The 72,089-nt window shown below is 42.5% G+C and overlaps 2 protein-coding genes across 2 annotated transcripts; both read left to right on the plus strand.

Annotated features, from left to right (window-relative positions):
• Positions 1-879: 879 nt before the first annotated feature.
• gal3st2 (galactose-3-O-sulfotransferase 2) lies at positions 880-22,623 on the plus strand (the record flags this gene model as incomplete). The annotated part of the gene is made up of 4 exons (XM_083694699.1): positions 880-923; positions 18,682-18,792; positions 18,971-19,832; positions 21,769-22,623. The coding sequence occupies 4 exons, from the start codon at positions 880-882 to the stop codon at positions 22,621-22,623; spliced, it is 1,872 nt and encodes a 623-aa protein (XP_083550825.1).
• Positions 22,624-22,768: 145 nt separating this feature from the next.
• LOC310822361 (uncharacterized protein) lies at positions 22,769-35,667 on the plus strand (the record flags this gene model as incomplete). The annotated part of the gene is made up of 7 exons (XM_083694700.1): positions 22,769-22,834; positions 26,263-26,334; positions 27,953-28,044; positions 28,251-28,413; positions 28,452-28,535; positions 31,940-32,074; positions 35,566-35,667. The coding sequence occupies 7 exons, from the start codon at positions 22,769-22,771 to the stop codon at positions 35,665-35,667; spliced, it is 714 nt and encodes a 237-aa protein (XP_083550826.1).
• Between the last annotated feature and the right edge of the window lie 36,422 nt (positions 35,668-72,089).

Below are 72,089 nucleotides of genomic sequence, written 5' to 3' on the forward strand. Positions count from 1 at the left end.
CGGGTGAAAAGAGCGACATCAGAGCAGGCTGGCTCCCACTTGGCCGTAGCCCACAACAGAGCTGGCCCGTCAACAGGGTGATGATGTACATCCCTCTGGAGCGCTCTGTGGGAAAGGATGAGGGCTACAGACTGAACACCAGGGAACATTGGGTGAGGAACTCTCTGCAGCCCTCCGGACGTCCGCCGTAGCGCTCAGGTGGTGGTAGGCGCGGCTCCCGTACTGTGGTCTGGGGAGCTGGAGCAAGTGGTGTTGGTGCTGGTACAGCGGCAGCGTCCCAAGCATCCAACATGGAGCGAACCATGATGGTCAAGTGTTGGAGGCTCTCGGCCACCTGCTGCATTCCCTGCTCGTGTTGGGTCAGTACTTTGCGCACTATGAATAGCGTAAGAATGCTTTCTTTAATAAGAATAATCAGGGCACGATACACAAACAAATACTGGGGGAAAAAGGTAAAAATAAAAGTGGAGAAAACCAAGCTCTGATAACAAAGGTACTCACTTAACAAGTGGAATAACGTAGAACTTAGAAATAGTAATCACGGACTCGGGCAACGGGGTAAACAACTGTATATACAAAACCGACTGGTAGACAGGATATTCACGAACAGACAGGGAGAATCTCTGACAAAGACATAGGGAACACACAGGCTATATAAAACAAACACAAGACAGACTACACAGGTGATATGAATTCTGGTAGATTGGGAGAGCACTGGCCCCGGAACGCCAGAGGCGGGCACCAGAGTCACCAGACAGCAACCTCAGGCGTGACACCTCTTCCTGTGGAGGGACGAGGATATTGTTGAGTGCGTCAAGGAAGGTTAGCAGACGGGCAGTGTTGTAGGGACCAAGTTGGGCAGGGACAGGGAGATCGACGATGACACGGTTGCCAATGATGTTCCTCCCCGCCGCCTGGTCCTGGTCAGGTTGAACCCTGCCTCATCAATGAATATGTATTCATGTGGAGCAGCACTGGCATCAAGTTCAAGCACTCTCTGAAAAAGAGAAAATGACCATATCAGACAATAGACCTACATACAGGAACACTGAAGTGCAGTTATAGGCTTACAGGACCAGCTATAAGCCTACATACAGGACCAGCTATAGGCATACATACAGGAACACTGAGGTGCATAGTGACATGTCTATACAGAGTACTGAAAGGATGTGGTCAGTTACAGTAACCTGCTGTACTCCCTTGCACATATTGGTAATGTAGCTCCTTCACTGTGTCAGCGTTAAGCTCAAACGGTACGTGATATAACTGTTTCATTCGAAGCTGGTGTTTCTTCAGGACACAATCTATTGTGGACAGGCTGACCTGGTTAATGTTTGGGAAGAGGACATTGTCTTGTATGACGCTGTCTTTAATTTTCCTCAGTTTAATGGCATTATTAGCTAATACCATGTTGATGATGGTGGCCTCTTGCTTATCTGTAAATTTCCGGCCTCTGCCACCTCTTGCTGGTCGTCTTTCTATTCTGTGAAGTATGTACACAGTATAGGCCACACATATTTAATAAATGTAAGACAAAACATTACACTATACATTTCACTAAGTATTGTAGATATCCATAGAAACCATCAAGTTATATTACTGTAATTACTGTAGAGAGTATAGAAGACTACTGAAGTGGTTACTTACCTATTCTATTATCTCTAAATGCCTGGATAACTGAGGCTACCGTTGTTACGAATGTTTTGGTTGTGTTTCTGTCTGTTGTGTTTCTGTCCCTCTACCTATCTCCATCCTCCTCAGGCATTCTGGCAATCAGTTTGGTTCAGCTGCATCTCATTCCTCCTCACCTCCATAGCCAATCAGAGGATGGCCCAGACGTATTTAAACCCTGCACTTCCTCCACTTTCTGTCTGTCTGTTCAGAGATTGTGTGTGTGTGTGTGTGTGTGTGTGTGTGTGTGTGTGTGTGTGTGTGTGTGTGTGTGTGTGTGTGTGTAAATTCATTTGACCAGGTCAGAAGTGAGTGAGACCAGTTAGTAATTAGGGTGTGGCATTTTGAAGGCCAGTGTTTTCAAGGTGAACAAAGTGTGCTAAATGATGCGATTTGTGCTTAGACTTTTACAAAAATGTGGTTTAGAATTTCTATTTGAGTGAAAACAATGGAATAGTGCATTGTTGAGTTTAGCAGTCTGGAGTCTTGTTGTTGATACATGAGCTTCAAGTTTTCAGAATTGTGTGCATAGTTCCATTTTTTGTGTGTATACAATGGAGAAAAACTGTAAGCTCATTTTGAAATTCACATTGACTGTTTGAAATTCAGTTCTTTCACATATGAGTATGAACATTTTGGATCTGTGTGCTGTGGGTGTGCATTTGTGTGTGTACAGTATTTGACTGTGAGTTATATCATGCATGCGTGAGAAATTGTGTTCATCAGAGTGTGTGTGTATGTGTAGAGCACTCTGTGTATGTGTACAGTATAGTTATACATAGTCCCCCAATTTCAGGGCACCAAAAGTAATGGGACAGATTAATGTAATGTCCAAATTAGGCACTCATGTTTAGTATTTGGTCAACAATCCTTTGCACGCAATAACTGCCTGAAGTCTGCAACCCATTGACCCCATCAGATGCTGAGTATCTTCTCTGCTCATGCTCTGCCAGGCCTGTACTGCAGCTATCTTCAGTTGTTGTTTGTTTTGAGGTCTTTTTGCCTAAAAGCTTATCATCAGTAAATTAAATGCATATTCAATTGAATTTAAGAAGATTGTCTTCGTCAGTCAATACCTTTGCACCAATGACCTAATGATATGCCATCCAATTAATTTGGAGGCATTTGTTTGTACTCGAGCAGACAGGATTTTTCTGTAATATATAATAATAATATATGCCATTTAGCTGACGCTTTTATCCAAAGCAACTTACATTTCAGTGAGTTCATACATTTCAGTATATATGGTCCCAGCAGGAATCAAACCAACAACCTAAGCGTTGTTAGCACCATGCTCAACTGAGCCACAGAGGACTATGTTGAGCCATAGAGGACACTTCAGAATACATTCTGCTGCTGCAGTCAATGGTAATATCATCAATTAAGACAAGTTAGTCAGATCTTGTGTCAGCTATACATACCCAAACCATAGCACCCTCTCCACCATCTTTCACAGATTAGGTGGTATGCTGTCAATCTATGCTGTCTATCTGTCCACAAGACCGTTTTCCAGACCTCTGCAGGCTTTTTAGGTACTTTTTAGCAAACTGTAAGATGACCTTAAGTTATTGCTGCACAATCATCCTCTGCCCTACCTGTAACCTATCTGCCTGAACTGATCAATCTTGCTGGCAAAACGTAATTAAACATTGCTTATTTAGCGATAGTGTGGATGTAGGTTTGGTGTTTTTATAATTTGCACCCAACTAGTGCAAAGTGCTACATTTAGTCTATGAGGGCTATGACTGGCGCAGGAAAGTTTGCATGAGCTGCTCCTTGACACAAACATTTTTACACTATTCTCTGAGCCACCTTGCAATGTTTTAATATTCTCAGAATGATGAAACAATTAGAGAAAATCTGACTACCCGAAATACATTAGACAAGGTGACATGTAGCCTAAATGGGCTTGAGTTTATTACATGAAATTGCGGGTGAACGCTGTAATAGCCCAGCTATTCCCTCCTAACAACCTCTTCACTCCCACTATCCCCCTATACAAGTTTCTCTCCTGTTAATAAAAAAAAATTCCTTCTTTTAGCATTGTGACTGCCTATGGCCCCTGGTCTGAGCATTGATTACTTTATCTTATGATGACTGATGGATAGATGATTCACTTACTTAAACAAATGTATTTGTTGTAAGTCGCTTTGGATAAAGGTGTCTGCTAAAAGCCATAAACGTAAATGTAAATGTAATATGCCCAAGCTCAGCTCAGCCTAGCTCTCATTTTTGTGAGAGCTATGTGCTGGATCCGGCTGGTTCCAGCCCAATTTAACCCCTGGCTATACATGCCCAAACCAAACACCCCCTGCACCATGTTTCACAGATGAGGTGGTATGCTGTAAATCCATTTGCAATTAATCTGGTACATGATAATATTCATCTTATCTGTCCACAAGAACTTTTTCCAGACCCCTGCATGCTTTTTAGGTACTTTTTTGCTAACTGTAACCTGATCATCCTTTTTGAGAATAACTAGTGGTTTGCACCTGTGGTGGATGTCTAGGATTTACCACTCTGTACTTCAGCTCTTCGGAGGTAAGAATCAAGAAATAAGTCCTGAGTAGCTGCAATATCTGAGTCCGGTATTTATTGCTTGCAAACAAGAGACAGGAGCCTAACAGCAGCCCAGAGTAAATCCGGGGGTCTTTTTAGCGCAAGTCTGAAGAGGCAATTCTCAAGGTTGTCTTTATACAGATGAAACATAATGGTAGGCGCCACAACGTCTATCAGCTGATGGGTCTGTGCTTACGCAGGGAGGAGGCGAGAGAGCGAGAACAATGGGGAGACTTTCTCATTGATCAATCGGCATTCAACATTTCACACCTATCGGCAAGATACGTCTGTCCCCCCATTACTGCTCTCCCTCACCACTCCCTCCGAAACCACTGCTGTTCATATGGTAAATTATACAGTGCTTCTCAGAACAATGGCTATAGAACTTTAGAGGTGTAGCAAGAGAAAATGTAATCACAGTATTTACACAAGTTGTATCAGTCATATGAAAGTGTATAACCTGAAAACAGTTCTATCAATGTATTTTCCATAACACACCTTGCAGTGAAGCCTCTGTAGTTCAGCTGGTGATGTATTCTGCAGATGGTGGTCTCCTGGAGAATGTTCCTGATCTGTGTGACAGTTGTTTTGGGGGTTTTCTTAATTATGGTGAGCGTTCTTCGGTCATCCACTGTCAAAGTCTTCCTTGGCCTACCAGCACGTTTCGATTTCAATGCTATTTTTCTTTTAAATGATGTTCTGATTTTTCATCTTCCAATCACAAAGCGAGTGATGACAAAAACCTGTTTTGGCTTTGTCATTATGGGGTATTGTGTGTAGATTGATGAGGGAAAAAATTCATTGAATCCATTTTAGAAAAAGGCTGTAACAAAACAAAATGTGGAAAAAGTGAAGGGGTCTAAATAATTTCCGAATGCACTGTATCTGATGTAATATGGCTGAGGGCAGTCAGAACAGATTTACCACATCCACATAGGCTATTGGTTGATAATACATTAGCCTCTCGATACATAAATTCAAGCATATCTAATCAATGGCACATGATGCTAAGTTTATGGGGTGGATCTGTGGGGATACAGTCTCCATACATTCACAACAATGTTAACCAAAGCTCCGCTACTATAGTTGAGATATATCAAACCACTTGTCCAGCTAGCATGTTTCTTTCCATGTGATGTCGGTAGATACAGCTAGTTACAATTACTGAGAAACTTACCTCATGTTTATTGAAAACCCTTATACTGTTAGCTGGTTTAGGCCGCTAGTTACTGTGGTTGACCAGGTTTATAAATTCACATTTTGATGATAACAATCTATTCTGTAATGCATAGTCAAAGCTAAGTACATGCCATCTAAGCGACAGAACAAGGTCTCTGAGTGCAAAGATATGCAGTGCACCCACATGGGTACTATACACCGAGGTGTTTTTTGAGTGTGTGGGAATAAGAGGGAGCGAAATATAGCTTTTAAGAGGGAGAGTGGGAGAAAGTGAGGTGGATAGAGAGTGAGAAAAGTGGTTGTACAGGAGAGGGGGGGCAATGGATAGAGGAGTGTGGGAAAGAGGGAGAGAGAGCAGGAGAGTGTTGAGAACGTTGTACAACAACAATGGGTAGATAGCAGAGAAGTGTAAGGGAGAGGGAGAAAGAGAGGAACAGATTCCTGCTAGATTTGTAATCCACTGCTCGTCCTCTCATAAGTCAGGCTTTATCATAACAGCAGGAAGTGGAGGAAAAATAGTCAGAAAGTGTCAGAGGGTCAACATCAACAAGAAGAATAGATGTACACAAACCCTGACATTTTCAAATATGTGTCACTGCGACAATAAAAATAGCAGAGGGAGTTAGAAAGCTGAGAGGCACAGTAGGGGACACTAAATTGTTACTGGCCCAGATAGGGTAGAATATGAGCCGGTGTGTGTCACAGAAGCTTTGCAGAGTGAGGTCATATTTCAGGGGCACTTCAAATGGCAAGCACTTCAAGTTCATAAAAATTTAATTGTTTTCACTGGAAAAAACGAGGGGTGAAATCACTGAAGAGCAGAAGGAACATGAGGTCATCTCATTTCATATTTTCCTCTCCAAACTAATCCTAAAAGTCCTTAAAAAGGATCTGAAATGGCAATTATATCACATAATGGCTTAAAGATTGAGTTTCATAATCTGTTTTATCATTTGGAATTAGTGTTGTCACAATACCAAAATTTGGACTTCGATACTGATACCAGCTTAAGTATCACGATTTAGATTCTTAAATGATACCATGGCAACCAAAAAAACATCAGGCAAAGTAAAATAATATCCCATTAAATAACAGAACATGGAAATTCTTATTTTCATATCCTTAGCTATCAGACCTATTCGCTGACCTGTCATGATTTGAACTCCTTGAAAAGGTCTGGATGCCTTCTATTGGAAAGATGCTTGGCTAAATGTGACATGTTCCCTCCCTTTGACTGCATGGCCTTGTAACAAAATAGGCTTTGTGATTTCGATTGGCTCACCGTCATCATTGGCTCTATAAGCAAAGATTTCACTTCTGGCATCCTTTTTATCAACAAGCTGGGGAAGGTCATCGACACTTGCGGCTTCCATCCTTCTCTTTCCTCCTTGTGAGATTGTTTAGCATTGTCTTTCCCAGTCACACATACCCACTATGCATGCAGAGCGCATGCCCCCCGGGCTCCTTGAGCATATAGATAAATTACACTTAAAAGATAATATTCTGCACAGCTCAGTAAATACTGCGTCAGGCAGTTATGGTGAAATAAAAAAAACGGTTCTAAATTGTTTTAGTAAAACCGTTTAAACCGTTTTCACAGCAGGGTATGATACTTTTGTAGAACCGGTACATTGTGCAACACTATCTGGAATGTTCATAATCTTGTGCTTGGGAATATGGATGCTTGGACTTTTAGCAAGGACTTTTTATAACATATTCTACCTTTAAGAAATACTGTGAGATTTTACGGCAACATCTTTCAAAATCTCTTTGACCTCACTTTCAATAATGTATGTGGAAGAGGCAGAAATGGACCTTTAACCTTGTTTTTTTTTATTATTGGTGAGCGGTGTTGAGGAAAAAAATCTAGATGATGAAGTATTTATGACATAATGGAGGTCTTTCTCTGGGCTTTGTTCTCTGCTGCCGTATTATACGTAGTATTTCTATCCTGTTGAAGTTAAGGCACTGCAGGCCTTTTTCCTTTCCAATGGATTGCTACCATAAATACCACAGTGCCCCCCCCCCCCCAGCCCCTCTGCCCACACTCTCTAACAGACACACACACACACACACACACACACACACACACACACACACACACACACACACACACACACACACACACACACACACACACTGAAACTCACTCAAGCGTATATGCACACACAATTAAGTGTGTGGGGTGGACACCCAAGGGAGTATCCAACATTTTTTACCTTTGGTTTTGTCTAAATCTAGACCCAAACTGAAATGAACCTGAAATTCGTCTTCCTACCCACAAATATGTTCTCTGTAGAGGTAAGTCCAAGTCCAAAGACCCTACAGCATAATGCCTTTATGTCTTAACTACGCCCACTAACCCATGAATAAAGATAATAATCACTTTTTTTTGCAGTGATGATTCATATCACTTTGCACAAGTGTACAGTATGAACAGTGGTGGGCTGTGCTTCTCCATGTGTCCAAAGCTTTTGTCCACTGTCCTTTAGTTGATTGTCCTTGTGGCATTAGGAATTACACATGAATTTGAGTTAGATAGGCCTATGGTCAAATGTTAAAAGAAAATGTGTCCAGTGAAATTGTCACACTGAAAACACTGAATGAGGAACCCAGCCAACAATGATCAATCAGTCCGATTTCAATTGAGCTACTGTATTTCAATCAGAGCAGGGTATGGGAAACATTTACATGATTATTGGGTGGGTATGGTGTGCAGGGAAGGCTTCAAATCGACATCATAACCCTATGACTGCTGTTTTATGGTCTCTAAAACTACAAAGCATAGCTTCCAGCCCCTTCTTCCAGCCCCTTCTCCAGACAATTTACACATCTCTATCATCACCCCCCCTTACAGCTGACCCCAGATCAGATGCTCTACCAGAAGCCAAGGTCAAAGGTCATGCTCGCCTGGGGATGGTGGGGGGGAGATAACCCTTGTTAAGACATGTTGAGCTATACAAGCCACAACCGAGGCAGATAAATTGTCAGCTGTCTCAGTTTGTTGTCAAAAGCAATCCTAGCTGAGACAAAGCCACCATATTTCTTCCGATACATAGACAATAGACCAGAGGTTGAATAGGAGGAACACAGGAGCTATTGACTATTAAGCCTGTCCTCTTACCATCGCACATTGTCCTTGGCATAATTGCTACCATTTGAGTATAGCGTGTGTGTACTGCACTATTCTTGTCATCACTGAAAATGGCTCGGCTCCTTTGCTTGCCAGTGAACTCTGTTTGAGAAAAAAAATATTATTTTGCGTGTTCTGTCTCTGTGGCACAGTGAGGACAGGAGCACTTAATGAATATGTATTCCTTAGAGTGCAGGAATCAAATTAGAGCAGCCTCTCTTCTGACAGAGAGAATCTGACCTTTTCAGTGATGACTAGCCCAGACTGACTCTGCAATGGAGAGAGTGGAGAACAACTCTCCCACTGCCCCTCCTTACATATCCCTTGGGATGTGTGTGTACGTGTACGTGTACGTGTACGTGTGTGTGTGTGTGTGTGTGTTTGTGTGTGTGCGAGAGAGAGAGAGAGAGAGAGAGAGAGAGAGAGAGAGAGAGAGAGAGAGAGAGAGAGAGAGGCACACATACACACGCACACACACACACACACACACACACACACACACACACACACACACACACACACACACACACACACACACACCTAGCCAACAACGAGACAGACAGGCATTGTTCAGGCTCAAACACAGTGTGTGTGGATCTTGGAGGTTAGAGTTTAAATGGTTGGAGACAGCATATATGTCCAGCCGAGGACACAGTAAAGATAGATGTATTGCCACTGCTCCTCAACGTTAAGTGATTGATAGGTCTGGGCACTCCTGCAGCCCATTCTCCTGTGAGATGCTTGGATGGTGCTGAGACTGCACTTGAGTGACAGGCTATGGACTAGCCAAGGACTCTGAGTGACAGGTCCAGAGATGCTGACACTTTGTTATTCCTACTCAGGAGCCACAGGGTCTTGAAGTGCATGTTTTGTAAATATTGGGTCAAGTGCAGCTCCCATGGTTGAACATCGTGCTGTCTAAAATGAGAGAGACAGTATCGGTTGAACATGTTTATAAATAAGTAGAGTGTTGGTATAGAAAAGGGAATGTGGGTATGAACAGTCAGTGTATACAGTACAGAGAGAGAGAGAGAGAGAGAGAGAGAGAGAGTGATGGGAAAAGGGAGTTATGGAAGGAAAACCTAGTATGTGGTTGTGATATGCCAAAGGCAGAGGACAAGTAGGTAAGTATGTGTTTGTTTGAACCAACACACTAATACCCTGTGTTCTCCCGTTACAATCCTGCTGCGTCTACCACACACACACACACACACACACACACACACACACACACACACACACACACACACACACACACACGCAGGTGTACAATGCCACCGTCTCCTGTGGTAGAGGGGGAGGGGGGTCAGGGCACACAATGCCACTTTCTCCCCTGTCTGGGTGCCTGGTGCAGTCTCATTTTACCTCTCTGTTTAGGAGACAAAGAAGGCCTTTATGGGACAAAAAAGCCCCAAACACCCCACAGCCCCCATGTCTTATCCCTCTCTTGAAGTAGCACAAGAGAAGCACAGACACAGGATTATATGGGATTAGTACCAACAAACGTCTCTTTGCAAAAAAACGACCTATTCTGTTCTAAGAGAGGGACTTTCAATGCCCATGTGCCTCAAATACCATGTTAGCATTGATGCTGAGCTGTTAGAGGAATTGTGTTGTAGAAGGAAAGGAGCAGCTCTATAGCTTTGTGTGAATGCTGTACAATAAGCCATATCTTTCAGTTTCAGTAACTATATGTGAACTATAAGCACGATGACTGCCATTTCCTCCGCTAAAATGCATATGGATTACCTATACAGTGCTACACTTCTATCCTTTCACTTTCCTCTCTAGTCAATGTCATACTAAAAGGTCAATGGATGTGTGTAACAACACATTACACTGAAGTGAGAGATGACCTTCAGGGTTCTATGTGCTTGAACTGCTCAATACTTGAATGGTGACTAGACCTGTCACTGTTGCTTAATTCACACATTTTTACCTTTTACTTTTTTTCTTACTACCTGTGAAAGTTGCTATTTTTGTAATGCCCCTGCAGGGGTGCATGGCTTTATGAAATGGTTAATGTGCAGTTATAAGCCCCTTTCACATTGGGTGACTCTCATCTGGAAAATATATCAAGGATGTTGCAGTATAACTTTAAATATAAATAGATATCAAGACAGTAGGCCTTCCATTTTATAGACACATTAAAGTGTTATTAGGCTATTATAATAACCACCATCACCTCAAATATGTGATATGCCCCTGAAATATGTAGGGTCTCAGGCAACTCAAAGTGGTATAACCTGACAGAAGGATGTTGCATACATTGTGTGGCTACTGAAGTACTTTGGCTGCTCAAAAAGGTGGCGTACAAAACAGCAAGGCTAAATCATTTATCCGTGTACAGTATCCTACATGTGCTTGGCCAGAGCTTTTGTTCTCGATGTCATCCGTAACCCCCTCCCTCTGCCTTTCTATTTCTCGCCCTCGCTACCACCTCTCTATGGTTAGTGTCTGCGCGTTGAGCCAATGAGCCGGTAGCAGGAGGAGTTCCGAACGGGGGAACCCTACGCTGAGAGGGGATTACAGAGTCTGAGGTACGGGGAGTATAATAGGAGAGTGACTCGGTCGGAGTTTCATACGGGACCGGGATTTCTGGGGACCCCCTTCCCACCACAGACACACGAGATGCCACCCTCGCCGAGGAAATCGATGAAGGAGCGAGCGCTATTCTCCTTGACCTCCTCTCTGCCGTGCGCCTCGTAAGTAAATTAGGCTAATAGACATCGGTTGTTTTGTGTTGAGTTGCACTCCTTATTGACAGTTCATACAAATTGGAAAGCAGTTGGTGATGCTGTAGCCACAATGGATGCTGTTCCTAATAAGCGATAATGATAGGCTACATTCCGTTAGTCATATGCGCGGCATTGCGCGCTTAACCAAATCTAACAGTGAAGTGTCATATGACATGCTGTTTGTTTAGTTTGGAAACGGAGCTACTTGCTAGAGATGCACATACTTTGGGAATTATACGAGGCAGTTGCAAATTCTTTCCCTGGATGAACTAGTCTTATTGCTCCCTTTCACGCCGTGTATGAACTGGATCATCTATGGAGAGAAAGCATGGCATCAATACTCATCGGCAGGTAAGCAAGCAAAGATCATCTTAGTTTAGTATAGGAGGATGTTTATTGTCACTGTAATGGAACGAAATTAAGATAACCACACCAACTGTACGTAGCTACTGTACGTTTATGGTTTTGAAAACTGTCAATTGACGTGTTATTGAATTAATAATGACACTGAGAAAAATCTATAACCATGTGGTTTAAAAACAACAACATTTGAGGTACATAGGCCTATAGGCAGTAGCCCAAAGAGACCTCAATGTAGTGCACAATCCGAACCACTCTCAACTTCTATGTACAGTAGGCTAGTAATATACATGGCAGGCTAGAAGTAAAATATACAGTTGAAAAAATGTGTGAGGTGGGTGAATAATCATTAGCATATGATATGATAGACATTTTAAAACCCTATATTTAAAAAACCCTGAAACACAGTTTATGTGTGTGTGTGTGTGTGTGTGTGTGTGTGTGTGTGTGTATGTGTGTGAGTGTGTATATATATATATATATATACTCACTGGCCATTTTATTAGGTACACCTTGCTAGTACTGGGTTGGACCCCCTTTTGCCTTCAGAACTGCCTTAATTCTTTGTGGCATAGATTCGACACGGTGCTGGAAACATTCCTCCGAGATTTTGGTCCATATTGACATGACATTATCACACAGTTGCTGCAGATGTGTCGGCTGCACATCCATGATGCAAATTTCCCGTTCCACCACATCCCAAAGGTTCTCTATTGGATTGAGATCTAGTGACTGTGGAGGCCATTGGAGTACAGTGAACTCATTGTCATGTTCAAGAAACCAGTTTGAGATGATTTGAGCTTTGTGACATGGCCCTTTATCCTGCTGGAAGTAGCCATCAGAAGATGGGTACACTGTGGTCATAAAGGGATGGACATGGTCAGCAACAATACTCAGGTAGGCTGTGGCGTTTAAACAATGCTCAATTGGTACTAAGGGGCCCAAAGTGTGCCAAGAAAATATCCCCCAAACCATTACACCACCACCACCAGCCTGAACCGTTGATACAAGGCAGGATGGATCCATGCTTTCATGTTGTTTATGCTAAATTCTGACCCTACCATCTGAATGTCGCAGCAGAAATTGAGACTCATCAGACCAAGCAACGTTTTTCCAATCTTCTATTGTCCAATTTTGGTGAGCCTGTGCGAATTGTAGCCTCAGTTTCCTGTTCTTAGCTGACAGGAGTGGCACCCGGTATGGTCTTCTGCTGCTGTAGCCCATCTGCTTCAAGGTTCGACATGTTGTGCGTTCAGAGATGGTCTTCTGCATACCTTGGTTGTAACGAGTGGTTATTTGAGTTACTGTTGCCTTTCTATCATCTCGAACCAGTCTGGCCATTCTCCTCTGACCTCTGGCATCAACAAGGCATTTTCGCCCAGAGAACTGCCGCTCACTGGATATTTTCTCTTTTTCGGACCATTCTCTGTAAACCCTAGAGATGGTTGTGCATGAAAATCCCAGTAGATCAGCAGTTTCTGAAATACTCAAACCAGCCCGTCTGGCACCAACAACCATGCCACGTTCAAGGTCACTTAAATCACCTTTCTTCCCCATTCTGATGCTCGGTTTGAACTTCAGCAGGTCGTCTTGACCATGTCTACATGCCTAAATGCATTGAGTTGCTGCCATGTGATTGGCTGATTAGATATTTGCATTAACGAGCAGTTGAACAGGTGTACCTAATAAAGTGGCCGGTGAGTGTATATATACATATATATATATATATATATATATATATATATATATATATATATATATATATATATATATATATATATGCCATTTAGCTGACGCTTTTATCCAAAGCGACTTACATTACAGTGCGTGCATACATTTTTTCAGTATATATGGTCCCAGTGGGAAGTATGTATCTGGAACAGTCATCTCCACGCTGCCTTACAGTAACACTCCAAATCATAATCCTGGCTGACCTTACTGTCCACAAGGACACAGATTCAACCACCGCTTATGGTGTCATTTCCCATGTATGCCTATTGTTACCAATAAAGGAGTAGGCACTTATTGTAATCTAATACAGATACAGTACTATACTACTTAGCAAAGACTTACAGTAGACCTCTTTCTGCAAGGCTGTGCCACTCAGATATGATATCAACATCCACAGAGAGATTAGATGAAGCCTACCTGACTGGATAAGCTAAGGAAAAGCTACTGTAGGAAAGAGAGACCTGGAGAATAGACTGTGATCCCTCAATGACTGAGTCTTGGCTGAGGACCTCTCCCCCCTCCAGACTGAGAAAGGCCAACAGTTCAATCCAGGTTTAAAGGAGAGAGGGGATGTGGGTACAGAGTGGAGAGAGAGAGAGAGGGCAAGTTTGAACACTTAATGACGCGAGAATGTTTTGTGGCATGTGCACACACATTTGTGCATGTATGTGTACACACATTTGTGCATGTATGTGCTTGCATGTAAGTGTGCTCCAGCCTCCATATGTGTGTGTGTGTGTGTGTGTGTGTGTGTGTGTGTGTGTGTGTGTGTGTGTGTGTGTGTGTGTGTGTGTGTGTGTGTGTGTGTGTGTGGCTGGCAGGGGTGGAGCACAGGCCATGCTCCAGATGTCTTTATACTGTAGCCTGAGGAAACCTGAGGCGTTTTGTTAAAAATGCTCTTTATTCATTCCTCATGTCTGTGAGCTTGTGTTTATCTTATGCCTCTTTCTGTGCTGCTCAGTTAACCAGAATAGCAGTATAAGTATTGCTACAGTATTCATATGACAATGAGTGTTGTCATTACGTGTGTGTGTGTGTGTGTGTGTGTGTGTGTACAATATGTATGTGCTTGTGTTAGGGTTAGGGTTAGGGTTATGTGCGTGGTATAGGAATTGTAATAGGAATGGTCGTATTGTCTACTCTGACCTTTGTAGTAACATTGTTTAGTCTGCTGGTCTGTGTTGATTCTAATCTATAGGCCTAACTGTGGACTGAAGTAGTGTTTTGTGATTGACGTTTGATTATGTCTGTTGTTGTATTGGACTTTTATGGTTTAAAGTGTTTTTTGGTGGTCTTGTGTGTTCTGAACACATGGTTGAAGAGGACGATCTCTCTTGTCCTCCATGTGGAAGGGATTTCAGTGGTGCCACGGTATTCCAATCACACTCAAACTAACCCTGCCTATTTCCATTCTGACTTGGTGTAGCTTTTGTGGAGGACAGTTTTTGGAAAGCGTGTGGTTTTTATTCTCTCCAGTGGGGCTAGATGGAACCATAAAGCATGACAATACAAGTCCACTCTGAGTCTATAGATAAGTACATGTATACGTTTGTAAGTTGGCTGTGGATGTTCCTTTCGAGGTACAGTGCTAGACTATGGAGATAGATTACTGCAACTCACAAATGGGGCGGCAGGTGGCCTAGAGCAGTGTTTTTCAACCTTTTTTGAGCCACGGCACATTTTTTACATTGAAAGAATCTTGCGGTACACCATCAACCAAAAATGTTACAAAATGACACTCTGTAGCCTGATACAATAATATCCGTTGACTCATCAAGTTGCAACGCAAATTTCCTACTGATGCGTATCTTTCCCAAAACATGACTTTCGATGTCTGTAGACATGTCATCAATACGCCTGGCAATTGTGTTATCTGAGAGCGGGACTTTAGCTGTGTCTTTAACCGCGTCAGGGCCGAGCATCTCGTTGACAATGGCTTTGCAGGCAGGTAGTATTAACGTCTCTGCCACAGAGTGGGACTTTTTTGATTTAACTACGAGTTCAGCAACTAGGTAACTAGCTTTGAGGGCTTTCTCATTTACCTTTGTGGTTTTTCCTCATAAAAGTTGCCTGTTTCTCTGTGTTTTCACGCAGGCGAACAAAATAGTCCATCGGTTTGTTTTGAAGCGACGGGTGTTTCGTTTGGAGATGGCGTTTAAGCTTGTTTGGCACCATGGCGCTGTTGGACAGCTTCTCGCCACACACCAAGCATAATGGAGTCGGTGTCGTCTCATCCCCGGTGAAAGTAAATCCGAACGAAAGATAGCTTTCGCTGTATTGCCTCGAGCTCACCGTCTTTGCTTTCTTTTTACCACCACTCATACTAGGGCCTGGTACTTCACCTGGGTCAGAATCTTGTCCAGGGCCCAGTTCGGAGTTTGCATTTTTCCTTTTTAAAAACTTCTCCATCACTGTCACCACGACCTGTCGCATGCCTCACTAATTCTCTTGTCTCTAAGAAGGAACGAGGCAATTAGCTACCTGCTGCCACCCGGACGAATATTACATTACTCTGCCAGTCACTATATTACAGCACAGACACTCAACAATGGGATATTATTTGCAGATAATAATTAATAAATGTTAATAAAAAAAAAAAAAGTGAAATTGGATAATTTCTCACGGCACACCCAACGATCTCTCACGGCACACTAGTGTGCCGCGGCACAGCGGTTGGGAAACGCTGGCCTAGAGGTTTGGGAGGTTGCTGGTTCAATCCCCACCCTAGGAGGGAGCCAGATGTGAGCTGGTAACTGGAAGGTTACTGGTGTCATATCTAAGGCTCCTACCACTGCCGTTGTGCCTTTGAGCAAGGCACTTAACCCCTAACTGCTCCAGTGGTGCTGAATATGGCTGCCCTGTGCCCAGAGCCCAGAGCTCTGTTCTCCCTTGGGGGTGTGGTGTGTGCAGTGTGTGTTGTCTCGGGAGGGGTGTGCACGTGTCAAATTCCTACAGTTGATGAGAATTGATTGCATGGCCAAATAAAGAGTATTCTTCTTCTTCTAAATGTGTACCATGATCCGTAAACAAAAGCCACAAGGCACAAATATAATTTACTATCCACAAACAAACACCTCTTGATTTGTATTTGTAAAAAAATATTGCAATACATGTAAATATGTAAAAAGATTTGTGAGAAAATGTTTCACATTTGCAAACAAACATCACAATGTGTGTGTGAATAAAAAAAGTGTGTGCAGAGTGAGTATGTGTTTGGGTGAGTGGAGTCGGGTGTTATGTAGTGTGTGTGTGTGTGTGTGTGTGTGTGTGTGTGTGTGTGTGTGTGTGTGTGTGTGCATGCGTATGTGTGCGTCTGCATGTGTGTGTGTGTGTGTGTGTGTGTGTGTGTGTGTGTGTGCGTGTGTCTGTCTGTATCCAAACCTAACCCACAGCTAGTGAGTGCTTCCAGGACTCTGTGGCATTGCCTTGACTCCACACACATACCTTCCCCAGCTTTTTTCAGAGAAGGGCCTATATTAGTCCAAGAGCCAGTCAACATAGGGTCTGTGTCACTATGCGTTTAACCTAATGAAAGAGGGAAAAGAGAGAGAGAAAAAGAGAAAGGGAGAGGGAGGTAACCCAAAGCCAACAGAGAGAGTGTGGTAGTCATTAAGAAATGTAGTATGGAGAGTGTCTTGTAAAATGGAAAATTCATTACAACCAAACCTGATATCTAATTTCACCTGAAGGCAGCAGGAGGCAAAGGAATTTGTTTGGGGTACAAGGTTACTGGAATGTATTCTTTGACTTTCAGCATTACTCCCTCATCCCATACTCTGTAATTACCATGACTTTGGACAGGCCCCTCTTGCACAAACTCTCTGAGAGAGAATCCCTACGACTATGGCTATTCGATTGAATAGACCCCATTAAATCTGGACAGGTGAGACCAAAAATAGGGAACTATGATAGATGAGAGCTGCAGTTCAGCCATATTTATTTCACCTATGCAGTATGTAGATCAGGAAGGAATAAAAAATAACAGGGCTTGTCTGGACCTCTCTCTCTCTCTCTCTCTCTCTCTCTCTCTCTCTCTCTCTATCTATCTATCTATCTATCTATCTCTAAATCTCTAAATCTCTCTCAATCTCTTTCTCTCTCTACTACTCTAGATATACACATCAAATACTACCAAGTCCTTCATAGTGTTTCAATACATTATTTATAGATTGTAAAATATGTATGTCAGCACATTTTGTGCATTTGTGTCTGTGTGTTAATTCATGCATAAGTATAAGAGCAGCAAAAGCCAGGCCATGTTATTACAGAGACTCTGGAATGACAGGGACAGAGTTCCGGAGGAGCAACCCACAAACAAGTTGAAACAGAGCTTCCCCAGGACAGGGCAATGGTACAATGTTAGGTGCACATAGCAGTACACTGCAACTAGCAGTTAATTTTCTGGCCCCTCCCCATTTAGAATGTACCCATTAGCTGCTTTCAGTGTGCAACTGGAGGATCATGGGTAAATTGTTGTGTTTTTTTGTCATGGTGGTGGCATACCTGTTTGAGTCATCTCTGAGATGTCTGGCACTGTATGAGTCATGCTCCATACCCCAGGTGGTGGGATTGGGGTTTACACTGATAAATAGCTTACATACACACACACACACACACACACACACACACACACACACACACACACACACACACACACACACACACACACACACACACACACACACATACATACATAGTGTGGGAGAGGTCATGGGTGTATTGAGGATACTTGTTCTTCTTCCAATTTAGTCAATGCCAGTTCAATGAGCAGAATCAAATAAGGAAACTACTTGCTCTAATTAAACCAGGAAGCTCACAAACAGATGGGAAAGGTCAAAAACATCACTGCAACGCTGCAGGTATTCCAAGAGGCTTAGTGTATTTTACAAAGCTCACACACACATGCATACATACACCCCCACTCCCACACACACACACACACACACACACACACACACACACACACACACACACACACACGCACAGATGAACACAGATGAACACAAGAAAATATAGCCTAGAGAGCTGTTAGTGTATTGTACATCTTAAATCTAAATGACTAAATTTAGATGTGGTTTTATGACTATGTTGACATGTAATGGCTTTAATCATGCCAGTGTTTAATTAAATCAGTAAAGATACTGTAAATTATCGAAATTCCAACTTATATTGTATCTGTACGTCTCTGGTTCTGACGTCCTCCAGTGTTTTAGTTAATCAGCATAGAATCAGTTTAGAATCGTTTGGCTCTGTCATATTTCTGATGCAGACTAAAACACTAAAAGACTGTGTCTTGTCTGCCCCCTGCAGGTACCTGAAGGGAGTACTGTGTAGTCATCTGCGCTCCCTATGGATGGTGCTCATGATGCTCACTGTCCTCTGTGTGGTCATTCAGATCCTGGGACTCGTCTGGCAGTCTAGGTATGTGTCAACTTCCATAGTCATCAACTCATATCTGTGAATATTACCTGGAGTTTTTTTACAGTGAAATAAATGGTAATCCGTGTTATACAGATTAATCTTTTATGCTTAATTTCTATGCTGTGGTTTGGTATATTGTTCTATACTGAGTGTATTATATCAATCTATTTGGTTTCAGAAATGATAAGATTCTGAGTGAGAATGTGAGGTTCACCATTGAGTTCCAGAGAACGCTCCCGTCGGGGCAGAGAGATTGGGAACATCTTCGCTCGCAGCCTGCCACAGTCGTAGAGGAAGTGAGGTCACTGAAGGAGGAGGAAGCTCCAAGACAATGGAGTAAAGGGATCCAGAAAACATCTGAACTTAAACATAATAGAGATGATTACCCTGGGGCAGAGAGCATAGTCCAGGAACATGAGAGATATTCAAATCCCTCAAACCCAGCCCTGGCTAGGCGTCTCGATAACACACTCAATAGGGTCATAGATTCCAATAAAGTGGGAGGTAAAGTTTCAGCAGGAAAAGCAGCCTTGTCCAAAGACACAGTGGATCCAGACAAACTGGGAATTTCTGAGCCTGGGGTCCTCCAGCCACCGGGCCAGATCCATAAAGTTCCAACCCAAGTGCATAAACCCCCACAGCTCCCCTCAGGAGGATGGAGTCCTGACTCAGCTAATGGGCTGAAAAGCATAAACATCCCCGCCTCCCCCAGCTCTACTCTGCCCGACCTCCAGGTTGTCCATAACAACAGTGACAATTCTTTTGCAGGTTTGAGCATGGTCAAAGCGATGTTGGCAACCTGTCAGCCGAAGAATCACATTGTTTTCCTCAAGACACACAAAACGGCCAGCAGCACCATTCTCAATATCCTTTATCGCTATGGCGACAGCCGGAACCTGACTTTTGCCCTCCCTCTGAACAAGCACAGCCAACTGTTCTACCCCTTTTACTTTGCCTCACATTTTGTGGAGGGTATCAGGAGCAGGAGTGTAAAGGAGTTCCACATCATGTGTAACCATATGAGGTTTAGACTACCAGAGGTGAGCTATATCACAAGTAACCGTGAGGTTTTGACTATCACAGGCTATTCACAGTTTATTTCTGTATTTCTGTATTTCTTCTTCTAATATGGTAATGAAGGGGAGTCAGTATGCGTGACACATTATCTAGGCAGAAGAATCAAACTAGCAGAAGGTGAATGATGGATGGAACTTTATTTTTCCCAGGGGGAACTTCTTGTGTGGAGTGGTAGGCAAGTACACAATTCCACACCACCTGTTGGCATTACAGTGCCAAGAAAACAATAAGAAAACAATAATAAACAAACAAATACAACAAGACAGTAGACTACCATTGGCTATGATTGGGTGTTCAGGAGTTATGGGAGCTAGGTCTTTTTGATCATAACCTTCTAGAGAAAAGGTCCACATCAGAGTTGCTCCGCGAGGCAGCGGACCGTCTGGACCAGTCTATGGTCTGGACACACTTGAAGCAACAATCATCTCATTATATGAGGCCAAAACAGAATCATCCCATTTCAACGTGAACAGTACTTGCCTCCTAAACTACTAGGTGCAGTACTGTAGGTTCAAATCAACCATGATTGAGGATTCTAACTGCATTAATTTGTCACACGTATGGTTGATTTGATGCTACTGCTATTAGTCTACTCTTCACGTTACAACGGGGTAATTTGTTGATTGATTTGGCCTGAAATTAGAAGATGATTGTTGCTGTATCGGATGCCTTCAGAGTGAACAGAACAAGGCAAATGTAACTGAGCACTACACTGTGACATTGATCAGTCAATGGTGTGTTAGATACCACCAACTGACATTTGATTGACACCTCATTATCATATTGGAAGAAATACATAAATTAATGAATACATAGATTAAATGAATAAAAAAATGTGAATGAATAAAAAAATAAATTAAGACATAATAAATATTTACAGATTAGTAGACAAAAATGAATAGATTAATAAAATGCTTTTATTTATGTATTTCATGACACATTTTCATATTCTTTCACCCTTTTATTTTTTCATGTATTATCCCCCATGATTAAATCGGAGAGGGGACTATGTATGTCACACACTTTATGTCCATTCATATGTCACACGCTTCATCTCTGAAACCACTGGGACAATGTTGCCGAAACTTGGGTGAATTGATGCGTCTTGCCTACAGATGCGGCATTTACAAAATTACACAGATTGGCCCAATTCTGACGAAAATTGGAAAAATGATGCGTCTTGCCATAGAGATCCGTTGTTAGGAGTTTCGACTTGACACCAATTCATTGTGCAGCTAAAGTGGTAGGTTGCTATCATTAAAAACGTCATAATAGGGTGTAAAGAGGAGAATACAAACCTTTAAAAACTGAACTTTCGGCCAGTTGACTGTTTTTAAATAATAGTGTCAAATCTTTGAAAATTAATCAAATAAGCACCACAAGCTCCGGTAACTTTTCAACCTACCTCAAATCCGTGGACTGCTTTCAAATAAACGTAAAGCTGTAAGATGCAAGATTGATAATGATTCAAATAAGCACTACACATTTTGGTAACTTTTCAGTCATACGTTTGAATAATTGTCACCCTAATTCACACAAGGAGGGGCGCTACATCATTCGTGGGGGACAACATGTTTACTGGACACTTGTTTATTTATATATTTATGTGTACAACTATTTGTTTATTAATTTATGTGTCAATATGGCAGGTTTGGTCCTCCATTCTGTGGTAGCCTACATTAGTAATTGCATTAACCGTTTCTTATTCCACTTGTGTCATAACACAAACTGCTCAATTCTATATCTACCATGCAATTTTCCACTTACTATGTAACAATATACAATGTACTAGAGTCATACTAGTGCTACTACACAAATACTGGATAGTCATTTTGGAGAACTATCAAAGGCACTTCATATAGTCATGATTGTTGTTTCCTGTTTCCCTGTGTCCGTAAGGTGAGGAAGGTGATGCCAGAGGACACGTTTTACTTCTCCATCCTGCGTAACCCTGTGGCTATGATGGAATCCAGCTTTATTTACTACAAGAGTATCCCAGCATTCCACAAGGCCCGGAGCCTTGACGACTTCCTGGACAATGGTTTGCGTGGCTACAACACATCTCTGACCAACAACCACTATGCCCGCAACATCCTGTCTTTTGACTTTGGCTTCGACAATAACGTAGCGGTGGATGCTCCAGAGCTGGAGACACGGGTTGCAGCTGCCATCACTGCCATCGAAGGCAATTTCCACCTCATCCTCATCTCTGAGTACTTTGACGAGTCCATGATCCTGCTCAAGCGTGCCCTGTGCTGGTCCCTTGATGATGTGGTCTCCTTCAAGCTCAACAGCCGGAGTGAGCGGACACGTCACACGCTCTCACCGCACACAGCCGACAAGATCCGCTCCTGGAATGCCTTGGACTGGAGGCTTTACCTGCACTTTAATGCCACCTTCTGGCGGAGAGTGGACACTACAGTGGGACGTGAGGAGATGAGGCGGGCGGTTGCACGTCTGCAAGAGCGCAGGGCCCAGTTGGCTAAAACCTGTCTAAAAGATGGTGGGGCTGTGGACCCATCCCAGGTGAAGGATGCTGGGCTGAAGCCTTTCCAGTATGGGGCAGCCATTATCCAAGGTTATAACCTCAACCCAGGGTTGGACGGGCCCTCCAAAACACGTTGCCAGAACCTGATTACCCCAGAGCTGCAGTACACGGATGCTCTTTATGCCAAGCAGTTCCCAGAGCTGGTAGCTAGACAGAGACAGGCCGCCAAGATGGCTACCAAGATGGCCGCCTCACGGGGTGCTTAGTGGTGTAGCATACTAATGCACATACCACATAACTGCAAGGTTCCTGGTTCGATTCCGATCCTCGACATATCTTGCATGTCATCCCTCCCCTCTCACCCATCCTTCCTGTCAATCTCTACTGTCTCTCTATCCCAATAAAGCAGAAATGCCTGAAAAAACAACCGCCTCGCAGCGCCAGCCAGGTATGAACAGGGCAGTCATGGCAGGTCAGGTGAGGCACAGTGAGACCCATCACAGGAGGACAGTGTGGACTGGGCACAGAAACTCAGAGACACCCAAAATGTCCCTCCAAGTCCCCTGTGGAAGCACAGCAGTAACAGAAACATGCCTTAAGGGGATTAGCACAGGTGATGAATTGGACCATGTACAGCAGCTGCGTGGAGCTGGGCAGTGAAGTGCTTGTAGCCGCATAGTCAATTGGTTTTGGCTGTGCTGTTAGGATGTAATGCTGTAAAATATGCACACGTCGGCTAGCTGTACAGTGATGGCTAGTGGACTTAGTGGAGAAAGCTCTTTTTCCACCCTGTTAAATTTGATGTGTGGGGTAAACACAACCACAGGGGGAATGGAGTACTGTATGTTAAGGTGAACTGAGGAAGAATGTGCACCTGTGACTAGTTAACTAGTTGACTGGTATTAAACCTTCATGGGTACCAGCCTTCATGAAGTTCATATGGTTCACATTTTCATCCCACAGCTGCTCTCTCTCCCTGATCCGGGCATACACTGAGATTTTGTTTGTGAACCAATGGATTACAATTGGTATGGGACACACTGAGTGTTAACTGATATAGGAGGGAACTGTATATAAATCCTGCAGTAACATTGTCTGCCTGCTCAAACTAAAAGATACCTCCATTTGTCTATTCTCTCATTCAGACAGGAAATACTGTATCTCAGGGTACATCAGTCATCTCAGCTTTACCCCAAGGTGGATCATATTGTGAATGAGGAAAGAAGAGAAATACTTTTTTGAATGTTTCGTTCGAAAGCACCTCTCAGATCACCTGACTTAGTATGTTTAAAAGTAACTTGCGTTTGTGTAATAATAGATTTTTCTATTTCTTCAGTGAGGAAAATGTTTCAGAGAATTCCTTCTTCCTCCTCAGGTCAGATACTGAGAGAGATTCAGTTACTAAAGGTGATTCAGTAACTTAGAGATTAAGCACTTTCTACAGACTCAGTTACAAGGACAGAAATGGAAGTCTCTATTCTCAGAGGAATCACATTGAAAAATATTATATTTCTTAGAATACCAAATGATTAGTTAGATGTAAGTGTGTTTTAAATCTTGCTGCACTTTACTGTGACATATAGAAACAAGCTGTTGAAATTAATCTTAAAAGGAAATTGAGAAAATATTTTGAGAGATGATTTTGTGATGTCTTGATATCCCATACTTGCTTTCAATAATGATTTGGTATGTATATTTTGGATTTTAATAATGTTGTTGTCAGCAGTGATGTCACCACTTAAAATGTAACTCAAGTATCCACAGATTTCAAATTGAAATTGTTAAATAAAATGGATGATTGAAATGTTTTTACTTTTATGTCTGTTTCCAATAATAATTTCACCTTTTACATGATAAGACATGCCTACCTTTTCCTTCCTCTAATCTTTATCATGTTAGATAAACTTGCTTTAACAAATCAAAAAAAAATATTTTAAAATAAATGTGTAAAATATTAATGAAACAGAATCTGAACACCCATCAGGCCTACTCTGACATCCTAAAAATACTTGATTTCAGGTAGCCCACATCCAGTCTTTTCTGACTGTGGCTGTTGTTCGCAGGTTACACAGCAGGGGGCGCCCTATGCCTGGCTATTAGTCTCTTCACATTGGCAAACCTGAACATGAGCCGTTTCTCAGTTGTTCGTCCTCCACTCGCTTCGTCCTAAAAAATAATTGAAGGAGAACATGTAAGGGGAGGAACCTAGATCTCCTCCAATGCATTTTCAGTAGGACGCGAGAGGAGTGCAGAGGAGAGTATACGAAGAGTCTTGTTCCTAACAAAAGGCTATAACTAGTCTCTCCACCTTGTGCCAATCGTCCTCTCTCATCAGTTTTTATCACAGCAACTCAGTTGCTCCATCTGGTGGTCAGTCTACATATGGACCATAGGGCCCCACCATAAACAGCCTACACAGGGCTCCAATAGTAAACTGCTGTTTTCTATGTTGTCACACAGAGAACACCATTTATTTATAATAAAGGTGGATACACAGACACAAATAGAGTTTGTATGCTGGTGTTCACAGGAACATCAAAATTGCAACCTAATTCGGACCCTTGTGTGTGTATGCAACTATGCACGTGCTCATCATGCTAACATGTCTGAATAGGCCTACAGCATGTGTTTGTGCACAGCATCTACATGAGTATGTGTGAGTACTGTGTGTGTTTATGCAAATTACATAACGTTTGTTTAATAGATTGCTTTACTGTGTGTGTGTGTGTGTGTGTGTGTGTGTGAGTGTGAGTGTGAGTGTGAGTGTGAGTGTGAGTGTGAGTGTGAGTGTGAGTATGTGTGCAAGCATGCATGATCATAATCAACAACCATGTGGTGCAGGAATGGTTTGAGAGGACATGGTTAATATTTACTCATCAATCAAATCTGCTCTAAAGGGTACAGGACAAACAGAAACACACAAAGCCCATGTCTGGCCTTGCATCTATCACCCATGCCCAGCAGGGTCTGACAAATAGCAGGTTGCACGTTTAGGGGGGGAATATGTATGTGCGGTCACACCTCAGTATGCAAGTGAAAAGCTGTTGCCAGGCACAAGCTTGCTATCTCTAGCCAGCTATAAAAGACAGAGTACTGTATTCATAAACCATGTAACTGTTTAACCAGAGACTGACTCCCATTTGCCTGACAGTTTTACATTAAACTTTGATATGAAATAAGAAAATGAACCACATTTACACGGGTAAGTAATTTACCTTTTTCATCGTCCTACTGTGGAGGAAATGTGGTAGTTAGTTTATCGGCCTATTGCACCTGCCTTCCAATGAATGATTAAACCATATTTACGCAACCAATTGCCATGATGATGTTGAGTGTAGCAGTGCAATGAATCGTTAGAAGTTAATGCCAATTACCTTGGCGTTTCCTCGATGTCCTTTATGTCATTTAGGATCTGTGAATGCTTAGTTTTAATGAGCCGTTGAGTTTTAATTTCATATGGATGGCATCTCCATTTAATTTGGGTGCTATGATGCAGAGGAGGCCATTGGCAACAGCACACCAGACGGAGGAGTTTGTGGGGCATTGGCGAAAACACATGAAAACGATTGATACTCCAAGGTGAAGTTTTGAAAATGTACATTGTGTGTGAGAGCGGTGGAGGTCTTGCTTGTGCAAGCTGAAGGGAACAGAATCACATTTGAGGCTGTTCCAAGGTCATGCTTGGCTGCCTCTTCCCATTTGTCCAGTCCTGCTCTGCTCCACTCTGTTCTGTTCCCCTAGTGTCACAACAATTAGTTCGCCTTAGTCCAGACATCACTTATTTGAATGTGAACCAATGTCTCTCTAATACAGCCTACTCCAATGACATATGTGTGTGTGTGTGTGTGTGTGTGTGTGTGTGTGTGTGTGTGTGTGTGTGTGTTTTGGTGTGTGTTCATCCACAGAGACATCAGGAGTTTTGCAGGGCAGTTCTTGCTGTGCGGTTTGTCTGCAACATGATCAAAATCTATAAGCAAGTATTAGTACACCACACCACACTTTTATCTGTCGCTTATCACCTTTGTATTGCAGTGCATCCATCAGACCACTGTGCCCCACAGCATGCCTCTAGTTTCTAGCAGGTGTTTTGAGGAACTGTTAGATGCTGGTTGATGCTATTGCATGTGCTGGTACTGCTGTGGCCTCTGGTGGCTTGGACTGTTGGAGACTGATATGGACACGTTTGCTCTAATCCATGTTTGCAGTTTGTCGTTTCCTATCAAGGGTGGCCAGATTAACACATACACGCTTCACTGCTCACGTTTGGACAGTGATGCCCCAGGCTGTGCCTCGCTGCACCCCACTGCACTTCTCCCTCGATTCCCCCATCCCTCTTCCATCCCTCCATCCATCCGTTTGGTTCCAACCTGGCCTGTCCTGGTAGCTTTAGCAGTTGTGGACCTCAGATATCACACACACAGACCTGGACTGTCCTTTTTGACCTTGTCAGTTGTAAGCTAGTGTGGAAGAGAGAGGGGTGAGAAGGAGCGATTATGAAGAGAGGGAGAACTGTGGCTGTCTGTCCAAAAACCTGTGAAGCGGTTAGGCAGCCATGTTCTTTTCTAAGGAGGTAGGTCTGTTATTCCAGATGTCCGATGTAGCACATACCTGCACACACACACACACACACACACACACACACACACACACACATAAATAACTATTTCTAAAATGGAAAGACTTCCATTTCTGTCCTTGTAACTGAGTCTGTAGAATGTGCTTACTCTCTAAGTTACTGAATCACCTTTAGTAACTGATTCTCTCTCAGTACCTGACCTGAGGAGGAAGAAGGAATTTTCTCACTGGAGAAATAGAAAAATCAATAATTACACAACAAGCACAAGTTATTTTCTCTGAGAGTTTAAGTTTAAATGTGTGTGCGTGTGTGTGTATGTGTATACAGTATGTGTGTGTGTTTACTGTATGCCTGTGTGCACTCCACCTAGAGACTACTCTGCCTCCCAGGCAGAGAAGCTGTCCTTTGCTGAGCTCACCACCCGAGCTGTGGCCACCCGGAACCACAACCTCGACCTAGAGGAGCCTCACCCTCCTTTGGCAGCTTAACCACTGTTACCCCCTTCTGGGGTACTCTCCCTCCTTCTATTCATCTCTCTCCCATTGTCCCTCTCTTCCACTGTCCTTCTATCCCTTTTTCCCTTTCTTACACCCACACTCAATCTGTTTGTTCTCTTTCTATATATAATATATGCCATTTGGCTGACGCATTTATCCAAAGCGACTTACATTGCAGTGAGTGCATACACTTCAGTATATATGGTCCCAGCGGGAAACAAACCCACAACTAAGCGTTGTTAGCGCCATGCTCTACCAACTGAGCCACAGAGGATCTCTCTCTTTTTATTTTTTCAGAGAGACATCAGTGCAGAGGTGAAGGCCATACTTAGCTAAAATCCATCTGACAGAACCACTGATGAGATTAAACTGGTAAGAAGACCAATACAAAGATCAATAGGAATGTGTGTGCGTGTGTCAGTGTGTCCGTGTGTGTGTCAGCGTGTCAGGTCCATATAGCCTATACAGTTTAGAAAGTAGTTCCCTGTTTTCTGTCACTGATCCGTTTCCTATTGGTTGTAGGCCACACTAGCTCTGCGGAACGCGGTGGAAACGTTTGCTGAGTATCCTCCAGCCATGCAGCACAAATTGGCCTCTGTGGGCTGGTTTGAGAGGTGTGTGTATGTAGGCTATGCAACTGTGTGTGAGTGAGTGAGTGAGTGAGTGAGTGAGTGAGTGAGTGAGTGAGTGAGTGAGTGACTGACTGACTGACTGACTGACTGACTGACTGACTGACTGACTGACTGACTGACTGAAAGAGAGAGAGAGAGAGAGAGAGAGAGAGAAAGTGTTTACTGTGTAGGTGTGTTTATGTGTGCAGTTTTGGTCCTGGTCGGGTCATCATTCGTCAGGGTCACGTCCCTCAGAACTTCTATCTGATCCTGCGGGGTCTAGCTCTGGTCTCTAAGAGGTATGTGGACGAGCACACTGGAGAGGTCAGCCACAAAACTGCTGCCTTCCTCAAGACTGGGAGGAGCTTTGATGTAATGTTGTTATTATTCATGTATTCTGGTGGTTACAGGAGGTGGCCATTTTGAATGGAGCTAGAAGAAATGCCACAGTTGTCTGTCACAACACTGTCTCTCTGCTGGCTGTACCTCGTCAGGTGAGTCATCATTGTCTCACTGTTGTTTCAAAGCTGGAAGACTAAGAGAAAAAACTAGATGACAATATAATTTCCCTTTCTCAATTGAAGGATTTCAAAGACATCTTTTTGAGCACTGGAGGGAGCGACGGCCCAGAATTCCTTGAATTCCTACAAAAAATAGAGTTTTAAGGGGATGGCCCCTGGACAAGTTCCCAAAGAACAACACAGGGGTGTGTCTGCATGCCTTCTTCCGGTGGGTGGAGCTTGTCACAGCAACAGCATTACAGCAATTCTTTTCATATGCTTTTGAATTGTGACCCAATCAATGACTGACATCTTGCCTTCAATCAAACAAACCAAAGAATGCTTCTAGCAACAATCTAATCATGACCTTAGAGGAACTGTCAATGACTTACCAGTGGGTACTGAACCACCATTTGGCAATGCTTCGAAGGTATCGGAACTGGCTGCGCTCTAATTGGCCAGGTTGATTTTATAGATGGATACTTACCTACTCCTTGTGTCTGGCTGCTTAGTGACCCTCATAAGTGACTCAACAGATGCTCACTGACCAATAACATTACTTTCCTTAAGACAATATACAAACCTTGAGGGAAATGTAAAAGACATGTTAAAAACTCCAATAAAACCAGTTTAGTGGTGATATTGAACAAAATAACAATAAATCACAACGATGCTAATTTAGCCGCTGGCTTACAGGCACAGACATAAAGGGTCTGTGGAAACACACACAGTGTTTTGACGACTGATTCAGTGTGCTCTGGCATGAAACTCAGGAAAAGCCCTCACTATGAGTTCACTCATAACAGTGTATCCCCACATTGAATTAACCACGTCTCTAACTGTTAGGACATTTCATGCAGATTTAAGTGGTTTCACACAGGAAATTACTGGAACAAAGTAATCAGGATGTAGGTAATAGTCTATATGCAATTTTTACCATTTTCTTTCCCTGTCAAATGTTCCTTCATATTGATTTTACTTTCAGGAGAAACACTGTGATCTCAAAGGACACAAGGTCATCAGAGTTTGTCTTCGTTGTCAAATCAGTTAAGTAATCCTTGTCTTGCCTGTCCTGAAACTGTCAGTGGGGATATTGTGGTGTTTAACTGTCAATGTAACCGGTCTTGTTCTTTTATGTCTAGGGCACTGTTCAGGTCCTGAAGAAACTCTCCAATGCAAAACCCTGCTTCTCAGTGCACCCCTTCAGGAAGAGTGAGTGAAGTTAGATTACCTCTGTCTGTCTGTAAGTGTTTGTATTTGTCTGTGAATGTGTTGACAGTTTCATCAATATGTGTATGTCTATGTGCACAGTGTGCAACTTGTGTGTGTGTGTGTATATGTGTGTGTGTGTGTGTGTGTGTGTGTGTGTGTGTGTGTGTGATGGCACTCGTGTCACGGGTCAGAGAGAGCCAGTTAACCAGCGGGACATCTGGAAGTTGTTGTGGTCTCTCTATGATGAATAATTCAACGTCCGTCTCGCCCGTATCACTGTGGTGACAGGACATTGTCACTTGCATATAGCACTATCATCCCTCACAGAGAATCTACTTAGCAATTTGAGCAAAACTGAAAAAAAGAAATAAAAAAGAAAAACACATCAACAACAGTATTTTATAGCCACTATTAGCATTCAATTTGGCTTCGGGGGAGGGGGAAATAATTATCTCAACAGGAAGGCAATTTCATAAGGGCACGCCATACCTTTTTGGAGAGGCAAAATTAGGTGCTTTTGTTTACTGGTGGGGCTTCATTGGAGGAAATTGGAAACTGCAAGCGTTTCTGAGGCTACACCAGTGTTGTGGATGAAAGAGGCACTTATGTAATGAAAGTTTGAGAAGCGTTTAAAGGGCCATTTAGTTCTCCTCAATGACGGGCATGGTTTCATTGTATTTCATGAAATGCTTTGCTCAGGCTTCTCAGAGGGAGGTAAAAAAACTACGATTTACAGGGACAAAAACATTTTTGCTTCCCCATGTTTTTCCTTTTTATTACATTTTTCCGGTAATTAGGTTTGCCTGCATGACTGTTTGCTAAATAAGATTGATTGTGTTGTGTTTTGAATTATTTCAGGTGGTTGGAATACCAGATCTACTGGTACTGATCCATATAAAATATAAAATGAACAAGATAAACAATAAGATGAAAAGTAAAAAAGACAACTCAAGCTAGATGGGGAGATATATGGCTGTGCTATACTGTAGGATGGAGATTAATCTTGCAATTAAGCTAGATACTAATATATACTTTGATAATTTGACAACATGTGAATGTGAATTAAGAAAGATATGGAGATGGAAATAACAATAGAGAGGGGGCTATGATAAAGTTGAGTTTTTTGGTTTTTAGTGTTTTATTGCATCTGCCCCACCAGCAGATACCCAGAGAGGGGCATAGGAGAAGCTCTCCCCCCACTGAGAGGTCCCTCACCCCAGGTCGCTCTCCACCAGCAGATACCCAGAGAGGGGCATAGGAGAAGATCTCCCCCCACTGAGAGGTCCCTCACCCCAGGTAGCTCTCCACCAGCAGATACCTAGAGAGGGGCATAGGGGAAGCTCTCCCCCCACTGAGAGGTCCCTCACCCCAGGTCGCTCTCCACCAGCAGATACCCAGAGAGGGGCATAGGAGAAGCTCTCCCCCCACTGAGAGGTCCCTCACCCCAGGTCGCTCTCCACCAGCAGATACCCAGAGAGGGGCATAGGAGAAGCTCTCCCCCCACTGAGAGGTCCCTCACCCCAGGTCGCTCTCCACCAGCAGATACCCAGAGAGGGGCATAGGAGAAGCTCTCCCCCCACTGAGAGGTCCCTCACCCCAGGTCGCTCTCCACCACAGACCCCTAAGTCAAAGACCCAGTGTCAGAACAAGCGCAAGCATATAGACACCGACGGAGGGAGACATATTTGTGAGTCAACATCTCATTACAAATGACTAATTTTTTGACTAATTTATCTCAGTTCAGTTCAACTCTTACCAACTCTTCCCCAACTCAGCTATCATCATATCCAATAATATTCTAAATTCATTCCAATAAATGAATCAGATCCCTCCCCCAATTCAGTGCAGCACAATTCAAGAAAGCCAAACTACAACTCCCAGCATGCCCCCACCACAATAAATGTCAACATAGAAGCTGCTTCCCAAAACGTTAAACTCATTCATACAAAAAGCAGAACACCAAATTCATATGAAATCTTATGACCCAGGTTGTATGAAAAGCTACAGATGCGACCAAGTGGAGGTGAAAGGGACCATTACAACATTTTCGGCAGCACCCCCTCGCAAAACATACTTCCTACGTCCCTGACCTAACCCTAACCACTCAAGGTTAATGCCTAATACCTAACTGCCACGCAAGTTGCATTCATAGTTTTTCATATGAACTGGGTCGTAAGATTTCATAGGGTCTGGCCTACCTGGTGTTCGAGGACACCTGCTCCATGACTCTGGTGTCCCAGGGGGCAGAGTGCATCCTCATTGCCAAAGACTTCATCAGGAAACACACAGATGACGTCTACCTCAACACACTGGCCAAACAGGTGACAAAACCCCTCTCAAAGTGCAAGCCAAAACTGTTAGGTGCAGTATAGGACCCAGGAGCAGAGAGGAGACCAAACCAGGGAATGATGGTGAAAGACAAATAGGCCACTTTACTTGAGAATAACCACAGGATGGTACAGGGAAGCACTTAAGAAAATAGCAAAGTCTACGTCTTAACATAGGAACACAAGAGAATAATCATTAAATGCATTAATGCAATACATTAAATGGAGATATGCTCCAGAGGCTAGGGCACATGACAAAATCAAGCTAACAAAGAACTCAGACAAACATACCTCTCTTAAGGAGATTGCAATTGCACATGATTCCTTGGGGCGGTCTCTTCCGTCCTCTAGTAATCAACCGTAACCATGACAGTACCCCCTCCCTTAGGAGCATGGGGGGGGGGGACTGGTCCTCACCACCTTGAGATGGGAGACATGGAAGGACGGACAAACTCTCATTGACCTGGAGAGCTGGAGTCGGTAAGTGACCGGGTTAATCTGCCTCCATATCTTGAATGGCCCTATGAAGCTTGGGGAGAGCTCACAAGAGTCGATTTTCAAGGCGAGATCCCCCCCCACACACACACACACGCGCACACACACACACACACACACACAGCCATACCCATTGACTAGGTCTAAGTAGATGGGGTCTTCGGTGGCGATTGGCCTGTCATTGCTGCCAGGAGGAGGAGCGGAGCAGGGAGGCACGCACTCTGGTCCAGGTGCGGCAGCACCGGAGAATGAAAGCCTCTGCTGGGGGAACCCCCGATTCAGCCTCCTGCTCTGGAAACAGGGGAAACCCAAACTGACACTCGAACAGGGACAGTCCAGTGGATGAGTTCTGCAGTGTATTATGAGTTTGAGAGGGTCAATTTGGATGCCTGCGGTAGAGATAATGTGGCCCAGAAAGGAGACTTGGGACACGTGGAACTCACATTTCTCGAACATGGTGTATAACTGACTCCGCAGGAAGTGGACATCAGGATGTGTTCTGGGAGGTCCTTGGAGAAGATTAGGATGTCATCGAGATAAACGAAGGCAAAGCGATTTAACATGTTCCCTCCCAGATCCTCGCCAGGTTGTAGGCGTTGCAGAGGTCCAGTTTGGTGAAGAGTCAGCATGAAGTATTCAGGAAGGAGCATGGAGAGGTTTTTAGCCTTCCCGGAACCAGGAGGACAGAGAGATTCTTGGCAGGGGTCTTAGGCAGTCAGTCGGGCAGGTCTCTCCCCAGTCCAGAGGGTCAGATGTGGCGCTGGCTCACTCGCTCACGGATGCAGTAGTCGATCTTGATTGCCATAGTTATCAGAGACTTGAGGTCCTCTCCCAGATCACAAGAAGATGCAAGTGTCTGGAAATTCATGGTGAAGCCGGCCACTGACCTGGACCTTTGGCGTAGGTTGAATAGTCGACTCTCTTCTTCTCGTCCGCTGACTGGTTGATCTAAGACTTGCGAAGACTTGTGAAAGCTGAGATGGAACTACAAGATGGTTCATGCTGTCCCCACACCACTGTTGCCCATGCCAATGCTCTCCCTGAGAGCAGAGAGATGATGTAGGCGATCTTGGCCCACCTGTACAAGTTCTCTCCTGCTAATAAAATATATTAAAAATAATAATAATAATAATAATTAGCCTACTGGCATTACGACTGCCAATGGCCCCTGGTGTGAGCATTGATTACTTTGTCTTATGATGACTGTTGGATAGATGATTCACTGACTTAAACAAATGTATTGTAAGTCGCTTTGGATAAAGGCGTCTGCTAAATGCCATAAATGTAAATGTAAATGGTTGCTGTGGATCAGGGAGGGTTGCAGCTTGAATGCCAGGGAACACTGGGTGAGGAACACCTTGCACTTTCCCGGGTGGCCGTTGAAGATTGAAAATAAAAGAGAAGAATAGAGGACGGGTTAAGAATAAGAACACACATTTATTCCCAAGTACGACTTCAGACAGTTATGGACATGGTGAAGTGAACTCTACACAAGTAGTCACTTGACCAACTAAGACAGGTTAACATTATGTTATGTCTGACTCCAAAATATATTTTATGGTTAATAATGATTGATAATGCTTTGCTCATCACTGTATGACAGACAATTGATCATATTGGGTCCTAGATTGCATTAAGAATACCCAAAATGCTATTTTACCATGCCCTCAAATTAAGATAAATCTTGAGGAGTTTATGCTCAAGTCAATATCTGAAGCTGATGACTCGACTCTATATGTTGTTAACGATGCATGTGAACATTAGACATTAAATTGGAGAACCTGGTCACGATTGTCTTGTCCTGTATTAACAGAACCTTTATCTAGCGCACAACATCACACTAATGCACATAGGAAGAATGAGAATAGAGTATCAAGAAATTAATCAATTCAGTCTCAAAGCAACATATGACTAAGTTTAGCCATACGTTTAACGCTATGTGTCAAGGACAACACAGGAGAATGGTGCCTGTCACAGGCCTAACCCATAACTCAAAATAAATCTTGCTGTATTTGTCCTTAAATACCATCCCAAAAATAGGACATTGGTGTGAGACACATCAAAGGAATTGATGGCAGGCTAGGCACGATTTCTTCAGGATGTCCGCCAGGCAAGCTCATTCAAGTGTAAATAGGTATTCTGGGCTGGAGTGAGGGGGGCATTGATCACCCTATCACTGCCTTTGTCTCAGCCACATTTAAACATGAATATTTTAAATCGAAAGGCTGGAGCCACCAAATCCGTCTACAGCCGTCATACCGCTTGGGGGCTGGGATCTTGGGTTCCCTGGGCTGGTTCACTGGGGGATCTCCGCCGACAACTGACGTACTGGGCACTGAGGCTTGGGCAGTGGGTAAGTGCCCGGAGTGTCTCTGTTATTTGAGAGAGTTATTCTTGTTTTCGCCCCAGTAGTATTCCTTAGTGGGAAATGATTTTCCTGATCTGGTCGATCTCCGCTGGGTCCATAGCTTGCTGTGGGGTGTAGTGTAGGACTCAGGAGCAGACAGGAGACCAGACGAGGAATGATGATGAAAGACAAATAGGCCACTTTACTTGAGAATACCTGTATTAATTCTGATCGTCTATGAGCTGTCTGGACTCAACCACAGTAGCCTACAGTAGCTATCTTATCCAATTCTCTTTTGGTTAGAGAAAATTACCTTTCAGAGAAACTCCTACTGTGTGTCAGAGAAAACCAGAGCAACCATAATACAGCTCCCAAAGACCTCTCAAGAAGAGCAATCGTTTGAGCATGGCTACACGCAAAGGTCAGGATTATGGCTTCAATGAGCCTGTCCATATCTCAAGGCCTATCATTGATGAGCTTTATCTTCCTTCAGCACTGACATGGCAGTTTGGAGAGCAGGATTGTTTTCCACTCACTCTGATAAACGATTTATAAAACAAGGATGGAAAGCTTTAACTAAAGTCTTATTAGGTTGTCAGGCATGACTGAAGTAGTTTGCTAAAGATTCTGTCCCCTTCCTCAGGTCTGTCCATACCCTTTGGAAAATGTGCTGCAGAGTCAGTTACAGGAGCACATCAACTGGGAGGCCTACAAACACATCATCCTCAGAAACATCCATGGATGATAAGGTGGAGCACAGAACTGGGAGGCCTACAAACACACCATCCTCAGAAACATCCATGGATGAGGTGGAGCAGAAATTGACAGTTTGACAGAGAATAGTTTTCATGTAAGAGTTATAATGTTATTTTATATTGTACTGTATAACCTTTATTGTACCTTTTATCACTTCTCACTGAGGAATTTGAGTGATGGTCATAGCTCATTGATGATGTAGATGTGTTTTTGATGACATGTTAGCTGAATAACATTGCAGTGAATACTTGTCCTCTCTGTGTAGCAATTTTAGTATTTGTTTTGTTGTCTAGGAAAATTATAGAGATTAAATGTATATTAAATGTAAATGTATTTTTTGCGATTTATAAAACCACCTGGCAGCAAGGCATGGTTGATCTATGGAGGTATAGGTTATCGGTGAGAACAGTATCCAGTGTTGCCGAGACTAATCTGTATTCAGCTCTGCAACAGAGGTCAGGGATCAGACTGTGAGGGCATCTGTGTCCTATGAACACACTCTGCTGACACGCTTACATTTACTAGTGACACCACACAGATTCTCCCTATTTCCCCCCCCTTCCTCCATTTTTTCACGCACAACAAAATTATCATAATAGAGGGTTTAATGGAACCCGTGCTGGTACAAAATGTTTTGCCTGCGCATGTACAACACATTGATTGATTCTGCGCTCCATCTGTCGCCATCTGCTTCCCCCTAGTCTGCAGTAAACACAGTCATTACCAGGCCTCTGGCTGGTCAGGGGAGAGCTGCCGCCGCTCAACCCCAAAAAGGACCAACATAGAGGGGGTGAGGCTCAGCCAACATTCCCCCCTCCTTCTTTCCTTCTACCACCTCCTCTGGAACTCTGCCCAGAGTGCGTAGAGGACGAACCGAGAGTGAACAAAGCATCAGAAAGACGATATGCTAATCTGCTCCCCAGTGGTATTCATCTGTGTGTGTGTGTATGTGTGTGTGTGTGTTACAGTAGCAATCTATGAATGCATATATTTATGTGTATACACGTATACAGTAATGGTAGTATTATATGGGTGCCTACGTGTGTGTGTGTGTGTGTGTGAGGGGTTGGGGGGGTGTTGGTGGTCAATCCCTGCCCTGCCACTATAGCAGTATTGACTAACATGAGTGTGTACAGTTACAAACCAGACAGTTGATAGCGACACAGAACACGGGTGATGAGATTGTGGGGGGAGGAGAAGAGAGGGTTATAATGAGAGGTGTGCTAAGGGGAGAGAGGGATGAACGGGGTAGGGCTCAGGGGAGAGAGTGTCATTTGATCTGGCAGATTACTGCAGGTGATTCATCTATCTCTAAATCCTGCATTTATAGGCCACAGATTAGAGTTCAGAGTCAGTGTTAACTGGGTTGAGTGAGTGAGTGTGGGTGGGAGGGTGGGTGGGTGAGTGTATCACTCAGGTCAGTGTTCAGTCAGTGCTTAGAAGGGTGGAGCTCCTTTGTGCTATTGTGTGGCTATGCTCAAGAGAAAGAGGGAACAGGTGAGCTCTTTTTCTAATGGAGTGGTGAATTGGCTCTGTGTGAGCTAGCCTGAACGTGGCCAGGGCTGTAATTGAAGAGTAGAGGTGTGTGTGTGGGGGGGGGGGGGGGGGGGGGGGGGACAATCCTGGCAGACAGGTTAGGGTCCAGGACTGTCAGGGAGTGTAATTCACTCACTAACTGTGTTTTTTATGTCATGTTCTTTGTGTTGTATAATATGTAGATTAAATGGGTTCCCTCTATTCTCCAGTCTAAATGGTCTACCGCTGCAACCTCCCCCAGGGAACAGCCGGCTGACTGAGCAGCTATTACTGGAACCAGGGGACAGCGTGGAACAGAAACTCATACTGTGCTATGCAGACACCCACTTCTACATACATTTGCAGTGCATGTATTACAATACACTCAGTTGCATACATAGACTGTCAAGAAAAGAGGTTCTGGACAGCAACTTGATCCCTTCAAAGATGTTTAATTTGCTGACGCGTTTTGGAGCAAGCTCCTTCGTCAAAACATGTCACAAGACAGCAACACAGTACTCTAAAAAAAAAAGGGGTATTGTAGAGGTAAATGTTTGTCTTACATGGTACAAATGTCAGAAATATACCCTTGAAGGTACATCAATGGTCTTTCAGGTGCTAATATGTACTTTTTTTTAGCAGAAAGGGTACAGATAAATCAGACTGAAGAAAGGTACATATTTGTTCCAACCTTAAGGTACAACAAGGGGGGAGGGGAGAATTTCGGGTGGGAAAATGTAAGTCATTGATTGGTGAATTTTGTATTTATTATTATCAATTCCCAGAGACCGCATGTCATTGGAGGTACGATTTTGAGCGCCCTCTGAACAAACCCCTCCATTTGATTTGACGCAGTAACGTTTAACGTCAGTCTAGCTAAGCTAGCTCTGCAAACAACTTGAACCGTGAGGTAACAATTTAGCTAACTAGCTGGCTAACAATGAACATAGACAACATGAACATGAATCCATTGTGTAGCTAGATAACACAACTGAAATTGATGGTCTACGGACGTGAGTTAGCTAATTATCTACTAGTTAACCATATTCTAGGCTACCTCACTAGCTAATGTTACACCACCATGTCAGGTGGGTGAATTAGTGTAATGATGTTAACCAACTACGTTAACGTTACCACAGCTAGAACAATAAGCTGGGTAAGTTATACAATTCGTTGACGTTACGATACGTGTAACCTATTTAAAATTAGCGAGAGCACCTCACCGCATTAAGCTATTTGTTACGGAGCCCCCCTGGGGTCACATGATAGAAAAAAAAGTCGATGTGTGAATCCGTACTCACAGTTTAGAAATCCGTGCGCACGAATTACTAATCTGTGCCCTCAAATTCATAATCTGTGCCCACGAATTACAAATGCATGCCCTCGGATTTATAAACTATACCCTCTGATTTGTAAACTAGCTTCGAATTACGAATCCATGCCCTCGGATTTGTAAACTGTGTGCCCGGATTTGCAATCCGTGGCCTCAGAACCCTTTTTTCCCCCCAAATGTAACGGACCATTCGTGCCTGCATGGACAGCAAGCCAACGAGGACCGCATCCACCCAGTAAATCCAATTTACCATGATTTAAGGGTAGATTTAATACTACATGGTTGTGCATTGGACGTTTCACAACGTATATTGTGTAATTCTGCATTTGTTGCGCTTTTCACTCGAAAAGCAACAATAATCATTTCAGGCGAGTGGTGGTGAAGCAGCGAAACTAGTTAACGTGAGCTCCCCCTGCTTGCTTGCTAGCCAAGCCTGTCAATCGCCTTAATGTACACTCACCGGCCACTTTATTAGGTACACCTGTTCAACTGCTCGTTAACGCAAATATCTAATGTTGGGGATATTTTCTTGGCACAATTTGGGCCCCTTAGTACCAATTCAGCATCATTTAAACGCCACAGCCTACCTGAGTATTGTTGCTGACCATGTCCATCCCTTTATGACCACAGTGTACCCATCTTCTGATGGCTACTTCCAGCAGGATAACACGCCATGTCACAAAGCTCAAATCATCTCAAACTGGTTTCTTGAACATGACAATGAGTTCACTGTACTCTAATGGCCTCCACAGTCACCAGATCTCAATCCAATAGAGCACCTTTGGGATGTGGTGGAACAGGAGATTTGCATCATGGCCGACAAATCTGCAGCAATGATGCTATCATGTCAATATGGACCAAATTTTCCAATGTTGGCTAGTTAACACTAACGTTACCAACCTGCCAGATAACGTTAGGTTAGTCACAGTCTGCTATGGACAGTTTAGGTTAATGTTAAGCGCATTGCTTGGCAGTCTTACTTTCGTATGTTTTATTATTGATTACGTTAGTTCTTTTCGAGTTGATGTATCTGAATCGAATTGCTGTGAACGCACAACATGCGGTCAAAGGAGCTCTCAATGCAAGTGAAACAGGCCATCCTTACGCTGCAAAAACAAACAAAAAAGTCCATCAGAGAGAGAGCAGCAACATTAGGAGTGGCCAAATCAACAGTTTGATACATTCTGAGAGAAAAAGAACGCACTGGTGAGCTCGGCAACACAAAAAGGCCTGAATGTCCACGAAAGACAACAGTGGTGGATGATCGCAGGATCCTTCACATGGTAAAGAAAAACCCCTTCACAACATCCAGCCAAGTGAAGAACACTCTCCAGGAGGTAGGCATGTCATTATCCAAGTCTACCATAAAGAGAAGACTTCACAAGAGCAAATACAGAGGGTTCACCACAAGGTGCAAACCATTCATAAGCCTCAAGAATAGAAAGGCCAGATTAGACTTTGCCAAAAAACATCTAAAAAAGCCAGCCCAGTTCTGGAACAGCATTCTTTGGACAGATGAAACGAAGATCAACCTGTACCAGCATGATGGGAAGAAAAAAGTATGGAGAAGGCATGGAACTGCTCATGGTCCGAAGCATACCACATCATCTATAAAACACAGTGGAGGCAGTGTAATGGCATGGGCATGCATGGCTTTCCAATGGCACTGGGTCACTAGTGTTTATTGATGATGTGACAGAAGACAGAAGCAACCGGATGAATTCTGAAGTGTTTAGGGATATACTGTCTGCTCAGATTCAGCCAAATTCAGCAAAGTTTGAATGGATGGCGCTTCACAGTACAGATGGACAATGACCCAAAACATACTGTGAAAGCAACCCAGGAGCTTTTTGAGGTAAATAAGTGGAATATTCTGCAATGGCGGAAGTCAGTGACCTGATCTCAACTTGATCAAGCATGCATTTCACTTGCTGAAGACAACTAAAGGCAGAAAGACCCACAAACAAACCACAACTGAAGACAGCTGCAGTAAAGGCCTGGCAAAGCATCATCATGGAGAAAACCCAGCATTTGGTGATGTCCATGGGTTCCAGACTTCAGGCAGTCATTGCCTGCAAAGGATTCTCGACAAAGTATTAAAAATGAACATTTTATTTATGATTGTTAATTTGTCCAATTACATTTGAGCCCCTGAAAATAGGGGACTGTGTATAAAAATGGTTGCAATTCCTAAACATTTCATACAATATTTTTGTTCAACCCCTTGAATTAAAGCTGAAAGTCTGCACTTCAATTCCATCTCGATTGTTTCATTTCAAATCCATTGTGGTGGCCTATAGAGCCAAAATTATGAAAATTGTCATTGTCCAGATATTTCCGGACCTAACTGTATGTTTCGGGATCCCCAAATTGACCCAAAGGGTTTCTGTCACCTAAAGGAAACATTCAGAAATTGAGTGATGGTCACACACATTGTGCAAGGTTAATTCAGGTCAAGCAGCACTAGGGGTGTAACTTTCTCAATATGATTTTTCAGTCTCTTGTTCTCTCCATTTCCCTCTTCCTATCTCAGGGTAACAAAGCTTTTTGGGGTTTTATGAAGACTGAACAAGCAAATGCCTACCATAATATTCTACCATAATAAGGCTCATGAAATGCCAATTAAACAGGTGCGTCTCACCACGGCTTGAAATTTCAGCTGATACGTTAATAGTTTTCTAAAACATTTGGAAGTATTTTTGCATGTTTTTTTTTATAAATGTTTTATTGCAATGTTTTTGTATTTGGGTTGTTAGAAATGTATTGGATGAGAAGGAGCTGGCCAATTTGATCCAGCCCATCCACAACAGCACATTAAAGTGCCTAGATGCTAGGGCCATCGTGAAGCACAGGCCACCTCCTAGAGAACCTTGAGGCCTGTGTCTTCTCTTATATGGGTCACGTGTCACCATGCATTTGCATGTATATATTTCGCAATATATATTTAGCATTTTTTAATGTAGGTAGATCATTTTGACTGGTCATTTTGAAAGTAGCTCACAAGCCGAAAAAGTGTGGGCACCCCTGCCGTAGGTGTTGAAAGGGAGCTGTCAATCAAGAGTGCAAAGTCGACGGCCATACAGCCCTCAGAACTGTCAGACTAGAAAGTTTTGTGCTTTTTCGTACTTACTGATGTTAAACATTTTGGTGGATTTTTAAAATCATACTCAACTTTGACACAAAACACAATTGGAACCACTTAATGTCAAATTGCCGGAACCTTTAAGGTTTATTTTTGGCCACTTAGTTTTTGACCAATTTTGTAGAGTGACTGAGATGATGTTGTCCATCGACTGTGCTTTTTCCTCTCCTCCATTCAGCTTTTGTAAGTCTCCCCAGGCCTCACGGCCGCTTTCCTGAACAGTTTTTTTTTCCTCCACATTTTTGCATTTGAGCAAATTTTAAGAGCGTCATCGCAAAGAGTCTGAATACTTATGGACATGTGGTATTTCTGTATTTCAATTTCAATACATTTGCAAACATTTCTAAAAACGTGTTTTAGCTTTGTCATTATGGGGTATTGTGTGTGGATTCATGGCAAAATCTATAACACAACAAAATGTGGGAAAAGTGAAGGGGTCTGAATACTTTCCCAAGCCACTGTATGGTAATATTGTTGATCATATCAAGATGTGGTTAAATGCACAGCTGGTAGAGCTGCAATCTGCATGGAGGACCAGAACAAATAACTTGGAAAATGACTTTTGGCTCTCTCAGCAATAGTCAAATAGTCTAGTAGCAATACAGAATCATTGCGTTGCATAAATGCAAATGACTAAATACATGAAAGGACAACAACTAAATGATGTAAGATCTATTTACACTCACTGATATTGTTTATCAGCCAAATAAGTAGATATTTATTAAGTTTATGATATATAATAATACTAAATATACTGTAGCAAACTTCAATCTAACCACAACTTATAACTGAATGAATCTTTCTAATCCTTTATCTGGTCATGTTACTGATGTTGTGATTTATGGCATATTTAATCTGGAGCTTTAAACAGAATGTGTTTCGTTAGTGACCTCAAAACTGGAGACAGAATTTTTAAGAGTTGGTTTCTCCATGTGAAAATAATGCATCATTGGAAATGAATCATATGTCAGTATGAAACTGGACTACACACACACACACACTCATAAAATCACCTTCATTTCAGGCTTTAGCTGGCAGCATTCCACTTCAATGAGAATGCTGGACGCAGAGCCAGGTGATGACTGCAGTTTGAGACCGACGGTGCAAGGTCTGCTTTCCCAAAAGGCCAAGAAGCGGGGGTATGTCTTCAACCCAGTGAAGACCCCAGGAACATATGGTGAGTCAAAAGTTTTAATTGGAAAGATTTTGTCCACGACAAAACATGTATTGGCAATATGTTTGTTACATGGTCAAAAAAAAAAAAAATCGACGAGCTCATGAACCTCCTCTTCAATGTCGTCAAAGATGTAGATGATTGGTCATGGTCTGTGGTCATGAATCTTTCATAGTATATGTCTGATTGTAAAATGTCTGCATTCTCTGGGTGAAGCACACCTGACATTCAGCTTGTGGTGTTATCCATCCGCAATACTGAGTGGCCTATTCATTGTTTCCCCACAAAGTATGAATCATCAAATGCTATGAAAAAAGATCCCAAATGGATTATCTTTATAGTCTAACCCGTCTGCCCTCCCTCTGTCTGTGTGCTTTTGTTTCACAGTGTAATCCCTGATGCTTGCTGATGAAGGATGAAGTTCTACTCTGAACCTGTCCTCTGCTTGGAAGACATGATGACGATTTTGACCTGATGCCTCGATTGAATCATCAATGAGACAATGTGCATCAATGAGACCCTCCCTTGTGTCATTCAATACTGTGTGTGTGTGTGTGCGTGTGTGAAGCTGTAGATTATACTTTTCCCAGCACTCAGATGTTTACTCATCTTAGGAACTTTTAAAATAATAAACATGGTATAGTTTGTATGTACTTGCACTGCTCTCTGTCTGATTGGTATGGGTCCCTGGTCTGCCCTGTACTGATTGAGTGTATTTTGGAGGGAATAGGGGTTCAGGCACACAGGCTCCAGGCCAAGGTGTGAGGTCATGTTCATTACCTATTGAAGAATTAGGTTGAATTGAATTGAACTGATATGATGAATTATACTGAGAGCTGCAAGTTTCGTTGGTGGTGGGACCTCTTTGAAATCAGAGTCAGAAGGTTCATGCATATATGGCTGAATGAGAGCGATTCTCCCTGCTAGCGCCATGTGTAGGTAGCCATGTGAGTTTGTTTGTTTGTGCAACATACTAAAGCAGTGGTTCTCAAATGGGGGTACGCGTACCCCTAGGGGTACTTTGGAGTACTGCAAGGGGGTACTCAGAAACATTTGGTTAAAATAATCCCACGTTAATAAAATCAGTTAAATCTGAGTACCAACATACAAGTTTGATAGCCTAAATCTTTATTGAAAAAAGCAATGAGTATATCACGTTCAGGACAATGACGTATGTCAACATTGATTGACGTATGTCAATCAAAAAAATACTTTCCATAACAATTTTTTCACCCTGAGTAATTCTGAAAGCTAGATAATAGAAAATGGACAAGTGGTTAAAACGCAAATCTGACAGCAATGAGAAAGGAGAACCAGTGAAAAAGAAAGCTCATCCAGAAACGCCAAAATTCCGTCATATCAAGAAGAATATATTTTAATGGAATTCACCTCCACATGCTCTGACCCTCCCCTGGCGTTGTGCTTCTTTTGTGGGGAGAAACTAGCCAACAGTTGCATGAAGCCAGCCCACCTCCAAAGACACCTAAGCACAAAGCATCAATGTCATGTCGGTAAGCCACCAGAGTTTTTTAAGAGAACACTTTCCGACTTCAGATCATCCCAAGAAGTGATGCGAAAAGCCTCCACAACATCAGCCAAAGCACTCGAGGCTTCTTATGCAGTGTCTTTGCTTGTAGCTAAAGCTAAAAAGCCATTCACCATAGCTGAAGACCTGCTGCTTCCAGCCGCTATTGTATTGGCGGAGACTATGCTGGATAAAACCGCAGCAGACAAATTAAAAACTGTGCCTTAGTCAAATGACAGTTAGCCGCAGAATTGATACGACAGGCACAGCTTCTTGCTTTTGTGAGATACGTCGATACTGACGACATTTGTGAATATGTGCTTTTCTGCAAGAGTTTGGAGGGGAAAACAACTGGAGAGGATATTTTAATGTTGTTAATGCATTCTTCGGTGAAAACGGTCTGAACTGGAGATCATGCACAAGTGTCTGCACTGATGCGGCCGCATCAATGACAGGTCGCGTGAAAGGGCTGGTTGCGCGAGTGAGGGAGAAGAACCCTGATGTGCTGTGGAATCACTGCATCATACACAAGGAAGCATTGGCATCAAAGAGAATGAGTCCTGAGTTACACGAAGTTTTGAACGACGCTGTCAAGATCATTAACTTCATCAAGTCAAGGCCACTTAATGCGCGACTGTTTCGCAGCCTCTGTGAACATATGGGCGCTGAACACACGCAACTGCTGCTCCACACAGAAGTGCGCTGGCTTTCCTGAGGCAAAATACTTAACAGGCTGTTTGAGTTACGCTCGGAAGTGCGCACCTTTCTGAGAGACCATGGATCTCCCCATGTCACCTTGTTTGAGGACATGCACTGGCTTGCAAAGCTATCCTATCTTGCAGATATATTCAGCAAACTCAACGAACTGAATGTGTCTCTGCAGGGAAAGGACACTATCGTTCTGAACCTGTATGACAAGGTGGGGGGTTTTCTCAAGAAAGCAGAGCTGTGGAAGAAGGCATGTGCAGAAGGGGATTTCACCTGCTTTCCTCAGGTGGATGCTTTCCTTTCCAATGAGGGTGTGGATAGAGCTCCAGTGAAGGCAATAATAGAGGGACATTTGGCCAACTTGACTAGTGGTTTTAATTCTTACTTCCCTGATATTCAAGAGAAATCTGCACAGCTGGACTGGGTGAGAAACCCATTTCTCTTGGCTGAAAGCAAGATAATCTAGGTTCCTGCCAGTCTTCAGGAAAATCTCACTGATGTGTCATCTGACCGTGGCCTACAGATGAAGTTTGAGAGCTCCACTCTCACACAGTTTTGGGTGTGTGTGAAGAAGGAACACCCTGAGCTGGGAAAGAAAGCTTTGGAGCAGCTACTACCATTTGGATCGACTTATTTGTGTGAAACCTCCTTTTCGGCAATGACCCAAATTAAAACAAAGCAAAGAAACAAGCTATGCCTGGAAAAGAGCCTGATCACTGCAGTTGCCTCCCTGCCACCCAGAATGACTAAACTCATCAATGAAGCACAGGCCCATGTTTCCCACTAAATTGTGAGTATAGGCACCCTTTTAATGTTCATGTTTACACTGCCAAATAGAACGCACATACATTATTTATGTTCATTTTCTTTTTTTTTCTCCCAAAAATGTGTCACATCCCCCAGCCCCTCTAGGGGCGCCAGTGCACCTTGTCCTCGTCCATCTTGTCTGTTGGGTTGGTGTTCTATGTGGGCGTGACCAGGCTCTGGTTCCACTGTCTCTCTCTCTCTCCACCTGCTCAATACACACCTTTTGGCCATCACCTCATCACCATGCAGTTATCTACCCTGGCTTTCCAACTACTCATCGCTAGATTGTACTAGTTCCTATGGTAGTTTCTAGCCTTACTACGTTGAGGCTTGTTACTACGTTTCGTCGTATTAGCTACTGGTGTTTTGTACCTGTTCTAACTCTGATCTCCCTGTTCCTCGGGGGTACACTAGCAGAAAAAGTTTGAGAACCACTGTCCTAGAGAACCTTGAGGCCTGTGTCATGCTGGACAGATAGGGGGGTTGGAGGGAAGGAGCAGGGTAATAGACAGATGGAACTTGATGGTTGCTGCTTGTCTGGATGGCTGACTTGCAGGGTGTCCATGGATAAAAGACCAGGGGAGTATTTACAAAGCAGGATCAACAAGTTGGCCAGCTAAGTTTGGAGAAGACTAACTATATATTGATGTTTTGGATTTGAATCTGTAAAATAAACTTAATATTAGGTTTAGGAATGTCATACATACTGATAATTGTTAATTATGAACAAAATATCAGAAATCATTCAATGATATTTTTGGGAAGTTACCTGGCAAACTGCATAATCCTGCTTTTGTGAAATACAAAAGGTGGGGTGGATGTGGTGGGGTGGATATGAATATTATAAGAATAATTATTTGGAGGGTTTGAACCAATGGTTTGCTCATATGGAAACCTTCCAATTCAGCTGGACTGGCTTTGTAATGAGTTAAAATCACTGAATTTAGAAGAGGTAGCAAAAATTTCCAGTTGTTGCATTAGTCACTTCAATGTTAAAATCAATGTTCTGAGTCAATCACTTATTTTTCATCCACTCATTAATTGCATATGAAAGTTCACCATTTACAGTCTATTTATTTAGGTTGTATTCCTAATATTTGGTGTGTTTTTTTTCCCCAAAATATTTTTTGCCAAAATGCGCGCACAGCTCAGAATACGTCGTCATTGTTTAGAAACTGTAAAGGGGTCTATATTTCCATACTTCCTGCAAAAAAGCTATGCATTGATTTGTTCTTTGTTAAGGAAGTTTGTTGTGTGTGTGTGTATACATACCACAATAGAGAGATTTTACTAATTTCACAGTTGCACTCGTTTTAAAAAAACATTTTATATATATATATATCATATAGTGCTGTCAAATTTAACGCGTTCATTTTTGCGTTAATTCAAACATATGGTAAAAAAACACGCTAATTTGTTTTTAACGCAATTAATACAGCTGCGTTTTGTTTACTTCCTGTGGCGGCTGACCTGTGACGACGTGTGCCGCCAAACCCAGTGTTGCCAACTTGGCGACTTTCTCGCTAAATCTGGCGACTTTCCAAATCCTCTTAGCGACTTTTTTGTCAAAAGCGACTAGCGACAAATCTAGCGACTTTTTCTGGTGTTTTGGAGACTTGTGAATGAATTGCGCGTGCGCAAAGCCGCCGCTGATCCCGCCCTGGCTTACAGAGCAGGATGTAAATGTAAATGTTTCTTCACTGTCACAATAAAATAAATTACTGCATTTGACTCACACAGCCTCAGTCACTTACTCACCCCGTCCACTGTGTGTGTGCCTCTCTGTGACATAAGCTAAACATCTAGCTAGCTAGCTCATCATGTCTAAACTGTACGCTCAAAAATACAGAAAGGAGTGGGGATCAAACCCTGAAATCAAAGGCTGGTTGAAGCCGTTTATTGGAGATGATGCACGGGCATACTGCATGTATCGTAAGGCTGATTTCTACGCCAAACTCTGTGATATAAAAAAAACACATGACAACTCAAAAACATATTCAAAAGGCAAAGCCTTATAACAGTTCCACCCAAAGCAAGCTGCCATTAATGAGTAAAAAAATAAAATAAATTGACTGCAAAAAAGGCTGAAGCCACCATGGCATTAGCTATTGCTGAACACTGTTCCATGCTAGCATGTGATCACATTGGGGAAGCATAGGTTTTATACTCCATGTACAGTGATCCTCAAAACATCTTGTATCTGACTTTTTTGAAGTCAGTGCTGGGTGAGGTACATTTGGCCATCAAGGCTTTTGAGGGAGAGCAGGTAGATATCACCTCAAACCAAAACACCCTAACCAAACTCTCTACAGCACTTCGCCAATCTAAATTACAGGAGTGTGGTACTCGTGGGCGAATAACGAAACCTGTAAGTGAGAAGGTAACTAATGCTTTGGCTAAGTGGATAGCGAGAAACTACCGCCCAATTAGCAAAATAGCATAAAGACCCCAGGGAACAGTTTTAAATAGGCAAAAAGGAGTAGAAAAAGTTCTGGCTATGGAATTTGTTTTGTGCATTGACTTCAAATTATACTCAATGTGGCCTGATTAACACTTTTTGATTGTTCTATTTCCATTACAAGTAGGATTTTAATGTTATCCATTTCATGTACTGGTAGGCTTCATGTGCATGGCTTAATGCATGACGGTGGGTAAATATTTAAGAGGTACATGTAATATAAAGGCATCAAAGAGTAGGTTTGAATATGAATGTAGTGAAAGGCTTTTACTGAATTTGAAAAAGCCATGTTTTTCACTTTGCACATTGCTGATTTGATACTGTAAAGTCAAATGTGAGCAGATACCTGCAATCATTCATACTTAAAAGAATAATAGGACATGGACATGTAGTTTAAATATCAGTTTGAATCCAAATCACTTTATTTGGCAAGTACAAAAAAAATGTACATTTCTCATAACAGTATTTGCCTTGAGAGAAGTTAGGAGTAATCTATGCCTCCAACAGTTGTGTGTATACTGTACATATATATACACACACACAGGGCCTCATTTTTCAATATTTCCATGTGTAAAATGTGGAAGTTGATAAAATACTATGCCACAATTTACTTGACACAATATATGCATGCCAACTGTTTTCAATGACTAATAAGTGGAAATCAGTTTGAAAGTCTATATTCATATAGCTCTCCATACAAATGTTTGTGTATTTTGTTTGATAAATGAGGCCCACTCAGTTTACAAACATTAAGAACATATTCCTAGCATTGGGTTACACCCCTTTTCCACAATCCTTGTATAAAATCAATTTAACTGGTCTCCTCACTATTTATATCTCCTTCATGACTGAACTGGATTTAATATGTAAATCAATAAGTAGAGGCACACCGAGATTACATTTTGCTGATCAAGTACGAGTTTCAGGATCAAGGATCTTTCACTTGAATAAAAGAGCCCCCCTCAACTTCTTCAAACAACCTCATTTGATCATCGCCATGACTTTTCTTGGAGGCCCATCTTTGTTTTATTTTTGCCATCAGGCTTTCTGTAGCTTTGGAGACAATCGTAGTGCTTCCTTCCAGCACAGCCACTTATTTTCTGCAGTACTTGCTTTAAATTGTTATAAGTCATAATGTACAATAGAATTATGCTACCCACATTAAATTGTCAAAGAGAAACATTCTTTTAACAAAGGACACAATAACACAAAAACACATTTCACTGAATATTTGGAATGCCCATTTTTCCTCCATGCTGGAAGAGACAACGATTGCTATTTGTTTACCAACAAATGTAATACCTTATTACTGGATCTTATAAACAAGTCGTAGTAGTACAGTAATATGCTATTCCACTGTTTTACCAATTTTCCAATGTTTTCAACCACTGCACAGACATTAGGCATTTTCTTTCCACACTTGTTACAGGCCATGTTGAGAGAAACACAACTACACAAACATTATCTGAAAGACCTCTATTACAATGCTTATGTTAAAAGGAACAGTTCACTTTGTTCAAGAAGCCCATTTGATTTGTCACAAACTGGGGGTCATTTCAATTTATCCAACAATTACTAGTGTTTTGGTTTTTGAGATATTGGAAGTAGGAGTTGTTAGCAATGCTAGTGGAAGTCAATGGGTCCAGAAAAATAATTAATGCTAATGGACCCCATTGACTTCCACTGCTAACTTTTCTCCTTCCAATATCTCAAAAACCCAAACACCTGTGCCAGTGCTTTTTGGATGGATTGAATTGACTCCCAGTTTGTGATATGAGGTAGGCTTCTTAAACAAAGTGAAGCGTTCCTTTAAAGTTACAATCAGTTCTAACATTTCGGAAACATGGTAGTTTTGGTACTACAACACAAAGTTTTGTTGTTACTAGCTAAACTGGAGAGTTGTAAGCATTAGTGTTAGCATTAGCTAAGTAGCCCGAATACTAGCATAAGTTACTTACTAGTTCATGAGAGAAGATGTTTTGGTTGTTGTCTGGGACAATGTTTTTTCATGTAGCGCTGTTTCTAAATCAGCCGATTGTAACCGAAGGCTACCCAGCTGCCATTACAGCAATGGCAATAATAAACTAAGAAATAAATTGTTCAGCTGGGCAGTATTTCAGGAAAAGAGTTTACACAACCATATAGCTCAATAAAATATCCTGAAATAACTAGTAAATTTTGTTCACAAGCAATCATTATGACTTATGGACATGATGTGATATACAGGTCGGTGAATGTAGTCTTTTCTTCGCTCCCTTTATCTCTCAATGTTTAAAAGTGTTTTAAGTTCTTCTCTCAAGGAAAGTAGAGGTCAATGGTCATGTATGCATCCACAGGAACATGGAGATTGTTTTGTGCCATTACGTAGGTGCACAGGGTGTGAACACATCATGATCACAAGCTGTCATGGCGATGCATACAGTCACCTTCACAGCTGATAACATCTTCCTCCGACACCTGACACAAATAGTCCTCTGTGTCATATTTCAGGAAGGGTATACAGTGCCTTCGGAAAGTATTCAGACCTCATCACTTCATACCCATTTTGTTGTGTTATAGACTCAATTACATTTATTTTTTTGGCCATCAATCTACACACAATATCCCATAATGACAAAGTGAAAACACATGTTTAGGAATGTTTGCAAATTTATAAACATTTAAATACACATGTACATATGTATTCAGACCCTTTGCTATGACACTCTTTAAGATTTGCTCAAATGCAAAAATGTCTTCAACAAGTCACTCAACTAGTTAAATTGAGTCCATTTGAGTGCAAGGATAATAGTTCATGTGATTTCGGAATGAATATCTTTTGTTTTTATAGTCTCTGATTTGCATAGGAATCAATTAGACAGTGTGTGGATTAGGATGTCACTACCAACTCAGCAAATTTCATAATTTTCTCTTGATCCTGACAAACTCCCCAGTCCCTGCCAGTGACAAACATACAGTCTGCCTTTATCCTTGGCAGTGGAGGCAGAGAACCAGACAGTGATTGATGAGCTGAGGATGGACTCAATGATGGCCGTGTAGAACTCGACCATCACTTTCTGCGGCATGTTGAATTTCTTCAGCTGCCGCAGGAAGAACATCCTCTGCTGGGCCTTCTTGATGGTGGAGGTGATGTTCTCCACCCACCTGAGGTCCTTTGAAATTACCACTATTCTTCACATTAGAGATGGTGCAGAAACTGCATTGCATGTGCTGGATTTGCACCAAACTTAATGCTTTGTAGTAAAACCAAATAAACACATTTCCAGCCACTTTCTTTGCTGTATCACTTGAATTCATTGTTGCAAACACAATTATGGATATGAGAGATTATTTCCCATTAAGGTATTATTTTTGGCCATTTGGTTATAGATCAATTTTGTAGAGTGACTGAGATGATGTTGTCCCATCGACTGCTTTTTCCTCTCCGCCATACAACTTTGAAGTCTCCCCAGGCCTCAGGATAGCATTACTGAGCAGTTATGTTCCTCTCCATTTGCTCAGTTTGTAATGACAACCTGATTCACACAGTGTGTAAAATACTTTCCAAAGGCACTGTACATGACATCACGCTGACCATGGGGAACATGTTAATTCTTTGATGGACGAATCAGGTGGCTGTTCCAGGACTCCTTGGTGGAATACAATTCATCCTGCAGAGGTGAAAATAGAAATGACCAAATCATAATTACTGATTGGGTATTGGGAAAACCTGGAAACACTTAAATTTGAGGCCTTGATTGGCAGATGTGCTCAGACAAATGAAACAAGCACAGAAGTTGTGATACGCTGTAACCTATTTGGCTACTGAACCAAATTTGATCATTGGACCAGTAAAATAGGGGGAAATTATGCAAAAGGTGTTTTGTGGTGGCTTCTATTGGTAGATTTTGAAACGTGTTTGCAGATGTTTCCAAAACTTTATTCAACATTTGTACCAAGTTGGACCGACTATGAAGACTGGCCTTTTCTCAAATTCTTTGGTTGATAGGGGGCAAATTGTTTATCGAATAGTGCTCTTTTATGTACTGTTTGTGTCTAGGTCTATTTTTGATTTAGGGCTGCTCCTTCTTAAGCTGAAGTCACACTGCCACATTTTTCTTTTGTCTTTAATTCACCACCATTCAAAACCACACAAAATGTTGCATCACCATTTGCCTTGCATTGTGAAGGAATGTTGCCTTGCTCGCTTGGTCAAAGTTCAGTCTTGTTTAACTTTGACCTATGAAATCAAATAATTGGATGGATTTGGGCTGATGAGCAGTGCCCATGATTGATTGAAGCCCAAGTTGCATCATATTCAGTACAGCCCTTTTTTTGCCACAGCATGCAAGGAAACTGAACCATTAGTTGATTAATCGGTCGGTTTGGCCTTTTTTTAGTCGATTATTATACCTTTTTCCATGCTAAATGAATTCATTTCTCAAAAAACGATAAGCACATCTCCGTAAGCACTAGATTTAAAGAGTTAATTCTGCATGACAGCAGAAGTCCTATTAGTCAACTAAGAATTTCTTTAAGGACCGCACTATTTGGATTTATCCCAAATTTAAGTGAAGAGTTGAGAAAGCCTTCGGAGAAAAAAAAATTGAAATGGTATAAAATCCAATATGGCGGACATCGGTGGTCCAAGAGGCAAATTATAGACCTTTGCAGTGTCCGTCCCCCTCTGGTAACAGAATAATTTTCTCTATGGCTGTAGGACAGAGTTCTATGTTAATATATTTTACTGTAGATGCGAAGCACCTCATAGACCAGCAATGTCACTAACTCACTTGGTCACTCACTCACACATTCTCACTATCTCAGGTTTAGCCTCTCTGCCCCCCTGTGGCGGCTCACAGGCATGACACTTTGGTAAGATCAATGTCATGATGAATGCTTTGCATCTGACAATTTGTGTCCTTGCTCTCCCTTGCCCGGTCAGTCCACTTGCCTAAATTAGACCTTAGTCCACTCCACTATGCTGGGGTGTTTGAGGGAGAGGACAATCAGTCAAGGTAATTTCATGAAAGAAAAACGAAGTCACCTGCCAACTGAGCTACTGTCCCGGAGCAGTTTACTAATTGCCCCGGGCAGGCAGGCAACCCTTATTGTTGAACCCTGTAGGCTCTGGCCAATACTAAGATTTGCCACAATAACTTTACTATGCAATACAGAGACAAAACCTGTGGTACTCTGAGATCAGTAAATCAGTTAAATGTATTTAATATAAAATTAACAGTGACCATTGGTTGATATAATTTAAACATTGTTTGAAATTGCCATTTCCTAAGTAAGTACAAAAGAAATCTATGCAACCGTTTTACGATCTCGGAGACCCATGGCTTTCTATTGTGACAGCCTTACTTGATATGTGTACCAAGTTTCATGCCAATTAAACTTACACTGTGGGAGTGATGGTTTTTCAAAGTAAACCTTTAATTGTTGTTATGCATTTGCACACCAATATCTATAATTGTGCCAAATTTCATGTCTCTGTCGTGCACCATGATTCATTAGATTTTTCATAATTTTTGATTTTTTAGGGATGGACTGGCAGCTACAAAACATAGGTCTATAGGATAGGCTAGACATATCCACTGTTTAATGTTGCTACTTGCCTGTATCAAATCAAGGAAGCATAACAAGATGAGGTTGTCCAAGAAGTCTCCATCAAATTCACCTTCATCTTTAAGACGGTGAAGGTGTTCAAGCCAAAAGTCCACACTCTTTACGGAGAAAGCCCCACCAGCTCTCTATTCTCTGATTGCTTGTGCTTCGGCTTTTGTCACCCCCATGACCATCATCATCGCGATGTAGATATCGTTGCATATAGAGCTGTTTTCCGTCCCCTATCTGCCCTCATGATATGGGGACATCCATCTAGTTCCCCTACTGTCTCAAGGAAATAGCCTCCTATAACTTTGGGGTCACTGCTGGTACAGTATGCATTCAGCCATAGTATTTTTCTTGAGAACCCGTCAATAGTTCCATTGATGCATATACCGAACGGCTTTAATTTGTCATAGGAATCAACATGCCATACAAAATTGGGGCCCTTGGAATGCTCCACTGTCCAATCTTCTACTTCTTCGAATTTCTGTGCCCACTGGGTCAAGAGTGGATAGTATTAGGTGGACATCTTCTTTCCGTACATGCAATCCCCTTTCTTTGCATTTTGTGTACATCCACCTGTAGCTATGCAGAGCCCCTGAGCCTTGGAGCTCCTCCCTTATGAACTGAATAGTTTCTGCTAAACTGTCAAAAACTTTCAGGATTCGTTCTAGGGTTTTTAGACTGAGAACGATCCTGTGTTTTACACTCAAAATATGGAGGATGTCCTTATATTTGAGGCCCAAGTTAAAGTAAAGTTCTATTAACTCCAGTTTATCCATGGGAGGATGAAGGACAACAACTGACGAGAGGTTAGGTTGGAGGAGGGAGTAGATTACTTCCTCCTATGTCTCAATTACACATTGCCTGGAGAGAAAGACAGACAAGCAGAAAGACGGTTGACTTCAATAAACACAACACCTCATTCCTCCCCCATTCTAGCCCCTCAATTGTAGAGAAATCAATAGTCTTACTGGTATTCACTATGATGTTCCCACATAACTAGAATGGATACAGTGGTAGCCAATCACTATCCTTGCTCAGTTTTTGGGCAAATATTCAATCTCTGTATCGCCACCTTTCCAGAATAGTAAACCAAGGGTCGGAACGTGCCTTAGGCCGTTCTTTGTGTGCTTCAAAAATGTTGCTGCTCTAGGCAGTGCAAATTGAGGGGAAGATGCAATGTGAAAATGTTTCAAATTGAGTTAGAAATTCACCTGCTGCAATAAACCAAAAGTGGGCATACCCTTCTGGGGGGTATACTACAAAGCTAGATTATGGGGTTCGCGAGGTAACTCCAGGTTTAACTCTGGGTTTTCAGTATCACAATGGTGGTTCACTTTTTACCAGGGTACATCGCCATGGTAACTTATGCTGCGCACCTAGGTTATGTGCTACATAAGAGATGGAAGCATGGAAAGCACTGCCTATTGTTGACCAATCAACTCTGGATAATGTCATCATCGTTACTAGAAGATGGAACTAACTTGTACAGTAGGTGCTCTGATAATAAGAGGGTCTTCGCAGGGTAATAGTTTTTAGAAACCCGCTGGCTTTCCCTGATAATTTGCCTGTATGAAAAGATACAGCTTATTAATGCCCACCTAGTCTTATAATATTCCCCCTTTTGTCTGAAAGCAATTTCAGCTATTTAATTTTTCCATTGGCCTTTATACTGTAGGCTATATCATCCAAAGACTGTGACCTTTTTTAGATTATGACATTTGCAAGTAGCCACTTTGGATAATGTTTTAATATTTGTTCTTAATTTGCACCCAATACCCGTCAACACTGCAGGGATTTCAGTTAAAAGAATAATGCAAACAATTGCCTGCATGCCATCATTTGTCACAAGATTAATCAGGTTAATTTCATAGAATACACAACACTTTTTCTATAAGCCCTTCACAGAAAGTCATACTTACTCGTGTCTAATGATTGTAACTTGTGCATCAAAACAGTGAGCGATTTTCTTTTTCTGCCAGCAGTCCTTCCTAGTTAAACAGTTACTTTTGGCTTGTATTCTGTTACATCCCCACATTTGTGTGTGTGTGGTGTCGTTTGTCTGTTTGTTTTTCCCTCTGTCTCTCTCCCAGGTATTGGTTCATCCCCCTGTCAATCATCGTTTCATCCGTCACTCCCCGTTGTCCTTCGACCAATGGGTTCATCTGGCGGTCATCCATCAACCAATTAGACCATCGTCCGTCTCAGTTTAAAACTCCCGCACACTCTTCAGAAAAGGGAGGGGTGTGGTAGCATCGGTTAGCAGTTTTTCTGTCATTTGGTATATCATAGTATTCTACTGTTCTTGTAAGTGTCTGTCCTACCATTGTGTTCGCTGCCACACCTGTAATTAGCCCCAGGGGAGAGTGAGTTAGGTAGGTAAGACGCCCATGGGCTTACACCTCCATCACGCAGGTTTGGTTTTGTTATATACATTAGGTTAGTTTCCCCAGGCGGGCGCCACCTCTTGTATTTTGGGTTTAGGGTAGGCGGGTAAGACTTAGTTAGTTAGATAGCAGACTTTTCGTAGTTAGAACAGATTAGAATATTAGCTTTGGGGTTATTTTTGTTTTCATTTATTTGGCGCCGTCTGGTGTCCTCCCCTTAGTTCCCTCTCTATGTTCCCCCGTGTTGTCTAGTTTTTTGTTGTATGTACTATTAATAAATCTGGCTTGTTGTTGCCATTTTACTCAGTCGTTATGTGTGTTGCACTACCACAGCACCAGCCGTTCTCAGCATATACAGACACTGTATGTTACGTTTCTCCCCCCTTTTATATCCCTAGACGTAGTATCTGGGGGGGTTCGTAACATATTCTGTTTAAATTCCTCATAACTATTCATTAGGAATGCACAGATATAAAAAATCCGGTGAATACAGATACGTTTGGAGCATTCTGGACTGATTGAATGCGTGGAATCATTTAAACACCTTTATCGATCATATCGCAGGTATTGAAAATCCATAGGCACCGGGATGACATAAGGAATACCACGTGACTGACATGCTCTATAGCGACCATCACACTAGTTCTCTGGATTTGTTTACATTCTAAAGCATCTGCTATTATGAGTCATCATGTATGATGGTACCTTGACACCTTCCTTTCTACTCCTAGACAATGCCTTGGTTACTTTGAGCACATAGTGTTACATACCTTCTCATTGATAAAGTGGAGACAGTGGTCTCATCAAACCTCCGTTGTTCTCTGAGAAATGTCAGGAAACTGATCCATTCTATCAAAGAATAATCACAATTTAGTGCCAGGCAAAATGAACAAATTATTTTGAACTAATCAATTTCAAGTTCGGTACATATACGTATGTAGTCTACTGGTTAAAAATTAATCGAACCTCTCCCACTTATGAGTTCCAATCATAAAGTTCAGTTAGTTTGCGTTCCATGAAACAAGTCATGCTGCCTATTCTCCTTCCTTATCCCTGTGCACTCACTCAGTCAAGTCATAAGCACTGTAATGGAGTGAAGCAGCGATGGGTGGCTGCTACGTCAGTGAGACAAAAAACACTAAATTCAATTGGAACTTGTAATTACTTCCTTAGTTAGATCAGTTTCCTCCTGGCCGTCCTTTTAGGCATATGATTCTGTGAGTTGCTAAATGTTTGCTTGTATGTTATTTGAAACCCTGTATTGCTGCTATCTTGGCCAGGGCTATCTCAATGGGACTCACTTGGTTAAATAATAAAATAAAGCCATGGCTTCACTCAATTATCAAAGCAGTAGTATTCCCATGTTAACCATATGGCGCAATGCCACATCTCATTGGGACTCCCTATTTTCACACCATTTTGTCTGAGGGTTGGTCCTAAAATTCATCTTTCTGGAGACCTCATGCCTCACCCTAACCTTGTTGAAAACAGGGAGTCCCAAACGTCGCCACCGCCAGGCGAAAGGGCGTGAACATAGACTCTCCCACATCTCATTGGCCACAGCTGTCATTTAATGTTCATGATAATCACCTGTTTTTTTTTTAATTACATTCACCTGTTCATCAAATACTAGGAATAGACTAAAGTTGCACATGAATAGAATTAAAAACCTATTCAAGAGCCACAGATGAGCCATCAAAATGAACCTAACCTTTCAGGTTTCGAGTTGTTTCAGACCTTTTTCACAGCAGACATTTTGATGCCTCATAGTAGATGGCTCCGTTCAATTTCAGGTGTGCCAGTGAGCCAGCATGCGCAATAGTACCAGGGCACCTCTAAATGGAACGGAGCCATTATTCATTTTATAAATAACACCTCTTTCCTCTGCTATGTATGACACGTCAAAAAGCCTGCTGTGGACAAAATCTAACGTTATCTGAGAAGCAACTCGGAAACCCGAAAGTTTCGATTCATCAACTCGAAAAGAACTAACGTTAATCAATAATACAAAAATACAAAAATAAAACTGCCAAGCACTACGCTTAACGTTAACCTAAGCTGCCCATAGGAGACTGTGACTAACCTAACGTTATCTGGCAGGTTGGTAACGTTAGTGTTAACTAGCGAACATTGGCGAACAAGCAGGTATATCTGAACCTAACGTTAGCCCTGTTCGGGACCTTATGCTAGGTGTTAGAAATTATTTTTTATAAAAACAGTTGCATTATAATGCTCAGTAGCAGACGAGTAAATAAAGCTATTCAGTTCTTTATTTAGGGTGATTAATTTTACTAATTGTATTTGATATTCCATATGCAAATCAATTGAATTAATATGTTTTTTAATCATCTGAAATTTACTAATGTGATGACCTGTTGATAATTGAGAGATGAATCAAGCATTAGTTCCATGGTACATTGGATTAATACATGAAGAGGTTAGGGTCAGGTCATCAAGATAGATGTTGCAACACACACATAACACAAGAATGATGTAATGGAAAAATACTAGGCTAGGAAAGGACAAATCAGAGTAGGTGTATGTTTTCTTCAGCAGGTCAACTCGTTCCCCAGAGGGAACGGACCGGCGATATCTCTACCTGGAACGGATCGAGTGTCAGGGGCTGGGACCAGCCTAAAACACCAACGAGAGGAGAGCCAAGTCTAAACCGCGGCTCCTCCCCAACCAAATAGCCAATCACAATCACTTTGTTTTACTGTAAATGTTTTGTGTGACATTTTGAATGTATCCATTTTTGGAAGGTTGGTTACAGATTAACAGCTTGCTGACTGTGATTTTCTTCGCCAAAAGTGGTCCTTGTACAAGTCTAGAATTTTGACATATAAATAAATAGCTAAAAGTAAGAAGTAGTTTGTCTTCTCCTTCAAATAAAGAACACGTTTTCTCACAGAGGATAACCTTGCGTTAACATTAGCTGAATCACTTGCTAAAGTGCTTCAAATGGATGGTAGTAACGTTATGAGTAATTGTAAGAAACCTCCAAAATCTCTTCCCTAGAACACAATTAAAGCACAGTCGAACATACATTTTAAGGCGATTGACAGGCTTGGCTAGCAAGCAAGCAGGGGGAGCTCACGTTAACTAGGTTAGCTGCTTCACCCCCGCTCGCCTCAAATGATAATAGTTGCTTTTCGAGTGAAAAGCGCAATACATGCAGAATTACACAATACACGTTGTGAAACGTCAAATGCACAACCATGTAGTATTAAATCTACCCCTAAATCAAGATAAATTGGATTTATTGGGCGGATGCGGTCCTCCTTGACTTGCTCTCCATGCAGGCACGAATGGTCCGTTCCATTTGTGGGAAAAAAGGGTTCTGAGGCCACCGATTGCAAATCCGAGCACACGGTTTACAAATCCGAGGGCATGGATTTATAATTCGTGGGTACAGATTATAAATCCGAGGACATGGATTTGTAATTCGTGGGTACAGATTATGAATCTGAGGGCACAGATTAGTAATTCGTCCGCACGGATTTCTAAACTGAGATTACGGATTCACACATCGATTTTTTTTCCTACCATGTAACCCCAGGGGGGCTCCGTAATTTGTCCTGATTGGTTTACAGATCTTTACAGATTTTACAGCCCTTAACCATGGTATATTGGCCATATACCACACCCCCTCTGGCCTTATTGCTTACAATAAATGTATGAGGATTGTTTGAGATGGTGGCAATAATACATCACTTGGACAAAACAGGTTACCAACATTACTGAGGTTTTTTACAGATACAATTCACATCCGATCATTTTGAGGTATTATCTGTATTGGAGGAACTGAGCCAAATTTATTTATTTCATCAAATCCTGCTTTGATTGCATTTCAATGGCCTGAGTGATGAGCGGTGTGTGTATCTGTTTGATGCAGACGCAAGCACACACCACCGCCCCTCCTCCCTCCCTCTCCTTCTCTCACTATCTGTGCGAAACAGCCACTCATATCAAATGTTAAAGCGTGTAGCTACTATTAAAGTTATAAATCGAGCCAGGGCAGGTATGACATGTGACACATGTTAAAAATCATGTTGCTTTACCTTAGTATACGTGATGTTTGTTTGTTTTCCCCAGTATGCTCAACCGGCATTGATTTGTGTTTATTATGTGGAAGTAAGAACTGTAGTCTCCATGGAGGACAGGGCATCCCATACTTGGCTCCTCTTTAAATTAACCATCCACAAGAGACGTTTTAATCACTCTCAAATTCATTGACAAGTGTCTTGATACAAGAACTTATAGTATGTTACAGCCAAGCATACATTTTGAATGTATCTTGAAGCTGTAAAAGGTATTGTTTGTATTGGAGGAACTGTGTATTTCGTTTTGAGTATTTAGTGTCTCAGGCCATGGCCACACTAATCCGTTGTATCCGTGAATTACGTTTTTTTTGGTTTAACTTTTGATAGACCGCGCTGTATGTCTTGTTTGTTTAGCCAATTAGAAACAAGGAAACAGTCATGCCAGTTTACGCCTGAATTCCACAGATCAAATCTGATATTTTTGGCAGTTTACTGATGGACTTGTGGGGCCTCATGCTCCAACATGCAGTATGATGTTATACAGTGTACAGTTGCTCATTCTCTCTATTCCTCCCCCCCTCACACCCCCTATCCCCCCACCTCCTCTCTCTCTCTCTCTCTCTCTGTCTCTCACACACACACAGACACACACACACACACACACACACGCTTCAAACCACACATTATTAGTTCTGAACTTTTTCTTGGTGTAACACAACAATTTCCCCAGGGAGTACGAGCCAAGATCAAAGTTCCTGGGTGCATTATTTATGAGGGTGTGCTGGAAATAGCAGTGCTTTTAAGGATGAGAGAGGCTTTAGTGCGAAGCAGCAATCCACTCAGACACCAGTGCTGATGATGATGATGATGGGGAGAGAGCAGAGGAGTCTGGGGCTGCACACTGATCTCAGCTATTACCAGCAGACCTGATGAGTATGAGGATGTCCACCAACACAGCAGCACTTTCAACCTGCTGCAGAGTAATAGCTCATTACAGGTGATATGCTCCATACAGGAGCATATCAAGCTCGCAATAAAATAATGATATGGTCCCAGTAGAAAAAACCCCTACAATTTAAGATTTGCTACAGTAGCACCATGCTTTACCAACTAAGCCACACAGGACCACACAGTACTGAATACTGGTTAGTTTAGTTGTTAAATTGTAACAAACAAAGCTCTCTGAAATGGTTATTCTGTGCTGTAACACATTACTACACTGCACCATAGCGATTTCCTTAAATTGTTGCAAACGCTTCTGGATAACACCCCTCCCTCATCAAAATGGGTTAGACTGTACAGATGGTAACCTACAGCTCCACTATCCGTTACACTATAACACAGCCTCACCAAGAACACAATGCACCACAACACACCACATTCTAAAGTGATTCCACAATCTTTTGTACACTACTGCTCTGGGGCTGTTGTGTAACACACCTTTCTAACTGTAACACCCCCACATATGTGATTACAGAAACTCATACAGCGTTACAGCTGTTCCATTGTCAATAGCACAATGGTTTCACACTGCACAGTATGTGTGATGGAGGAAGCTATCCCTTTCATTTTTAAATGGGAGAATATTCTGTGGATTCTGTCTCAGTCTGCTGGTCCCAGTGATAGAGTTACCCTAGCGTAGCGCTGGGCTGCTAACCCCAGCTGTTTTGATATGGAGAAGCTTTAAATTAGCGTTAGCCTAGCGTGCCGTCTCCATCTCCCCAGCTGCTTTGCAGAGGGGATGGTGGTAAATCATCTGTCAAGCAGCAGCATTGCTCCATATGGTGGCCATGTAGGGACATATGGAAATGGGAGGAAATTGTGTTCTTGACAGTACAGTGGAGGAGTGTACTGGTTCATGGATGATTGCGGGCGAGTGATGCTCAAATATAATTGTGTGTGTCTGTACACACACACACACACACACACACACGACACTTGTGGACACACATGACATGCCACACACATAAACACTCACAGACACAGATACACACACATAAATATATCGCACACACACATTCAGCAGACCTTCAGGAGACGTTATCAACCTATCTCTTGAGGTGTCCATTTTGCTCCATATCGCGTATGTCATGTGACACTTGGAAAATAATTGATAAATTGGATTCTCGTGCTCTCCCCCTGTCACCAAGAGTCAAAGGAGAACATGAGAGTACACATCATATTTTACCAACCCTCTGTTTCTCACTCCTTCACCCTCTCTGTTTCTCCTCTTCCGTTCCCTCTGCCTCTCTTTCATTTTCTTGTTTCCGTATCCTGTGTATGTATCCCACACCACCTCCCTTTCTCTTTCTTATTCTCACCTGGCTTTTTCTGCTTCTGTCTCTTGTCCTCCCACTCTTGCTGTTTGTTCTCTTCATCTCTGCTTTTGCTCAGGTGCACCCCATCCGACTTTCCCCACCTCCTTGCTCGCCTCACAGTAACCCCCGCCCTCTCTGTCTTTCTCTTACTCTTTCTATAGGCCTAATTATATTTATAATGACCTCTGTTTCTGTTGTGTAGTCCCTGTATTCCTCCGTCCTTCTCCCTTCCCTCTCTCTCCCCTCCCTTCTTCTCTATGAATCACCACGAGGCCCAGACCGACATTAAGAGCAGGAGGTGGGTGTAGTTTAAAGCCCAGCAGTGTTGGCCTGTCTCCCAGGTGGCTGTCTCCCAGACACAGCAGCCCCCTGTAGAACAATGCTAGGCTGATTTAAGACTGGATCGATTAAGAGGTGACTTTCTCCAGCCTAGCACTGTCAGGGCTGAATCCAGCTATTATTCTCCTGCTGCTGTTACTCCTCCTGTCGATATGACCAGGAAGTTATTCAAATGCACACCCCCTATTGCAGGGTCATCCATATACTTGTTTTGTTTGGATATAGGGGCCAATGCCTCTTTTCCGCAGGAGGGCTTGTAGTCAGACAGACAGACAGACAGACAGACAGACAGACAGACAAGATTCAAGATTCAAGATTCAAGATTCTTTATTTGTCACGTGCATACAAGTATACAGTGAAATGCAAAAGTGACAGTGCCACAGAGTAGTGCAACAATACAATAAGTTTAAAAATAGAATAAAATAAAAATAGAAGTATTAAAAAATATACAGTATGGACACTATAAACAGTATAAACAATATGAACAGTATAAGCAGTAAGCAATATAAACATCAGATGGATGATTATGTGTGTGCATGTGTGTTATGATGTCAGTGAGTGTGTGAGTGACTTGAGGGGGGCACTGGTGGGATCATCGTTGATGATTCTGATGGCGTGGGGGAAGAAACTCAGCCTTAGCCTCTCTGTTCTTGCTGCATGACAGCGGAGGCGTTTGCCTGACCACAGCGGCTGGAACAGTCCGTTTTTCGGGTGGTGAGGGTCCTTCATAATCCTGTAGGCTCTGGTCCTACACCTCCTGGTGTACAGGACATGGAGAGGGGGGGTTGGAGCTCCCATGGTCTTTTCTGCCAGGCGTACCACCCTTTGCAGAGCTCGCCTGTCCTGGGCCGTGCTGTTACCGTACCAGACGGTGATGTTGCCAGCCAGGATGCTCTCCACAGCTCCAGAGTAGAAGGACTGAAGGATCCTCCGGGAGACTTTGAATTTCCGCAGCTGCCTGAGATGGAACAGGCACTGCCTTGTGTGTGAAAGAGAGAGACAGAGGCTGAACCAGCAGGAGGAGGGTTTACCACTGTAGAGCATGGGGTGTATATTTACCCTGCTGAGGCCCGGCCACCCCTGCAGACAGCTTTATGTTCAGGGGGAAGATGAATCTGATCCGTTTGTGTCGACTCAGCGCTGAGTGATGAGGACATATACCTGTCTGAGGTGGGCCTGGGGATGAGCTACAGTACACACTCAAACACACACACACGCACATACTCACGCACAAACAGCACGCACGCTCGTAGCACACACACACACACTCACACAGACACACACTCTGCAAAAGATACACAAAACACATGGATGCCCATACATTTTTTGTCTTAACCTCATGCATGCACATTTTAGTCACTAACACTAATCTCTTCTAAAAGCTCAGAATTTGTTGTTCAACATAGATAGAACAATATAACCACTGTTCTATTCTCTGTTTTATAACCTGCCTTACGAAGTGAGATAGGGAGTAGATGTTGCTGATGTGACAGTGAGGTGATGTCATTTCTCTTACCACCACAAGAGGACAGTGTGTGCATTTCAGTGTTTCATTATGGATGTACTGTATGTTGCGTGTTTGTGTGCATATGGACGAACAGACACGTGTATATGTATGTAATGGTTAAATGTATAGATGGAATAACTGCATGAACGAAGTGTCTACCATTTTAATACAGTGTATGAATCCTATACTGTGTGTACTATTCATCACCAAGGATTACTTTGCAGAGGAATAAGATTATACAGATATTTTGGATTGATCAAAATCTTAACAAGATGTATGTATATCTTAAAAGGACACATTTTTAACATCACATTAATCTCCAGCACCATACCAGTGTCTACATGTGAAAACGGCAATTTTCTATATTATGTAATCAAAAGATAAGAGAAAAGGTCCTAAAAAATTTCTTGATTTTCACAAACTACAGTCACAAACACACCCACTGGCTGGAAACTCATTGTAGTTTCTGAAAATAACTGAATGATTTTTTTTGTTGTTGCCCCAATGACATCAAAGGGAGTAATTTCCTTTATCTTTTTGACTAGAAAATCACTGTTTTACATATGTAGACACTGGAATGGTGCTGGAGATAATGAATGTGATGTTATTGGTGAAGTGTCCCATTAACAATGTTTTGATCAAACACTCATCGGTGAAGATCTTAATCTGCATTTGGTGCTGTGTAGGATGTGAGAGTGTCTTATTAACAGTTCTGGGGTATGTGACTGACAGCTGAGGTTGGTTTGTACAGCGTTTATTCTGAGGGAGTGAATGAGGCAGAACATCTTCTGTGCGCCCCAGAACAACACACAGAGGCATCACAACACACTTATGCCCTAAGGGAATGGAGTTAGAGGGTGAGGATGCACATACACACTCTCTTAAGACACATAGACACACAAGATTGACACACACATTCAAGCACTATCGCACACAAATCTGAAGAGCCACTGTTGCATGATAGATTTCATTGAGGAGTAACATTCTGCACACGTGCACATTGACACAGACACACACCTCTCCTTTTCTTTTTTTTGCCTTAATGCCCTACAGGCAGAGTTCTCTCATGTCAGTTACAGTAGTATTGAACCTTTAGATCTCCCAGCATGCTTCGCTCCCCTCTGACGTTCTCTCTCTCCCGCTTATCATTATATCAAACATGAATCTTCCAGGCTATTATCAAGGGTGTGTGTGTATGGGTGTATGCCCATTCCCATGCATTAGCATAAGAGAAAGCATGTGTGTGCTTCTGAGTGTGAGCACTCTTTTTCCCCAAAGCAGAGAACTATAAATGTTAAAAGAAAGGGTATATCTTTCTTTCTGATCATTCTTATGCAGTGAATGAATGAGTGCTAGTGAAAGAGTTAACAGACACCCTGTGTTTGGATCAGCTAGATGTATTGATACACTATTGCAGATTGTTGTCATTATTGGGTGTCTGAGGGTGTGTGTGTGTGTATAATCATGGTTGTATATGTGTTTGAGAGATTACTGATTTGTTCAGCAATCTTAATTGGAGATTGTGGGTGCTATTGATCACAAATGGTGGATATCCTATTAGTAGATGATAGATTGCTTTAGGGTGGAAACGTGCAGTAATGAAAATAACTATTAGCACACCCAGTGGCTCAGTAGGGAGGGATAACTCATGAAAAGACAAGCACACACACAGACACACACTCTCCTCCTCTATTCATGCAGATATTGGCTCAATTCATCAGATAGAATACCTAGTCGGCTTGGAGGAGAAAGAGAGAGATAAGAAACTGAGAGAGAAAATGGAGATGAGTAGAGAGAGTAGGAGTAGAGAGATAGAGGGAGAAGTATAGAGAAAGCTGGAGGGAGTAAATAAAAGGATGAGTGTGTGTGGGGGTAAGTCCTCTCCTGCTGGTGTTCCATGTCTTCTCTCTGTGTGCATCCTCATACACTTTAGACTGTTGCAGTTGGAATAGGCAAGACTGTCTAATTCCCACTCTCTCTTTTCTCTCTCTCTCTCTCTCTCTCTCTCTCTCTCTCTCTCTCTCTCTGTAGGTCTGTGGCATGTGTGTTTGTGTGTGTGTGTGTGTGTGTAGGAGAGAGTAACTGTTCTGTCTCTCCTCTTCATGTTCATCCTATGTCCCTTTCCCTGTCTCCCCCTCCTCTCTCTCGTTGTGCTGTTTGAGTGTGTGGCTGCTGTTCAGTCCTCTATCGCTCTCCTGCTTGAGCATGCAAACCCCTGAACACAAATCACTCACCATGGAGTGTGTGTGCATGTGTCTGTGTGTGTTTGGGTGGGTGGGTGTTGTTGTGTATATGTGTGTGTATGCTAATGTATTGTGTGTGTGTGTGTGTGTGTGCATGGCAGTTCTCCTGCAAACACATTTCATTTAGTGCAGAGCATCCCTAAGTGACTGCCAGGCACAAACAATAAAGAACAGAGGAACACAATAGTCACAGAGGCAGCGGCTTCCACATTGATTTATCAGGCTGCAGATAAAGCAGAATCAAATCAGGGCTGTGATGTGCTACGTGCCTCTAAATCCTCCTTTATTCCCTCTGTTTATGTGTTTGTATAATGGTTGTGAAAGCCAATGGGCTCGTCTAGAAGCAGGTGGGGATTGTATAGAGTAAAGTTACAGTGAGGGGTGGGTATAGACAGAGTGTGTTAGAACACCTGGGCCTTGTGACTGTTGTGTTAGAAGTTTCCGGAGGCCGGTGCCAAGAGTGCAGTGGTACGAGTCTGCTTTTCAAGACCACACAGGTTACAATACAGTGATTTCAGAGGTCAGTTAGTAAGGACAGAGTACAATATCTTTGAAACAGCAGGGAAACTAAGGTGTATTTGTTAGAGTGGGGAGGTAATAGGGGGTTAATGCCACACATACACTCACCGGCCACTTTATTAGGTACACCTTGCTAGTACTGTGTTGGACCCCTTTTGCCTTCAGAACTGCCTTAATTCTTTGTGGCATAGATTCAACAAGGTGCTGGAAACATTCCTCAGTTTTTGGTCCATATTGACATGATAGCATCATTGCTGCAGATTTGTCGGCGGTACATCCATGATGCGAATCTCCTGTTCCACCACATCCCAAAGGTGCTCCATTGGATTGAGATCTGGTGACTGTGGAGGCCATTGGAGTACAGTGAACTCATTGTCATGTTCAAGAAACCAGTTTGAGATGATGTGAGCTTTGTGACATGGCGTGTTATCCTGCTGGAAGTAGCCATCAGAAGATGGGTACACTGTGGTCATAAAGGGATGGACATGGTCAGCAACAATACCCAGGTAGGCTGTGGCGTTTAAACAATGTTCAATTGGTACTAAGGGGCCCAAAGTGTGCCAAGAACATATCCCCCACACCATTAGATATTTGCGTTAATGAGCAGTTGAACAGATGTACCTAATAAAGTGGCCGGTGAGTGTACATGCACCCAAGCACGCACACAAAAATACCACAGGGACAATGATCCAGTGAGAAAACATCGAGCTAGTGGGTTGAAATTGTAATTAAATTCTAGGCCATGAGTAAAAACATTCCATGTCTCGTCTGAAAGGTAAACTCTGCTTCCTCTGGGACATTGGGAGTCCAGTATCAATTCCAAACACAGCTGCTGGAGTGACTGCCGTTTACTAATCTGCTCTCTCTCTCTTTCTCTCTCTCTCTCTCTCTCTCTCTCTCTCTCTCTCTCTCTCTCTCTCTCTCTCTCTCCTTGCCCCGATATGTACTATCATGCACTTACTTTCTCTATTTTATCATTATAGCCATACCTCTCTCTGCCTATTCTCCCTCTCTCTGCCTATTCTCACTCTTTTCCTCTGTCTTCCACTGTCTCCGTCCACCCATATTTCTCTAATCTCAAGGCCATACTGTATTAACATTGTATATCATGTCAACTGGCCTTTGAAATTCCCCTGCAGTTACAAGCACTGTATAGGTCTTTGGAGATCCATATCAATAATTGATTAGATGAATCAGAGTTATGGTAGCTGTCCGCTTGTACTGTATGTCAAAGAATATCATTAAGGGCGAGAGCCTAACTCCAGTTATGCACACTTAACTCTTATTTTTGCACAATATCAGCCATGCCCAGATTCTATCTCCCCTCTGAGTATCCTAACTTGGTAGTGCTTAAGTGCCCATATGAGAAATGCACATTTGAGGAGGGGCATGACTAAAATGTGGGTCTGTCCAATAGATTTCCAAGATAAGCGAATCCTAAACCCACATTTACACACCATTTGGCCAGCGGCATCTACTCAAACAAAAAGGTGGAATAAGTGGTGCACCCCGTCCCGTGATATTTTGTAGAATCATTCTTTTTGTGAAGGTGAATTATAGATAATCATAGACAATGTATCAATCAACAATGTATCAAATGGTTCCGTTTGGATAGGGCAGCACTACTTGGCAATCAGATGATCTGGAAGGCGGCATTGAACATGCCATTGGACCGGGCCTTCTCCAACTGTGTCGCCACAGTGTCGTTTCAGCGGGTGTCCAGGAATGTGATGAGTATATCCCAGTCATTGTTGTCAAGGTGCTTTGACTAATTCCTTGCTTGGATGTTAAGGCACAACAACACCTTAATCCATAAATCACAACAACACCTTAATCCAATGAGATTTTGCATGTGAGAACCCAGTTGGAATAAAATCCCGAGACATATTTTTCATTGGCTATATATAAAAACTGAGGCAAATTAACATGTTTTACTTGTTCCTCCCAGAAACTGAGATACGTGGTTGCTTATTCATGGTTAGGATATGAACAACTTGTGCTTGTGTAATGATCTTACTGAGATTGAATTAAGAAAGAATTTAAATGGGCAGGTTAGGATTCCGACCTGAGTGGAAAGCCACTAGACTAGATATAATGCCTCCACAAATTAAAATCTTATTGCCAGCCTTGAAAACCACTCTTTTCTTGCTGTCTGGCTGCATTGTTATCTTGGACATGAGAGAAGTAATGCTAGTGCTGTGTGCTACTTACTGTAGCTTTGATAACAGCAGAGGGCCTCTGGGTGTTGCAGACTTACCCTTGAACTTCCTGTGACTGTGTTCCTTCCCCTCTCAAAGGTAATTAAATTCCCATCCATTTCTCTGTCTGTGGGGTATGTCCATTATTCTCTAGTGAGGCCGCTTCACTTCATTTGGTGCTTTTCACTCTTTGCTGAATATTAGTTCCATCCATAATATTGTTCCATTACAAAACAATTAATTAAAATGTACACATTCAGTTTACTAATCAATCAACTCTCATAGACAATAAAGACAATTCTCAAATTCAGGAACCACATTTCAGTTAGATCCTGGCACAGATAAATTAATAATATATCAGTATTACAATAGCGCATACAAGCTCTAAAAAGCTTGCGTTCCTAGACGGGCCTTTGTTAATACTGGGTCCTTGGGTAAACTGATAGTGACGATTTTCCAACTGTGAGCGAGTGAGAGAGAGAGCAAGAGAGCGGGGGGCCTCTCTCAGTCATAATGAAGGGGGCCTAGAGACGTAGCGGTGTGAAGATAAAGAGAAGAAGAAAACGTGTGCGTGCCTTACCTTGGGCCTAACCTTCACCGGCAGACTGATTAACACTAACACTGTATGGAGCTGGGCCTCTGGGTATAGCAGAGAACCCTCACCACAATTACAGAGACGAAGAGGAGGGGGAGGACAGAGAGTAGGGGAGGAAGGAGACTGGTCTGAGTGATGGTGAACAGAGATGGTGAGCACCAAGCTTGATGGAATCATCCTGATCGCTACATTCACTCTGTTTCTCTTCGCTTACTGTATCAGTCTGACCCTCCCCCTTGTGAAACTATTTGAGTCTAGGGGCTTGGTGCAAAAACTAAATTGTAGCAATTGGATCAACCTTCGAACAATCAGAAAACCATAATGAACCACCCTTGTAGTTTTTTACAGTACCCTAAATCGACCGGCTATATTTTATGTTTCCAGGGGCCTGTTCATTTGCGGAAGGCCAGAAGGATAAGTAAGGTGAAACAGAATGGGAACTATCGGTTGATCTGGCTGGTTCTAAACACTGTGGACACAGTGAGAGTTGACAGTGGATAGCATGATTATATGAACAGATGATCACAGAATCTACACATGTTTGATGTGCACAAAGTCATAGAGATCCAATATATGGATAGTGAAATATTCAAAGAGAGGAAGAAGTCAGTGAAATTATAGATCTCTGATTACAGGCAGATGTACAGTAGAGGTAGATCTCTGGGTTGATATATCTTGGGGGAAATCTTCAGAGCAGACGGGAGGGCTCTGTCATCGGTGCGGTGAGACACTCTCTGCCACAGCACTGGGGATTGACGTGTGTGGTGATAAAGACTGCACAGAGCAAAAAACAAATGGCATGCTGGGATATTGAAGCTGTCTGTCTGTCTGGGACTGCAGTAGGGGGAAATGAACACAAAAACAAACCCAGATGAAGCGTGTTGATAAAGGAGAAAAACACTGTTGGGTTTTGCTATGGATGAAAATAACACAGATAGTTCATAAGGGCTATATTTTTCACCCAATGAGAACGATAGAAGAAAGAGGGAATAAATAAAAGGGAACAAAGGAAGGAGGGCTGAAAGAGTACACCACATCTCCATTATGGATGGCACAGCCTGTGTGAGAGAGAGAGAGAGAGAGAGAGAGAGAGAGAGAGAGAGAGAGAGAGAGAGAATATAAAAGACTTGGAGGTGGAGATGTCTTAGAACTGGAGCCAGAGTTTCTGTTGGCTCTCCCCCTTAGCTCCCAGCAGAGTGTTACACCCAGGTGTTCATGTTGCACGCTTTCCAAGTTCTTCCCCTCCGTCAGTGTGCCAAACAAGCAGGTTTCTACATTTTGAGAGGTCTGGTTTTATGGCTTTGAGCCAGGGGCACCTAGTGATGTGGATTAGCATTTACCTTTCCGCCAAGTAACCTGGAATAACATTAGTGCTGATGCTAAGCAGGGTGGAGAAGCATTTACAGGGACGCTAAACTGAGTGGAGCAATGTTAACAGTGGTGCCTCATAACATAGTAGCTACAATGTCGCTAAGATAAGTAGCAAGGCATTAACAATGAGTCTAATCTAGGGGGGGAATAGTTTACAGAAAATAGTTTACATTCTAAACTAAGATTAAATACAATAATGTTGATCTATTATTGTCAATTGTGTCATAGATACAGAGTAAGGCAAACTGTCCTCCATCTGGGCGTCAAAACCTCAATGACAGTAATATTTTATTTTGCATTCTAACAAAATGGTGCAAAAGTACAGTGGTGCAATAATATGTTTCCCACAGTGGTTGGCTACAGTGGAGGAGTCCCTCTAGACTTATTCTAGGTACATATCAGAGTTGTCATATCCTCAAGGGGGAACAAATGACAGAGTGTGGTTGTTTTTAGGAGGGAGCAGATATGAAACTGAGAGGTTTTCTATGTTTTTTTAATATTGTGAAGAGTCACAGTTCACAGGGTTTGAGTGGCGTCTCTTCCGTCAACACTGGCCTGTCATGCCAGGCCCAAAGCCATGGCAGAGACACGCTCAGTTGAACACCCCCAATCTCTCTGATACTTCACCCCCCAC

This window comes from Argentina silus, assembly GCF_951799395.1.
Source record: "Argentina silus genome assembly, chromosome: X".
Lineage (NCBI taxonomy): Eukaryota > Metazoa > Chordata > Actinopteri > Argentiniformes > Argentinidae > Argentina > Argentina silus.